The sequence below is a fragment of the Mesoplodon bidens genome (assembly GCF_964165515.1).
Source record: "Mesoplodon bidens genome assembly, chromosome: X".
Classification (NCBI taxonomy): Eukaryota; Metazoa; Chordata; class Mammalia; order Artiodactyla; family Ziphiidae; genus Mesoplodon; species Mesoplodon bidens.
In genome coordinates this window covers 43,492,704-43,564,792 of record NC_138163.1, presented here as the reverse complement: position 1 = coordinate 43,564,792, position 72,089 = coordinate 43,492,704, and positions in this window count along the sequence as shown.

Below are 72,089 nucleotides of genomic sequence, written 5' to 3'. Positions count from 1 at the left end.
AAATTGCCCAAGGCCTCACAGATAGCCTTAGAGTTGGGATTAGAATGCTGAGAGTCTGACTCCAGAAACTATGAGCTTAACCAGTACACATCCTGCCTCTCAAACACAAGCGGTAGGATTACCAAAATAATCTTCATCAAACTCTCCCCATCTTGTCAATTCCCTGCTCAAAACCCACATTGGATTCTGCTTGCAACAATACTGAATCCTGACTAGCTTCACTGCTGTTTGTGGAATTCCAACCATGTTGAAATGAGAACCTCAGCTCACCAACCACACCTTGCATTACTATTCATGGACTCCACCATCTCTCAGACCCATTTTGTTTTTATGGGTGTTTGTTTTTTTTTAAATTTTTATTGGAGTAGAGTTGATTTACAATGTTGTGTTAGTTTCAGGTGTACAGCAAAGTGAATCAGTCATACATATATCAGTACATATATCCACTCTTTTCAGATTCTTTTCCCGTATAGGTTATTACAGAGTATTGAGTAGAGTTCCCTATGCTATACAGTAGGTCCCTATTAGTTATCCATTTTATATATAGTAGTGTGTATATGCCAATCCCAGTCTTCCAATTCATCCCTCCCCCCTCCCTGGCTGGTTTTTTAGCATTACTAAAATGTGTTTGGTACTATTCTATGCACAACACCTGGAATGACCTCTGGCCTCTAAGAAACTTTACATCTAAATCATCTCTGCAGCTGCCATGGGCAGCACAACTTCTCGTTGCATACTATTATTTTAGTTGCTATGGCCTCTGCCACATGATGCAGTTCCATTTCTAGGACTGTTCAAATTAGTGACGTAAAACCCATTTAAAGACTGTGGTTCAGGGTATACACCCAGTGGACAAGGTAACTATCTGGACTTTCTGAATTATCTCATGCCGTAGTTTAAAGGATGGAAGGTTAAGAAGGTGAGAAAAGAGAGCCCAACAACCATGCCAGTGATTTATTTTGCTAACTCTAAAACTCCATGCCAATCCCTACCATCAGAAACTCAGCCTAAAGTGACTATTTCTTGGAGTTTTCACCTGTGTTGATCTCAGAACAGGGCCAAGCTAGGGCATCAGCTCCATACTGTCCAAAATGCCAGAATAGGTCTCCGGAAAATAGCTAGAGACAATGTTGATGGTGAATGAAAGAAATGTTATGGAGATGTTTCAGTTAAAGGAGAACCATGCAAAACTTTTGCCCTGGAGGATAGAATAAGGGGAGTGGTATTAAGGTGTGAAAAATTAATTTTTACTGAACCTCATTAAGAATCTGATCCTTAGGGACTTCCCTGGTGGTCCAGTGGTAAAGAATACGCCTTACAATGCAGGGGACATGGGTTCAATCTCTGGTCAGGGAACTAAGATCCCACATGCTGCAGGGCAACTAAGGCCGCATGCCACAACTACTGAGTTCGTGCGCCTCAACTAGAGAGACCGTGTGCTGCAAACTACAGAGCCCATGCACTCTGGAACCCGAGTGCCACAACTAGAGAAGAGAAAACCCACACGCCACAACTGGAGAGAAGCCCATGCACCACAATGAAGAACGCTTGTGCCACAACGAAAGATCCCACATGCCTCAAGGAAGATCCCGTGCGCTGCAACTAAGACTTGATGCAGCCAAAAATAAATAAAATAAATAAATAATAAATCTATGCTGGGAAAACTGGACAGCTACATGTAAAAGAATGAAATTAGAACACTCCCTAACACCATACACAAAAATAAACTCAAAATGGATTCGAGACCTAAATGTAACACTGGACACTATAAAACTCTTAGAGGAAAACATAGGAAGAACACTCTTTGACATAAATCACAGCAAGATCTTTTTTGATCCACCTTCTAGAGTAATGGAAATAAAAACAAAAATAAACAAATGGGACCTAATGAAACTTCAAAGCTTTTGCACAGCAAAGGAAACCATAAACAAGACGAAAAGACAGCCCTCAGAATGGGAGAAGATATTTGCAAATGAATCAATGGACAAAGGATTCATCTCCAAAATATATAAACAGCTCATGCAGCTCAATATTAAAAAAAAAAACCCAATCCAAAAATGGGCAGAAGACCTAAATAGATATTTCTCCAAAGAAGACATACAGATGGCCAAGAAGCACATGAAAAGCTGCTCAACATCACTAATTATTAGAGAAATGCAAATCAAAACTACAATGAGGTTTCACCTCACACCAGTTAGAATGGGCATCATCAGAAAATCTACAAACAACAAATGCTGGAGAGGGTGGGAATGTAAGTTGATACAGCCACTATGGAGAACAGTATGGAGGTTCCTTAAAAAACTAAAAATAGAATTACCATATGACCCAGCAATCCTACTACTGGGCATATACCCAGAGAGAACCATAATTCAAAAAGACACATGCACCCCAATGTTCATTGCAGAACTGTTTACAATAGCCAGGTCATGGTAGCAACCTAAATGCCCATCGACAGACGAATGGATAAAGAACATGTGGTACATATATACAATGGAATATTATTCAGCCATAGGAAGGAGCAAAATTGGGTCATTTGTTTAGATGTGGGTGGATCCAGAGACTGTCATACAAAGTGAAGTAAGTCAGAAAGAGAAAAAGAAACATCATATATTAACGCATATATGTGGAACCTAGAAAAATGGTACAGATGAATTGGTTTGCAGGGCAGAAATTGAGACACAGATGTAGAGAACAAATGTATGGACACCAAGGGGGGAAAGCGGTGGAGGTGGGGTGGGGATGGTGGTGTGATGAATTGGGCGATTGGGATTGACATGTATACACTGATGTGTATAAAATTGATGACTAATAAGAACCTGCTGTATAAAAAAAAACCTGACATCTATGTTGATAAAAGAAAACAAATATCAGATAAAAAAAAGGATAACCTGACTTTTCCATGAACCTATTACAAACTGTACTGTGTGAGATGTACAAAACAAATTGCTCCTGATACCATGTTTCTTCTCCTTTTGGCTTCTTAGTGTTGTGACAAAACCAGGGAGATAGAGACTAGTTTGACTTTCGGAATCCTATGCAATTTTACTGGCCTCATGTTATTTATATAGATGTTGCTATCACAGAAATAGGTGATATTTAATTAAACCTTAAAGCAAAGTGGAAAAAAAAGAAAAGAAAAATAATAAATCTAAAAAATAAATAAAAAGTAAGTGACCATAAAATTAAAAAAAACCAAAAAGAATCTGATTCTTAAAGAGTTCTGGTCGATTTGCAACATTAAGTACAGCATGACCAAATACTCTATTTGAAAGCTATTGAGGACTCATCAAGCCCATCCCACTTCCCTTCTAGTCCTAACTAGGGGCAGGAAATGAGGTACCCAAAAGTTGAGTCCCAACCTTAGAAACCTATGTTTAGCCAGCATGTAGTTTTATAAAGTTTTGAATTTAAGTCCTTTGGTTGAACACATCCTTTCCTGATCACCACAATTCTCACCACTTCCAATTGTCCTGTATCCAACCATTCCACACACTTAACGTTATCTGCCTCTGGCCCCTGAAGACATTTAAATTTACAACCCCTGACAAACTACTTCAGAGTGATGAAATTATATACTGTATAGGGAGGGACATCCACCCAGAGCCATATACAACCATTCAGAATTTGAAGCAAGAGGGAATAAAAGATATTACTTTTACAAATTCAGGCAAGATTGTGAATAATACTCATAATATGTCTTTTGAAGGATCTAAAATCTAACATTTTCCAATGTTGATACACTGAGGGTGTTCCTATCAGTGTAATATATTTAGCAGAATAAATTACTTGGACATTAATACATTTGAAATAAAGAACCTTATCTGAGGCCCTGTGTCAAAGACATTGGTGCTTTCTGATGCCTGTGTTTAGTTGAATTGATCACCCTAGTTTAGCTCAGTGGTTCTCCACTGGGGGTGCCCATAAACATATTAGAACTTCCCAGGGGAAGCTCCCACAGTAAATTATGCTGTGCAATGAGGGGTGTTGCTGATTGGAGGATGTTGTTTGTATGAATGGTATAGGGGCAAAAAAAATGGTTGTGAATCAGTGACAAAGCCTATTTTGAAAGGCTTCACAAGAAAGAGTTAGTTTGTTAGCTGCAATTTGCTTTCTCTCTAAGTTCATGCCTCTGTAGTTCCCCTGTGAAGTGGAGAAGATGAAAACCTGTCTTTCTTGGTTTTCTTACTTTGTGGACTCAGATGAAGATGCTTGATGACTTAATCTTGGTTTTCCCTGGACTCTCCAACAATGGACCATTTCCCGGACCTTAATGTTCTATTTCCTCTTTAGAAACCTCCTTCCATTAGTGAGGAAAACACTTCTTGGGTTAACTCTATCCTGATTTGTGTCCGATTCAGCTTGTAAGCCATCAAAGCTGCTCTACCACTGTTTATTAATTAAGCACCCACAGGGTTTGTTGGGCTGTACTGAGTAAGGCAGAGCGGTTTAGGAAGCAAGCTCCTGAGTCTCTGGCATTTGGTTTCAGGTTAGGACTGTAGTCCCACACTCACCAATTTAATCTGAGTCTTCCAAGGAGGCCAAGGAGGAGCAACATTTACTAAGGCAGCTAATAAATGGATCTCTCTCTTTCCCTCCCCGCCCCCCCGCACACATACCCACACTCTAATGTTCAAAACCTGAGTGTATGTGTGTGTATGCACGTGTGTGCATATAGGGGCTCTAGTGGTGGTTGGGACCCCAGCAGGGATGAAATAACAGGAGAGGGAGGGAAAGACAGAGTAAAGGAAAAAGTCCAGAAGCAGGTTCTTCTTGTGCCAGCCCATCTCCGTGTTTTTTCTTTACACTAATCCACAATCTGTAAGGAAGCCTAAAACTAACTCCTAACTGGAAGTTACTGAGAGTTTTGAATTAGTTCTTCTGACTAAAACCAGGAACAGTTTATCCCAATGATATAATGGTTTGATTTCCCTTTATAAGTTACAGTCATCTTTCTCTTTCTCCTATATATCTTTCTCCTAAATTATTTTTATAGGTGTTCTTTATATCACCAGGCCATTCCATTTAATCAGCAAGATATATTTACCTTCTAGACTTGGAATTCAATTGTATCGTGGCTCAGATAACCAACTTATTTTACTTTTGCCCTGCTTCATTTAGACTGCTTCGATGCTGCCTGACAGAATTTCTCTCCAGAGCAATAAGATTTCTGATTGTAAATACACTGTTATAAAAATAATTGAAAGAAATATTTATTGCCTTCCTATTCTATACAAGGCAATGTGTTATTTGCAGGGTGTGGAGTGAGGGTTGGCTAGAAAGAAATACAGAACTGAGTCTCTGCTCTCAAGGAGCTTAATCTACTTGGGAAGAGAAAAAATGTATAGACAGAAAATCATGGCTAATAGTAATGTAAGGGAATTATTTAGACTCAGGGAAGGGAGCAGTCATCAAAAACTACAAAAGCTAGCAAAGGCTTTAAAATGTCTGATACATACTAGACACGCAATATATTGGGTTGGCCAACCCAATATATTTGTTGGGTGAGGTAGAATTTGAGCTAGATCTCGAAGGATGGGTAATATTTAGAGAGGTAGTTTAGAGCAGGGACTATATTCTTTTTTTTGAATTTTATTTTATTTATTTTTTTATACAGCAGGTTCTTATTAGTTATCCATTTTATACATATTAGTGTATATATGTCAATCCCAATCTCCCAATATATTCTTGATTGAATACATGGTACAGGCAAATGTGGGGGAAGCACAGGTTGTACCGGAGGAAACTGCAAGTAGCTGTTTTTCTAGAGTGAAGGGTTTATGGAAGGAGATAACACTGAAAATGTGGTTAGGGCCAACTAAGGAAAGGCCTAGGAGGCCTATGAGAGGAGTTTGAGCTTTATCCTGTACGCAGTGAGGAAGCACTGGAGGTTTCGAGCAAAGGATAATGTCAAGGGAGGATGAATCTGGTGATACTGTGCAGGATGGAGAGACTGGAGGCAGTTGGACCAGCCAGGAGGCTACCCCGTGGACAGGAAGTGATAAGGGCTGTAACTAGGCTAATAGCAGTGGGAAAATGCAGTAAGGTATGCAGCAACACCACGTAGAAGATAAATAAACTGGGCTTATTGACTCGATTTCATCATGTGGGGCAAAGGAAAGGTGGAAGGTAAGATGACCCAGGCTTTTAGTTCGTGAGACTGAAGAACGGTGGCGGCATCACCGGAAATGTTTCTTCTCTGCTTAGAAGTTGTTTACTGATGTCTTAGGCTAGTTTGAAAAAGGACAAGTCTCAGGCTGTTTAAGTCCATTTCATTTTGTTGTATTGTGGGACTCTGGGGCTTGAAGAGACCTAGAGATTCTAGATTGGCATGTTTGAACTCTGGACTGTAGGCAGGGCCAACCAACATTATGACATTAATTTCACTGTGTCCTGATTCACCTTTCTTGCTATTTCACTCAGATTGCAAGTCTGTTGGCTTTATCCAGGCTTACCTTTTATGGGCTGAAGAACTCTTATTCATTGGCATGTCTTCCTCCTTCCTCACCTGTGCAGTACTGTCTCTGCTTGATATTAGCACATCTTCATGCTCATTTTTGGCTTTTGAGAACTATAGACATCTCAGGGATTGATGCTTGCTCCTTTTTTAAAATGCACCTGAAGGCAGAAGCCCTAGAAAATTAATGACGCCTTAATTTTTATTTTATTAATTTAAATAAAGGAGCCCTTCTGCCTGTAGAGCAGGCACAGAGGCACAGGGAGATTGGGTTTTTTTTTTTTCCCTTTCCTTACAGGGGCTTGGGTTCAGTAGTGTATGCCTGAATGAATTCTTTGTAGCAAAAGAGATACTGGAGGAAGATATATGAAAGATTAAAAGAATAATGTCAGATAGTATAAAAAATATACTTAGCATTTTAAGTGCTTACTTATGCCAAAGCCATTTATAAAAATTTAGTTTGTCGGCAAGCCAACATACTCCCCACCCTACCCCAAATATACAAACACTTCAAAATAACAAAGTTCCATGGTCACTTCTTTCATATATAGGAAAGTAAATGGAGGCAGAGTAAAAATATCTTTTGTTTGAAACAATGATAGATTGTAAAGTACAGTCCAAGGATCTTGGTGCTTGAAATTATGATCTATTTCACCTACAATACAATATATTTTAAAAGGCATTTTCATACTCTTTAGTTCATTTCATTCTCAAAGCTTCCTGGTGAAATAGATCAGCTAAATATCATTATTTCCCAAGCAACAGAGAGGATAAATTACTCACTCAAAGTCACCAAGCAATTTACCATCAACGCCATTTTTCTTTTTTTAAAAATTTTCCTCAGAAGAGAAAAGGCTGTTGCCAAGCTTTGCTCTGGGCCTCTAGTCAATGAGTCATCAGGGCCAGGGGACAACTGGAAGAAAGATGAAGGCCCTTCTGTAATGTAGAGTCCATGGAGCTGCTTTCCACTATGGCAGTCCATACATCTCAGACAGCTAGCTTTGGAAATGGGAAGGAAGTGCCCAGGGTCTCTGGCTCAATGCCCTCAGAATGGGAGCCAACTCTCTGCCTTGTCCATATAAGTGATTGATTTTCCTTAATCATCTAGAAATGTTGTATTGGAATAATCCCCCTACTGAAAAGTTTAGATAATGGGGTCATAGAAAAGCAAGCCATATCTTTTTGTCTGAAGACCTAGAGAGTTCCCTTTCAACATAGGATGGATCAAGTCATGGTCTGGGTCGTTTTAAAAAAGATCAATCACACTCACACACATAGTTTCTATGACTGAATTGTATAGCCATGAATAGCAAATCTAATCTCTTTCTACCTTCCTCCTGAACTTATGTGTCCAACTGCCTACTGGGCATCACCACTGGTATGTAATTGCTTTACACATACCTCAGACGTAACAGATCTAATACCAAATTCATCACCACTCCCATCTTAATCTACCACACATATTTTATATTAGTCTTTGGCAACACCATCTATGCAGTTTCCCAGGCCAGGAAAGTGGGAGTCATCCTCGAATCCCCCTTTTCCATCACTCTTCCACATCCCATCACCAAATGCTGTCAATACAGCCTCGAAAAAGTTTCTCACCTCCATTCCCTTCTCTCTATTCCCATAGCTGTTGTCTGACTTTGGGACATTGCCATCACTCTGTTGGACTATTGTAACCTCCTATTCTGTGATCTCCCTGACATCATGCTCTTCTCTGTCATTCACTCAGTGATTATGAGGTTTCCAGAACACAAATCTGATCATATCTTTCCCATACTTAAGAGTTTGCTGATTTTCCTCTGGCTACAGGATCAAGTTTGAATTGATCAGTAGGCCCCTACCTAGCTATCCAGAGGTATCTTTCTGCTACTCCCACTCACATATCCTAGACTCCAGCCACACCAGACTACTTGTCCCCAGCACATTGCTAACTTGCCTCATGCTTTTCTCTTTGCCTGGCATGCTGCCACCTGACACCTGTTCTCTGCTCGTGAATACCTACTTCTCCTTCAAGTTGCAGCTCAAATGTTACCTCCCCTCTCAGTAGCTCTCCCTGACTTCGCCAGGCAGAACGAAACAGTCCTGCTTCTGTACTTCCCTGGTCCCAGAATTGTCTGTAATTCCGTCCATACATTGAAAATAGTTCCTGTCTCAAGGTATTGCAGTTATTTGTTTTTCCTCAAATAAAACAAGCTTGGGGTTAAGGAGATGGGTCTTATCTACTTCTCCCCCATCCTAAACATTTGCATAGTATTTGGCATTTAGTTGGTTTTCAGAAAATACTTACTGAATCTGTAATTCATGAATAACTTCATTTAATCATTGAGCCCCTATGTTAGGCCCTAGGAATTTGGCAGTGACCCAGCAACGCCTGGCCTGGCCCTTATGGAGCCCACCATCAATGCTTAGACTGGTAGAGGATGCCCACAAACTATAGAATTCCAGCAAAACATAGCAGGTGTACAGTTTGAATTTCAGCTGTCAGGAAGCATAACACAGAGGTTAAGAGCATGGTCTCTTCTCTGGAATTGGGCTAGCCTGGGTTAAAATCCTGATTTTTTTTTAAACATCTTTATTGGAGTATAATTGCTTTACAGTGGTGTGTTAGTTTCTGCTTTATAACAAAGTGAATCAGTTATACATATACATATATCCCTATATCTCTTCCCTCTTGCATCTCCCTCCCTCCTGGAGTATAATTGCTTTACAATGGTGTGTTAGTTTCTGCTTTATAACAAAGTGAATCAGCTATGCATATACATATATCCCTATATCTCCTCCCTCTTGCACCTCCCTCCCACCCTTCCTATCCCACCCTTCTAGGTGGTCAAAAAACACCGAGTTGATCTCCCTGTGCTATGTGGCTGCTTCCCACTAGCTAGCTATTTTACGTTTGGTAGTGTATATATGTCCATGCCACTCTCTCACTTCATCCCAGCTTGCCCTTGCTCCTCCCTGTGTCCTCAAGTCCATTCTCTACATCTGCATCTTTATTCCTGTCCTGCCTCTAGGTTCTTCATGAGCTTTTTTAATATATATATTCCATATATATGTGTTAGCATACAGTATTTGTTTTTCTCTTTCTGACTTACTTCACTCTGTATGACAGTCTCTAGGTCCATCCACCTCACTACAAATAACTCAGATTTGTTTCTTTTTATGGCCGAGTACTATTCCATTGTATATATGTGCCACATCTTCTTTATCCATTCATCTGTCGATGGACACTTGGGCTGCTTCCATGTCCTGGCTATTGTAAATAGAGCTGCAATGAACATTGTGGTACATGACTCTTTTGGAGTTACGGTTTTCTCAGGGTATATGCCCAGTAGTGGGATTGCTGGGTCGTATGGTAGTTCTATTTTTAGTTTTTTAAGGAACCTCCATACTGTTCTCCATAGTGGCTGTATCAATTTACATTCCCACCAACAGCGCAAGAGGGTTCCCTTTTCTCCACACCCTCTCCAGCATTTGTTGTTTGTAGATTTTTTGATGATGGCCATTCTGACCAGTGTGAGGTGATATCTCATTGTAGTTTTGTCAAATCCTGATTTTACCATATACTAGCTGTGTTGCTTTAGGCAATTTATCTAATATCCTGCTTTCCTCATCTGTAAAATGGGAATTATCATAGTCTTTACATTACAGGGCTGTTATGAAGATTATATGAGTTAACATTTGTATAACAGTATCTGGCATATAGCAAGTGTTTAATAAAATAAATTAAAGAAATCCTAGTGGAGAGTACAAAGAACTTTAAATTGCTTGGTTTGAGGGCTAATGTGGCCGGCCTTGTTCCCTCCTTACCAACTGTGATTTTACCTCTGTATAATGACTGTCCCCATTCCTGTCACTTTAGGTGCAGGGCTTATTTGGGAAAAGAAAAGAGGAAGGTATGGTGGGAATGCCCATGCAGGATGGAATGCACAGCCCAGCATCCTGCCACTCTTTCTACTTCCCTGTCTCACACACTGGGAAGCTCAGCCTTGCTTGGGGCCAGTCACCTCTCTGGGGCTGGGGCTGAATCATGGGGCCCTGACAAGAGGGCCTTAGGTACCTCTCTGTCCTATCACCAGTCTCATCTCTTTTCCATCTCTTACTGGAGGTTGTTCTTAGTTCATCCCTGCCTGCTCTCCTCACAGAGAAGACTGTGGCGCCCCTTGGGGCTTTGCAGGCAGACATTTTTGCAGGGCTCTCAACCTCTGGCCAAATGGAATCCTTGGCCCCAGCTATTCCTTCCGCTGTCACCTCTCTTCCTGTGACTGTCACCCTTGTGGGGCCTTTGATCCCAGTAGTGTCAGGGATGGGGAAGGGAGGGAGAGAAAAAATAGCTAATAGTCTCAGTAATTATTTATATATTGCTTTATTTCCTGAGACAACTGTTTTGCCATATTGCTGCAATGTGTGTCTGTGGTCTCAGATTTGGCAGGCTAATTATGTCACTGCTTTAATGACTCCAGAGCCTTGTCCCTGAGAGGTTAACCTAATTGTTTCTGCCTCCCCAGCTTGTGCCAGGGGTGTTATGTCTGTCTGGAGGTTGTGGCCAGAAAGACATGTAGTCTCAAGAACCTTGCCCTCTGCCCATTGCCCACCTCCTCTGCTTTGGGATCAGAGATCTTAAGACCTACTGCTGGCCCCTGGGAGAGCTGGTAAACTCCCCTTTTGCTGGAGATAGACTGAGAGATGAAGCATGGCAGGTACATGACATGCTCTACTTAACAGCAGAGGGGCTGGGAGGGACGCCAGATGCATCTCATCTGGTCATTAGCTGTCAAGGTCACTGCACCCTTAAGACTCCCTTGGGAGGTTCACCGGGTGCCTTTAGTGCTGGAGTCCTAATAATCCCTTATGTCTGGGTAGGGATTTCTAAGCATATTCATACACATTATTTCTTCTTACTCACAAAATAATCTGGTGAGGTAGATGGTATTATCATCCCATTTTACAGGAGAAAAAAACTGAGGCTTAGAGAGGTTAAGAAGTTTGCTGATAGCATGGGAACCCTGACCTTTGCATTCAAGTCTGTGCTCTTTCTAACCTTCCAGGGATGTCTCTTCAGTCCTTCCTGTCCCTCCATCCCCAGACAGGGTACAGATGAGTTGCTTTATCAGCCTACCCTTTTTGTGTCCCTCTCTCTGTTTATAATGTCTCCTCTGCTGTTCCCAGTGCTCTCTAGCTGTACAGGAGGCCTAAGCAGTGTCCTGTCGTTTAAATCTCCCTCTTCCCCCCTCCCAGAGAGAGAAAGAGCTGGAGAATCTGATTCCTACTACTGAGCTGATGACTGATCCTTGGTAGCAGGCCTTATAGGCAGGTCCTAGGGAGTTCATCTTTTGAATAAGGACTGAGGCTTAAAGGAACAATGCTCACCTGCTGGAGGTTCAGAGGCCAAGGTTGGCTGGTAGTGGGGAGAGGAAAGTATTTCGAGTATGAGGACAGCTGGATCCTGCTATTTCCAAATGCTGTTCAGTTGCTACAGGAGTTAGGAGAAGGCTGTGAAGTTCTCGCTTCTGACATCTGCCTGAAAGGGGCTCAGTCTGTGCTGCTATGTTTCTGGCTGGTGAGCAGTAGGGAAGCACACACATCATCAGTCTCCACTGCTGGGTCCAGATGGGACCCTCTCTTCTGGGTAGAGGACCAACTGCTCCCAGAGAACATGAGTGGGAAGAGCCCTGGGTTGGGAGTAGAGGGGTCTTGGGTTCTCATCCCTGGTTTGCCATTGCTTCATTGGATAAACGCCTTTACCTCTCAGGTCCCTTTTCCTGTCTGTAAAAATGGGGTGATGCTCTTTCAAACAGAAAATGAGCATCTGGATGGTACTGTATACTTTCCACACACTGTATTTTGATTAATCGGCAAGTTTGCTTTGAACTGAGGATGAGGAAGCAGGCTCAGGGCGGTATGTGACTTGCCCAAGGTCTTATGACCTGTAAGTGGTAAAGCCAAGGTTCAGGCTTAATTTTGTTGGCAGTCACACTTCAAATCTTTAGATGTTACATGGGGATGAGGAGGATGGGGGAGGAGGCTGAGAAAGCTAATGAATGCTTATCATAAGCCAGGCTCTGTGCTAAGCACCGTTATTATATCCTTACAACAACTCTGTAAGAACAGTACTACTCTTATCTTCATTTTACAAATGCTAAAAGCTGAGGCTCAGAGTGGTTAAGTGTCCTCTTTAAGGTCATAGTACTGGTAAGTGGCAGAGTTAGTGCTTAAATTCCTGGCTCCTAGGGTAGTGCTCTTGACGCTGTACTAGTCTGCTTAAAAGGCTAGATAAGAAAGTGCTTTGGGAATATGCGGTGCTATCTGAAGGCCAACTGGTCCCCTCCATCATGTTATCAGACCCACTGATGTGCCTGGCAGCCTCTAAGGGGAACACATACTTGTCTGGGCCCCAGGCCAGAAGGTCAAGGTAGGATGGGGACATGCCTTCAGGAGACTCACTTTCTCCAGGCTCGAGCTCTCTGAAGGTAGTGTGGCACAGAATCTTCAGAACTACCCTGTTGTAGTGTCAGCTGACTGCACATCTCGAGGGGGCCTAGCAGGCACCTGTTGGGAGCACGCATTGTTCCATTTCTTCCTTGCCACCTTGACTCCTGGCCAAAGCATTTGTTCCCTGTATCTCCGGCCTCCTCTAGCAAGTAGGGACACACGTCCCCTTCCCCGACCCCTGCTCTGTCTTTAGTTTGTCCAGACAGGAGTTGGTCTGTGAGCCCTGTCACTTTACCTCTGGGGTCTTAAGGGAACCAAACCTAACATACTATCTGCTGTAGCATTTTATTTGGATCCATGTCAGGACACCATAAAGCTTGCATCCTGTCTCTTGCAAATTAAAAGGGATTCTATCGCTGGGCTCTTGGAGTCCCGATCGGGACTCAGGCTACCCCTGGCACTAGCCCTCACCCTTCAGCAGTACCACTCCCTCTCTGCAAAGTCACAGTTTACGTTCCTCCTCCGAGTTTCCAGCCTACTGTCTGCCTGTTATCACGTTGCAAAGAGATTTCAGGGAAGGAAATCTAGAAATGTCTGGGGAGGCTGTGCCACTGTGCAAATTCGATGCCACACCAGGCAGGATAAAGTTGAGCAAGCTGCAGTGCCTGCTAACAAGATAGTGTTTCCGAGGACAGGCTGGTGCGGAATCAAGTGGTTGCCAGTGGCGGTGTCGCATTTTCCAAGTCTTTCAACCCATCTGCAAATCCTGACCCAACTCAACTCTTCCTTTCCTAGATCTCTTCTCCCAGACTTTGAAATACCTCTAGAGGAAGTTACATGACTGTGCAGATTGGTGCCACCAAGTTCTGATTTTCCAAGCTAGGCCAAGCCTCCAGTGCCATTCCACACACACCTCCCTTTTGCATCTCCCGAGTCTACTTCCTTTTGAAAGTCCCACATCCAGGGATCCATCCTGTCCCACTGCCCCCTGCCTCACAACAGAAGAGCTTGTCTCCTGCCTCACAGAAGAAAGGGTCTTTGAGATATGAACTTCCACCACTCCACGGCAAATCTTATATTTGTATCTAACTTTATTTTCGTTTTTCAGCTGTTCCCACGCCTTTTCTAAGGCTAATCTCCCCACCCCTGCTTTTGGTCCTCCACCTCCTACCTCCACAGTGTGTTGTTCCATTTCTTTTCTCCCATATGCTCAGTCTTCTTCACCCAATTCTCCCCTTCTCAGCCCTTGAATGTGTTTGCATCTCTCCATCAAAAATAAGAATCCCCACCCCCACCCCAGCTACTTCCTTCCCCATTCTCAACTCTGCTGTGAAAATTCTCAAAATCATAGCTTCCATTTGTTTAGTCTTCATCTCCAGTTTGGCTTCTGTCTCTGTGACTGATTTCTACCACATCACAACATTAACAGCAGCTCACATTAAGTTCTAAATACGAACCAGGCACTGTTAGGTACTTTGTACAAATTGTCTTATTTGATCCTCACAACAATCCTATGAGGTCGGTACTAGTATAATGTCCATTTTACAGACGGTGTTGGTTAGAGCTTCTAAGTGACTTGTTGAAGGTCACATAGCCTAGTGAGTGGTAGAGCTGGGATTTGAATAGAGGTGATTTGACATTAGAGCCCATTCTGTTTTTTTTTTTTTTTTTTTTTTCCCGCGGGTCTCTCACTGTTGTGGCCTCTCCCGTTGCGGAGCACAGGCTCTGGACGCTCAGGCTCAGCGGCCATGGCTCATGGGCCCAGCCGCTCTGTGGCATGTGGGATCTTCCCGGACAGGGGCACGAACCCGTGTCCCCTGCATCGGCAGGCGGACTCTCAACCACTGCGCCACCAGGGAAGCCCAGAGCCCATTCTTTAACTCAGGGGCCCACAAACTTGTTCTGTAAAGGCTTAGATAATAAAGGTTTTAGGGTTTGCATGCCATATAGTCTCCGGTGCTACTGTTCAGCTCTGCCATTGTGGTCTGAAAGCAGCCATAGAGGATATATAAAAGAATGAGAGTGACTGCATTCCAATAAAACTTTATTTATGGACACTGAAGTTGAATTTCCTATAATTTTTACGTCATGAAATCTTCTTCTTCTTTTGACTTTTTCCCAGGCATTGAAAAATGTGAAGATCATTTTTAGCTTGCAGTCCATACACAAACATGTGGTAGGCCAGATTTGTCCCATGGTTGTGGTTCGCTGACCTCAGCTCTAGCCATTACATAATTCAGGGCTCCTCAAATTGTCAAATCCAATGGTTACAGTTCTCAGTGCTGATAATACACACCCCCTTTCTTTCTCCCCCCATGATTTTGAAGGCAACACTTACTTCCAGTTCTCCTTCTACCTTTATGATCTCTTAGTCTCTTCAGAAAGCTTCCTTTCTCCCACCTACTTCTCAAATGTTGGCATTTCCAAGGATCAGTAGTTAACTTATTTCTTTGTTTACTCTACTCTGCTAGAATAATTGATTCTAGTTCAATGACTAACACCGCTGTTAACATGGTAGCTCAGTGCATGGGGTTTGGAGTTTTACTTGCCTGGCTTTAAATCCTGGCTCCAATAGATACTACTTGTGGTACTTCATAGGGTTGTTGTGAAGGTTAAATGATTTATTATTAGGAAAACTCTCGCAACCATGCCTTTAATGTAGTATATATTTAATAAAACAGTTGTCATCATCATTGTTATCACTATGATGGGATGTTGATTTCCTAATCTATGTCTCCAGCTCAGACTTCTATTTTGAGTCCTAGACCCACATATCTAACATCTGTACTTGGATGTCCACTGGCACCTTGACCTCAACATGTCCCACACCTAACTCATCATCTCTCTCCCACCCCTGTATCCCCTCACCCTAACCTGCTCTTTTCCCTCCATCATTCCTTGTTCTTCTTAGCAGCAACACTGTTCACTCAGTCACTTAATTGAGAAAACTGGAAGTCCAGTTTCATGTTAGAAAAAAATGACATGAAACATCTAGCTTTAAAGTGAAGATGAGACTGAACATTTAAAATCTCTCCTTAGTTGGGACTGGAGATTAACTATGTGGTTGATTTGAAAAAAAATTTCCTCTCTTCCCTTTCCTAATCTTCTCTTCACTCCTGTCAGATGTATCTCCTCTCTCTTCCTTAAACTTGATGTGCCAATTTCTAACTCCTCACTTGGATCACATGATTCCTCTCATCTGAAATGCATCCCCCCACATATCTCCAAATGTCATCCATCGTTCAAGGGCTAAAACACCCATGAAAATTTCTTCACCTCTCTAGTCAATAAAATAAGGTATATTTTGGAACCAAGAGCTTATATTTTTAAAGCGAATGTCATTATTACATATTCCATACTTTATAATGCTCTCTGTCACAAGTCTCAATATCATATTGTTTCATCCGGATTATAAGCATCTTAAGTTCACAAGGCATAGAATGTTCTTCCTCTGAATTCTCCACGATGCTTGGCACAGTTATCCTTTTGCCTTCCATCACTCTTTCTCTGGCGCTTCTCCTTCCAGTTAACGTGGACCATCAGGTTCTACTTTATCTGCTTTTCCCCCTCTTCTGACTTTCTTCCTTAGACATTGTAAATCTACTTTTTAGAGATAAAATTTTTATATGTATATCTATGACTTCCCAGATTTTCATCTCATTTCCTAACCTCTCTCTTGAGCTCCATTTCCACATCTAAATTTCTTGGTGGACATTTGTATAAGGATGCTTTGTCTGGCTTCAAACTTCATACTATATCAAAATCTCAATTCATCATCTTCGCATCTCACCCCACCTTCACGTTTCCTTATGGCATCATCATTCTCTGTTACCTGGACAAAACTTGCAGTCATCTTTGACTACCTTCATCACACATATACAACAGTTCACCATAATATATTTACTTTTCCTTATGGTGTCTTTCACAGCCCCTCCTTTCCAGGCCCACTACTACAGTAACAAAAACAGTAATAAAATCTACAACAGTTAACATGGATCAAGTGCGTGCTATGGCCAGGTACTGGGCTAAGTACTTTATATGTATTAACTCATTTTATCCTCATATCATTCCCATGAGGTAGGTCTTCTTAGTATCCTCTTTTCATAGACGAGAACATGAAGGCTCAGTGTGGCAGAGCTAGAATCACACCCAGAGCTAGTCCACACTGGGTTTGGACTCAGATTCAATACTCAACCACAGTGTCACTTACTCCTCATGCCTGGATTTCTATAATTGCTTCCTAACCAGTATGCCTGCCATTGCTTGCTCCTCCATCAATCCTTCCTGCATAGGATTTCCAGGATAATCATCCCCAAACATTGCTATCCTTATTTCATTTCTTATCTCAAAATCCATTGCTATCTCTGTTTCATACATTAAATTAAATCTAGCCACATCCTAACATATAAAGCTCTCCACAGACTTACCACAACCTAATTTCCCAGTTCTGTCTCTTAGATGTGCCTGTGTAGATTTCCATGAATGGATTAAACCACAGCGTCCTACTCAGCCACACCATGATTTTACTCATCCAACTCACTCCTGATCATGTTGTAAGCTCCTAGAGGGAAAGAGTGGGCATGCACATTTGTATCCCACAGTGCCTTCCACCTAGTCCACACTCAGTGAACATCTGTCAAGTGATTGACAGTAGGGGCTCAGTTAACCCTTGGAGGATTTGACTGTTTAATGACTACTTAACACTCTCCTCTTTCTTTCCTCCCCATTCGCTCTCTCAGTTTTCTCTTCCCTGGTATAATGATCCTATGACAAATGTGAAAATCCTCTTTTCTGCAGTCCTAGGAAAACCTTTACTTATACATCACCACTTCATCAGCTCTTTCCTTGATTTATCCCCAAACATACCTTTCTTTATTGCTTGGTATTTCTTAGACTAAATGGTACCAATCTAGGAAATGTTTCTGGGAATGACCACTTTGTGAAGATGTCAGCAGAGTCTATAGCATAAAGTGGCTTTTGAGGTAAAATATTTTATGTAAGCTGCAGACTTTCAGGTGATGTTCAGTACTGGCCAGGGCCCCTGAGCCACTGTATCTAAGAGATGGCAATGGAAGTGACAACTGGGAAGCTCAGTTCCAAATCCAGATGTCATAAATCCCCAGATGTTCTTGCATCACAGAGAGAAAGCATTCCCATTTTTAGTGGATTTTTAAGTTTTTCTTTGGATCCCTGTTGCTTTCTGGGCATTGCCACAGATTTGGTACTACAACACCAAAGGGTAGCATAGAGTTCCCTAATAGTTCAGGAAGACCAAGGTTTTTATGTTTAGGCAGAGATTCATTTATTTATAAGGATTATTTATAATATCTGGCCAGTGGTTCCAATAATTCAAAGCAATATTTATCAAACTTTTTGACAGTAACGCACAGCAAAAAAAAATTTACATAGGATCCAACATACACACAAACGTGCACATACTCACACACACATATGTTCACCACACAGACTCACAGACTCACATACATACGGTACTGAACAAAAGTTTCATGAAACAATGTTTACTCTTACTACATGTGATTCACATTTTTCTCTTTTAATCTATTTTATTTAAAAATAGTGGTGATGAACTACTAAACTGATTTCACACTATATTAATGAATCATTGCCCACATTTTGAAAAACACTGGTTTAAACAAAAAAAGGATGATAAGATGTTCTATTTTGTGCTATGAGAAGACAAGTACATACTACATGCAACTGATATATTGGGAAGAAGCAGTTCTTAAGTTACAATGTCCATAGCAGGGATAACAGAAATAATTAACTGTGGCATATTGATTTTGTTATCAGTTTTACTCAATTCTTTGTTTAAACCAAACTTGTCATCTTTTTCTCTGCCTGTTGATATATTACATTCCACCCAACTATATGGTAGTCTGTTTCAGTGTTTACAACTATGCAAAAGTTCCACGTTCTTTTGCAAGTTAGATGGAAAGCTGTGTCAGTTTTTAAAAGATTATTTATAAATAAGACATTGGGCTTATTTATACTAAAATATGATCCCCTTGTTACTCTGTGGGGTAATGAGAACTATATTTCATGAATTTTTAATGTTTTTTGCCCCAGTGTGCACTGTGAACACTTCTGTCCTTTCTCTATCTTCCTCCCCCACCCCTCCCCTCTTGTGTTTGTGCTTCCTGGGATTCCAGGATTCTGGAATGTCCAGATAAAATTGGTGGGATATATAAAAATATTGAGGCATTAGGGTTATATGATGTACAGAGTATTCAGGTGAGCACCATGGGGTCAGTGGGACTATAAAGCATTATAGAAAGTGGGCATGGTCACCAATTGCTTGCGTAACTGATTGGCCCAAAGATTTGTCCCTTAACACAGGTGTTAGTTCTTCCAAACTTGTGTTGTATTGAGAATGTAGCAAAAGGACAAAATGGATTTGGGCTGTAGCTTGAGAGGTTTTGTTATGATGTAAAAACCTTTCTGCACATCAATTCATAGTTTCTTACATTTTCATTCAGAAGTTCTAGAGGGGAAAACATAAAATGGTGCAGGGGTGGTGGCAACCAAGTAGATGGGAAACAGTGGAAGCAAGGCTTGTCACTGAATACCCTTTTATATATTTTGATTTTCAAACAATGGACATAAATTACCTATTCAAAAATTTAAATAAAAAAGAAAACAAAATAACAACAAACAGCAACAAAGAAAACAAAAATAACAATTGAAAGAGCTTTCTGATAATGAGCAGGCATTATAATGCAAGCCAAGGGGAAAATGCAAGATTTGGAGGAAGAGACACCTATGTTCCCATTGTGCCTCCACCGTTTGCTAGCTGTACAATATCAGGCATACCACTTAACTTGCCTGATCCTGTTTCCCCATCTGTTAAATGGGAGTAATAATACCTATCATTTAGAGACTGTAGTGAAGATTATTTAAGATAATGTATTTGTAGCATTCAACACATAGAAGATTATGGTAGGCAACGTAATGGCCCTGTTATTTAAGATAATGTATTTGTAGCACTCAACACATAGAAAATTATGGTAGGCAACATAATGGCCCTGCAAATATGTCAGCACATCCCCAGAACCTGTCAATGTGTTAGGTTAAGGTTGCTAATTATAATACCCTAAAATAAGGAGATTATCCTGGATGATCCAGGTAGGCCCAATATGATCACATGGGCTCTTAAAAGCAGAAGAGGAAAGCAGACAGAGATGCAAAGGAAGAAGAGGCAGGAGAGATTCAAATTGTGACAGGGACTCAACCTGCCCTGGTGGCTTCCTTTCAGTCAACTCTTTTGCCCACACTTAAAGCTTTTACACTGAGTACAGAGAGAAGTGGACCTGGGGAAAGTTCATATTTTTAGTTTTTTAAATGATAAGCTGCATGAATTGTCCCTACATGCCCAGTAGGTAGTTGTTTATTTTCAAATGACTTTCTGATGCTTTTTGGGATAAGCTCTAGCCAGTGCCTCGCAAACTTTAGCATACAAAAAAATCTCTGGGGGATATTCTTAAATGTCAGATTCTAATTTGGTAGGTCTGAGGAAGGGTCTGAGATTCTGTATTTATAAATAGCTGCCAGGGGATGGTGGTGCTACCACTGTGGGGACCACACATGGAGTAGCAAGGCCTTAGCCCACTCATTCTAGCCTCTTTCCTATACTTGTGATATTCTCCCTATAATGTGAAAGTTTTTCACATCATTCTTCTGGGCTGTAATAGACATGTCTTCATTGGCGTCTTTTCTCAGATCCTAAAAGAAACTATGGTGGGATTAATGGAAACCAGGCATCAGGGCTAAAGAATGGAGGCAGGAAACAGCCTCCCTGCAAACCTTCCTTCTTCTCATACTTTACTATGAAAATCATCTGCCTTCTCTTTTCTATTTCCTTTGTTTTAATTTTTCAGGAAGTGTGTGTGTGTGTGTGTGTGTGTGTGCATACATATTTATGGGTGCCAATTCTGAGTATACAAAGCCTAAACCATAGTTACTAGATTCTACCAGCTTCCATTCCTCAAAGCTAAAAGGGAGCGGCAGAGACTGGGTTTTCTAGATGTCTTGCTGTTGGTGGTGTGAGCCATATCAGTCAGATAAGTGTGAGCAGCTAAATCTTTGTCATGTTTAATTCTGCCCTCCACCTGAATATACTGGCTTATAGGCATATGCCATGTTTTCTTAGCTAGCAAGATAGGGGTGTGTGTGTGTGTGTGTGTGTGTGCGCGCGCGCGTGTGTGTGCACGTGCGCGTGCTGGGGGCAAATGGTGGGTGAGAAGGCAATGCACAAAGATATGGCAATAAACATATAAGTATGAATATATAAATACGGGATGGAAGTAGAGGTCTGTGATCTTGATAAACTTGGCTTTTGTTACCTCTTAATTTTTTGGAAAGATCTTCAGAGAGCTTTAGGAAATATATTCAGTACCAGCAGGCAGTCCTGGGTTGGTTCTGTCACTAGCTGGTTCTATGTTTTGGGGAAGTCATTTCTACTCTCTGGGCCTCAATCAATTTCTTTCTTTCTTTCTTTCTTTTTTTTTTTTTTTTTTTTTTTGTGGTACGCGGGCCTCTCACTGTTGTGGCCTCTCCCGTCGCGGAGCACAGGCTCTGGACGCGCAGGCTCAGCGGCCATGGCTCACGGGCCCAGCCGCTCCGCGGCATGTGGGATCTTCCCGGACTGGGGCACGAACCCGTGTCCCCTGCATCGGCAGGTGGACTCCCAACCACTGCGCCACCAGGGAAGCCCTGGGCCTCAATTTCTTTATAGGAGAAATGAGGGGATTGGACCCTGCCAAGATCCCTGCTTATTTCCTACCATCAGCTCTTTTCTTGCCCTTGCTAAGGCTAAAAGCTGGGGCAATTGTGTGGGCTACCAGCATCAACTCCACAGTGAGTGATGGACAACCAAACCTAGGGAAATTGCAGAGTTCCCTGACCCAGCGAACTGCAATTTTTGCTTTGTCCCACCAGCTTTTATTATTATTATTTTTTAAATGATCTCTTCTTGCTCAGTTGAGTATGGTGTACATGTTTGCTTATGAGACCACAGCTGGGTCATTCAGGACTCCTTCCTTGCTATTGGGATGGGTTGGTTGGTCTCACTGGACAAAGGGCTTGAGAGACCCACCAACAGAAGGGAAGCTATGTGAGTTTAGAAGGGATGATACTATGGAAACCTCAGCTACTAAGCTCTGGACTCAGTGGCGAGCCTCAGCTTAGCCCTGGTCTGGGGTTGATTAGCTACAACTTCTGCCTAGAATGAGGCATCATTTCTGTCTGCAGGCTGCAAACTTTGTCGTACCCCTCCCCAGAAATCTGGAAACTAGCCAGGCCAGATCAGGCCGGTGGCACAGGGCACTCTGAGGAGAAAGGTCCTGCCCCTCTTATTCCCTACCAGTTCACAGGAGGCTTCTGAACGACTTTGTGTACTTAGCTGAAAACAAGAAACTTTGGCAGAAGTAAAGCAGGCAGAAATATTTTGGTCCCTCTCTTTCAGTGATGGAGTCATGGCAAAAGACAAAGTAGAATATTTGGAAGCAGGCTGGAGGGCAATAGCATGACATGTTTGAAATTATCCATTTGATAATTAAGCACCTGAATGGCTCATAGATTGGAATTGAATATGCCAAGGAGTGAAATGCGATGGCAAAAATGAAAATGTACTTCAGTGCTCCCCATTCTCAGGTTCTAAGGAATTCTCTCACTGTTTGCAGTGTTTACAAGGCAAGTCATAGGCAATTTTAGGGTGCTTCACTTCTTAATCAATTTCCCGGACTAATTCCATCCCCAGCCAAAGCAAAAGAAAGCAAACACCTGGATGGTTTTCTTTCCATGTTTCAAAACATCTTTGGGTTCTGTCCTATCCTTTTCCTCTTCATCCCCACTGCATCTGTAATTTTCTGGCCTGGCCTTCTCTAAGCACTGTGGTTCTATGTGTCATTCTGGTTTCAGTTGTTAATTCTAGAAAGAATGGACTCATAGTGCTATAGCTCTTATAGCTGGTAGAAATGGCAGATGTTATCTGGTCCAGGTCTCTGCATTAGAGCATACACTAAAGCCAGGTGAATGTGTGTCAACACAGCTGAGGACTACATGGCTCTGTATCCCTGAACTGCCCATCTCCTTGTCCCCTGAGGAACCGTGGACCAGGACCCACTGCAGCAGCCAGATACTCACATCACCAAGAACAGAGCAAAGACCTATACCTTAGGCTTCATGCCTGTTGACACTTTCAGTTCTTCCCCTAGTATGAAGCTGCTGATTCTTTCCTACCTGTCTGCAACCTGGTCTTTGCTATTTATGGGAATGTGTAATTTTAACCTAAGAAGATATTTGCTTATGACTGCCTAAAAAAGTAACAGAACGGGCACCTTTTCAGTTCCTACTTGAGTAATCCTTGTTCTATCCTGTCTCTCGGCAGTGAGCATTAGAACAAATTGCCTGATGCAACATAAACAGTTCACTTAATGCAAAATCTGTTTCTCTCATTTCCTGAGTTGGAAAGAGGTAATTCATTGTATTTTGGTAACATAATAATAAATAGAAAGTTTAACAGAAGAGCCTGGATGCTTTGGAAGCACAAATTCAAATACTCCCCACTCAGCTACAGCAGCACAGAGCCCAGATTGTATGGAGTTGATCTGAGTCCTTGAAAAAATACATACACACCACATATATTACAACTTTATGAAAGCAGTGTCACACTCTATCTATCTATCTGCCTCTCTGTCTACCTATCTATCTATGGTAAAACTTATCTTTCTATCTATCTATCTATCTATCTATCTATCTATCTATCTATCTATCTACTTACCTACCTACCTATCTATGGTAAAACTTCATGAAAACAGCATCTTCCAGGGACCAAAACAGATTTCAAGTGGCATTCAGCTTTTCCTTCAACCTGGCAAATAGAGCTTGACCCTTTGGGTTTCCTTTATCCTAGGCTAAACATTTGCTTTGAGACCAACTTGGTACTATGAAAATGTATTTCCATGCCTTCTGGTTTAGAATAAGCAGATGTTAAAGACTGGGTGAAAGATACCATTTGACATCATTTATCTCAGGTTTTTAAGAGTCTGTAGGAAAGGAAACATCATATAACACCAAATACCAACATCTGTAGAACACCAAAAAAATGCCCGAGACCGACAATAGACAATTACAAACGCTACTATATAAACTTGCCATATTTGCTAAATGCCATGCAGATAAAGATATAGCAATAGACAAGTGGATCTGGGTGCCATGTCAATGTAGTAAATATTTTTTTCATTTGAAGCCAAGGCTGACATGCACAGTCTTTAAAGGGAGCATTACTGATTAGCCTGTGTCTCTCCTAGTCATATGATAAACTCAGGTAAAGTTCAGAGATCCTGTCTTCCAGATCACTTTCCTGGCTTCCTGCTTTTTTCCTGGCTTCCTGTGGTAGCCATCACCACATACTTGACTATGACAAGAAGATCCCAAGCTGGCAAAGGGGGAAAGAGCCCTTTTCCTAGTTTCACTCTTACAGACCATGGAGAAAGATCAGGATCTGGAAATACAGCTCAGTACCTGTGTGTGGGGGGGTACAATCATGATCATGGCTGTTTGTCCAAGTCAGTGTGTGTGTTTGGGGAGCGAGGGGGTGTCCACTTTGGAGCAGAGATCTGACTGATGTCTCCCTATTTGTATTTCCTGGTTCCTTTAAGGATCCAGGGAAATGAATCTGGCCATTTCATAAGTTTGAAGGATACAAAACAGAAAGAAGGTCAATGGGGGCTCTGGTCCCTGAGCCCTCGTGAGCTCACCTCCGGCTCTCGGCATCTTAAAGTGGCTTTTGGCCAAAGGGCCAGTGTCCTTATTCCATGCCCATCTCCCAAGTCAATATTGATCTCAGATCTCAGATCACTGTCCAGGGGTAGGGCAAAGCTCTGGTTTAGGAGAACATCCCAAATGAAAAGGATGTTTTTGGACATTGCCAAGAGCCACCTTGTCCTAACATTCCTAGAGCCCCAGCATATCTCTCTCCCTGTGTCCAAAAAACTGTTGCTTGCTTCGCTCTGCTCCCCACCACCCTAGCCCACAGCCAGCCAGCGCCTCCCAGCTCTCAGCATCCCAGCATCTTCACTCAGCCCGCACCTCGCCGCCTTTTGGCAGCGCTCCGGCAGCAAAGCAGAGGGCTCTGGGCCGCCGGTCGACTTACCCCAGGCCAAGTGATTTGTTCGGATGTGCGTCGTCTGGCGTCCGAGAGCCAAGGAGCTCGGTGCTGCCGCCTTACCGGTTCTCCCGCGGCGCGCCAACAGCAACCGCCTGGGACAGCCCAGCCGGGGCCTCAAGGCTGCCTGGCCGGTGGGCGGATGGGCACCGGGAAAGGGGCGGGGCGTGGCAAGAAGCGCAAGTGCCGGCTCCTACCGCGGTTTCTCCCTTCGCTTCTCAGTCATTCCCAAACTTCCCTGTGGCCGGCCGGCTCTGCTCACCTTTCGCCTTCGTCAGCACCCCGAAACTCTCTGCTCTACCCGCGCCCCTGCCTTGTCCTCGCTCGCTTCTCCCGGCTCTCTGACCCAACGTGGGCCGCTTCAAAGGCACACACTCCTTCCCGCAGCCTGACACACAATAAGAGCAGGGGAAGAAACTGACACGGGGAACTGACAGAGGTAGCTGATGCGGGAGTGTGAGGGGGAGAGAGAGAAGACACGGGGAGAGACAGACCTGCATCCGCACTCTCACATGCACACACACACACACTCCAGCTCCAGCTGCTAGGTACTAGCTGGCGGGAGCCCTGGCCACCCTTCCAAATCTTTCTAGACTAGAGGTTTCTGTCCCCTTCCGCTGTCGCTTCTGGAAAATGCTATACAACGAAGGGGAGAGAAAAGCAAAGAGGGGTGGGGAGGGGAAAATCGAGGAGGCGCGCTCCTTTTCTCCTCCGCACCCCAGCTCCAAAAATGTCCAACCCTGAGCTCTTCCCTTTCCCTTCTATCTGCTCCCGGCTTCCCTCTGCTCCTTTTCTCTTCCTCGTCTCCTTTGGGTGGCTGCGAGCTGGGAGAACCCGTCGCGGTTGTGAGGTGTGTGTATGTGTGTGTGTGTGTGTGGGGCGTTGGGGGAGCCCGCTGCCGTTGGCGAAAGCACCTCTCACCTCCCCCAACCTGGACCGGGTGCCTCACACACTCTGAGCTCAAGGCAGGGCGGGCGGGGCAGGGCGGGGGAGGCGGGGAGGGGGGAGGGAAAGAGAGAGAGGGAGGATGGGGCAGCAGCTCCTGCCTTCTCTGCAGCTCGGTAGCCAGGGGTGGAAGGAAGCCGCAGATGAAACCCCAAGTCAGCCCCCGCGCTGCCCTGTCCCACCGTCTCATCTCTCCCCCCTCGGTACGGAATTTTCTGTTTCATTCGTTTGCTCTCCCCGGGCCTCCCCCTCCCCTAGGGGGTGACAGAGACTGGGGGGCTGAGCGCGGTTTCGGGTAGAGGGGACCGGAGAAGCTCGGAGCGCCTGGCCGGCAGACTCTCTTTGCCCCTTGTCCTGAGTGCCCCTCCTTTGGACTGTGACCCCCCCCCCCCGGCCCCCGTCAGCCCGGGCTCTGAGCCGCTGGTGGCGGGGCTGCATGGGCAGCCACGGGTCATCCCGGGGGGAAGGGAGTTGAGCCAGCGAGAGCGCGGGCGAGCGGCCGGTGGACAGCAGGACCTCGGCACCGAGCGCAGGACCCTGAGTCGCCAGGAGCTGACGTGGGGGTCTTGGATCTCTGACCCTTCTAGTGTAACCCAGTGCAGGCAGCCTTGGGGTGCAGCCCAATTCTCCCATCCTTGCCCCTCTCACCCGTAGGGTTAGGGTCGGTCATCCAAGACCCAACCTAGATAGAAGAGGAGTGGGGATGGATAGCAGTATTGTAGGATGAGGGAGTAAGTTGCTTAGCGGTGGTAGTGGCGTCTGTGTGTGTGTGTGGAGGGGTGGGTGTCACCGGCCACTTGGACCCCTCCTTGATCTTTGCACCTTCGGATCACGTGAGGCACCTCCCCACCCGCCACCACTCACGCTGTACTCGGGCACCCTGAACCCTCTTGAAACTTCCTGGGAAGAAATGGCTGAGATTCATACCTGCAACCTGCAGGTGCTTAGGTCCACTAGCTGGCAGCATCTCCTGGCCCGGCCACACAGCCCCAAAGCTCGGCTTTGTCTTTTATCTCCCTCACTACCTCTCTCCAGAAAGGCGGGTGCGGGGCTCTGCCTTTCTGGCCGCTGGGCTGGTACCTGAAACCCTTTTCCCTGCCCGTTCTCAGAACAACCTAGAGCTTAGAGAGAGAAAGCTCTGCTGTGCTTGCCGCTGTTGCCTTAACCCCCTGAGCATGCACTGCGAGCTTGAGTCGAGCTCCAAAAAGAACCGTCTGCCCTAAATGGCCGAGTGTTCCCATTGCTGTACTGGGGAAGCTGGCTTACTTATGTTCAGTGGGAGCCCTAGCAACTCTCCTAGGCTACCCTGAGAAAGTCCCTCGAGGCACCAAGCAAGACAAGTTTATCTGTTGTCATCTGTTCCCTAAGCCCCCGGGTGGCCCAGTATTCTGGACAGTATTAAGCTTTTGTGTGGGATCAAGGCGCTGGAGAAAAGTATTGCTTTGGGGAACGAAGAGTTTGTGTTCCTGGCTGAGGGGGTTTGGGGGGCAGGGGTGAGAGTGGAACCTCCATTTCCATACTCTTTTTTTTTTACAGCTTTATTGGAGTATAATTGCTTTACAATGGTGTGTTAGTTTCTGCTTTATAACAAACTGAATCAGCTATACATATATCCCCATATCCCCTCCCTCTTGGGTCTCCCTCCCTCCCACCTTCCCTATCCCACCCCTCTAGGTGGTCACAAAGCACCGAGCTGAACTCCCTGTGCTATGCGGCTGCTTCCCACTAGCTATCTATTTTACGTTTGGTAGTGTATATATGTCCATGCCACTCTCTCACTTTGTCACAGCTCACTCTTCCCCCTCCCCATATCCTCAAGTCCATTCTCTAGTAGGTCTGTGTCTTTATTCCTGTCTTACCCCTAGGTTCTTCATGACATTTTTTTTCTTAAATTCCATATATATGTGTTAGCATATGGTATTTGCCTTTCTCTTTCTGACTTACTTCACTCTGTATGACAGACTCTAGGTCTATCCACCTCATTACAAATAGCTCAATTTCGTTTTTTTATGGCTGAGTAATATTGCATTGTATATATGTGCCACATCTTCTTTATCCGTTCATCGGATGATGGACACTTAGGTTGTTTCCATCTCCGGGCTATTGTAAATAGAGTTGCAATGAACATTGGGGTGCATGTATCAAAGATATTGTTATGTATATTCCTTCAGGAGAACCAGGACCCTGCCCTGAGTCTGTACTATTGTTCCTTGATTGTTCCTCCTTTGTCTCTGCATCCCTCTTACTTCCTTGATTAGCAACTGTGAATCTGCCCTTTGGAACTCACGGAAGTTCTAGGAGGCTGAATGAAGCCTATTTTTCCTACAAACAAGAATGGGGGTGGGGGTTAGTGGAGTGCACAGAAAGGATTTGTACCTGGGAGGGCCCCACAGGGTGCTGCTTGGTTTCATCCCCATCTTGGGACAACCAAACATGTCTCCAGACATTGCTAAATGCCCCCTATGGTGCAAAATCACCCTCCTCATTGAGAACCACTGCCATTTAATGTAGTAGTGTCACATTTCAAAGATGGGGATGTTCACTTAATTTTACCCACCTGGGATTGTCCAGATGTTGTATGGAACAGAATCTCAGAAAATATGAAATATTTTGTGAGGAAACAACATGAAAAGGAGTCCTCACAAATTAATAAATTTTGACAAGTGATTGAATTCATTCTTACAATCATTGCTACCTCCCCATCACCATCTAACTTGTGGTGAGCACTAGCTGTGAGTAGGGTGTTGATTATAGCAAAGATCTACAAGGCATAATACCAGCTTTCAATACACTAAGAAACTATTGACTTTTTCATCCCCGAAGGGAAAGGTTTACAGATTTTCATGGAAAACCAGTTTCTGGATTGAATCTGGCCTTCTACCTCTTATTTCTCATTTGTCCCCAAACAGTGACTTATTCTTTAAGGTTCTGCCTTAGGGAGATTGCCCTTTGTCTTGCTAATTACCATAGCTCTATGTTGAGATTTTTTGTGACTTCCCTATATAAAGCACTCATGCCATAACAATGTGTCCAGCATCCAAATGACCACAACATCATAAAGGCTTTAACAAATTGAGCAGTTTGAAGGCAGGTTTTTACTTACTGCTGACTAAAAAAAAAAAAATGCACAGCCTAAAAGTTGAGAATTATTTTTTGTTTGGCAGACTGGAGGCAGCCTCTCAGATAGCTCCGAGGGACTGCTCCAAAGAGTTAAAGGAGGGGCCATGATACATAGGGGTTTTTGCAACAAAGACCAGGTAGTTGGAACAGCAAAAGATTACTGTTAATTAAAGAAAACCAGATGTCTCAGGTTGATGAATTTAGTGCTTTTCTACATATGGGAAGATGCAAGAGTCTGGGCTCATTGAAATCATTCCTTTGTTATGCACCTTAGTTATCTAGGGCCAGTATCCTGTTCTTTCCCATCCTGAGTCCCCCTCAGGGTACACCACTGGGGGTTGACTGAAGGCTTGGCAGTGGGTAGCAGCCCGTTTGTCTCCATCCTGAGTTCCCTCAGGGCTAACTGTTGGGGCTATGGTAGTGGCTGATGGCTTGATGGCCGAAGCATCCCTTTTTTGCTGATATGACGGGCAACGTTTTTCATTCACAGTACAAAGGAAGGGACTTCTAGTTACCTGCATGTTAGAGAAATACTCAACAATGGCAAAGGAAATGGAATGAACTGGAATGGAATGGAACAAGAGATGATTCTTAAAATACTGCGGAGTGTTGAAAAAAATGTCTTGGTGTGATTGTGGGTTTTAACACTCACTCAGCAGTATCTCTGCCCCAGGAAGTCAAACAACACTAATGTGAGTTGTGGGATCCTGATCAGGAATTCAGCAAAGGAAATGCAGGAGGAAGTGTGGAATATCTGTTTGAAAACAGCTGAGTAAACTCCTGCCTTAGAAAATAAGTTACCAGTGAGCCAGACTTACATCAGTGTCACTTACTTTGAATAACTCCTAACCCAACACCATGCATATGTATAGCAACATGCCACTTATAAAGGCCAATGCAGGGACCAACAAATCAGTACATTAAAACTTTGTGTATTCATAGATTATGATTTTCTTGTCAGGGCTGATGATTTATTTAAATAAAAGTTTGTCTGAATTGGGACCATGAGTGGCTGTAACCGAAAACATGTTTCATATTTCAAAAGTAAGTTTAAGTTCTTACATAGCAACAGGATCCCTGTAATCAAGGCATAAGGCCTTAAATGGTGATTAATCTTAATAAAAGAAGTGTAAACAAAGTCACACATCATGGATTAGCTAAGGACTTTGCTGTGCTTACCACTAATAAGAATACAAATGGGGCTGGCCCTGGGCAAATTTATTAAGTGGGATTTCAGAATCACAGAAGATTAGAGAACATTGGGCCAGTGAGAAGGGCCTTGCCTGAGGCTGCATAATGCTTAGTGACAGAGACAAGCGACAGAGACAAGTCTTGCTGCTCTGTGACTGACTCTCTATGTGGCCTAAGGAAGGGAAGGTTTAGTCTTTATTCTGTCTGCTCCCTCCTCAGCTTATTAAAATCTGCCCTCATGAAATGATGTGATCTGCCCTAATCAAACTACCAGTGTGTTTCCTCTCCCAGGAGTAGTTCTGTCTTCAACCTTTTTTCTAATTGTGAACCCAAGACTCTGTCTCCTTAGTAAAGAGCATTAAAGCATGAGGGGGCAGGTATTTCTTTGAGATAAAGACTTCCCGAGCCCCCGAAATCACCCCAGTTACAGGTCAGGCCTTGTAAATCTGTGAAGGCTGTGTGTTTCTCCTGCCTTTTCAAGAATGCACATTTTTTTTTTAATTTCAGGGAGGGCTTGGTACAAAAATAAAATTTTAATTTGAATATTTTTCTCTTCAGGGTTTGTTGGTGTGAAGGAATATCCGGTGAGCTGTGCTTTATTCTTGGTCAATAACACAGGTCCTTATGGACAGAGTACTGAGGGGCTAGCTGTGGAAGGTTCTTGGAGAGTGGGCTGTGCTAGAGAGTGTAGGCTTTGGAGTCAGACAGACCTGGGTTTGAATTACAGCTCCATGTATTATTAGTTATGGATATTAACTTAGATGAACCTTGGTTTGCTGTTCTGGGAAATGGCAATAATGACTCACAGAGTTGTTTAGTGCATTTAATTGGATAATACATAATCTTAGCACAGAGCCTAATATATGGCATACCTCAACAATTGCTAATTTCCTTTCTTTTCCCTTTCTGCCCTTTTTGTATTGAGGTGACACATATAGCATAAAATTAATGATCTTAAACTGTATAATTCAGTGCCATTTAGTCCATGCCCATGTTGTGCAACCTTCATCTCAATCTAGTTCCAAAACACTGTCATCACCACAAAAGGAGACCCTGTACCCATTAATCAGTCACCCCCATTCCTCCCTCCCCTAGCTACTGACAACAGCTAATCTGCTTTCTGTCTCTATGGATTCCGCTATTCTAGATATTTTGTATAAATGGAATCATGCAATATATAAACTTTTCTGTCTGGCTTGTTCACTTAGCATAATATTTTCAAGGTTTATCCATATTCTAGCATGTATAGGTACTTCACTCCATTTTATGACCAACTAATATTCCATTATGTGGATATCATTATATGGACTGTCTTAGTTTAGGCTGTTATAACAGAATACCATAGATTGAGTGACTTAAGCAATAAATATTTATTTGTCATAGTGTCAACGTCAGGATTTCCAAGACCAAGATGCCAGCAGATTCTATGTCTAGTGAGGACCCTCTTCCTGGTTTGCAGATGGCTGCCTTCTTGCTGTGTCCTTACATGGCAAGGGGTAGGGGAGGGAGAGGAAGAGAGAGCGAGAGAGCGAGAGAGCGAGAGAGCGAGAGAGCGAGAGAGAGAGAGAGAGAGAGAGCGCGCGCGCAAGCGTACAAGCATGCTAGCTCTCTGGTTTCTTCTTATAAGGGCATTAATCCCTCCTTGGGGGCTCCACTGTCATGACCTCATCTAAACCTGATTACCTCCCAAAGGCTCTACCTGCAAATACCATCACATTGGGGATGAATCTTGGGGGGATACAAAATTCAGTCCCTAGCAACCACATTTTGTTTTATACATTCATCAAGTGATGGACATTTAGTTGTTTCTACCTTTTGGCTATTATGAATAATGCTGCTCTGAATTTTTGTGTACAAATATTTGTTTGAATACCTGTCTTCAGTTATTTTGGCTTTGTACCTAGGAGTGGAATTGCTGGGTCATAAGGTAATTCTATGTTTGTTTGAGGAACCACCAAATTGTTTTCCACAGTGGCTGCACCATTTTACATTCCCACCAATGGGGTACAATGGTTCCAATTTCTCTACATCTTTGCCAACACTTGTTATTTTCCTTTTTTTTTTTTTTTGCATTACAACCATCCTGGTGGTGTGAAGTGGTATCTTATTTGGATTTTGATTTGAATTTCCCTAGTGATTAGTGATGTTGAACATCTTTGCGTGTGCTTGTCGGCCAATGTATATCTTTTTTGGAGAAATGTCTATGTAAGTCCTTTGCCCATTTTTAAATTGAGTCAATTTTCTGTTATTTGTTGAGTTGTAAGATTTCTTTATATATTCTGGATACTAGACCCTTATCAATGTATGATTTGCAAATATTTTATCTCATTCTGTAGATTGTCTTTTTACTTCCTTGGTAAGTATCCTCTGATTCACAAAAGGTTTTAATTTTGATGAAGTCCAATTTATCTATTTTTTTGTTGTTCTTGTTGCTTGTGCTTTTGGTGTCATATTTAAGAAACCATCACATAATTCAAGGTCATGAAGATTGCCCCTATATTTTCTTCCAGACAGCTTATGGTTTTAGCTCTTATGCTTAGATCTTTGATTCATTATGATTTAATTTTTTTTATTATGTGAGATAGGGGTCCAACTTCATTCTTTTGCATGTGGATATCTAGTTGTTCCAGCACCGTTTGTTGAAGACACTGTTCTTTCTCCATTGGATGGTCTTGGCACCTGTCAAAAATCAATTTGCCCTAGGTGTATGGGTTTATTTCTGCACCCTCAATTCTATTCCACTGATACAATTTGTCTGTCTATGTGCCAGTACCACACTCTTTTGATTACTGTAGCTTTGTATTACGTTTTGAAATAGGAAAGTATGAGGCCTCCAACATTGTTCTGCTTTCTCAAGATTGACTTGGCTATTCAGGGTCCCCCAATTCCATATAAATTTCCATTTCCATTTTTTTCAAAAAAGGCCAGCATTTCCATTTCTTCAAAAAAGGCCATTAGGATTTTAATAGTGATTATATTGAATCTGTAGATCACTTTGGGGAGTACTTTGATCTTAACAATATTGTCTTCCAGTCTATGACACTTGATGTCTTTCTTTTCATTTAGGTTTTCTTTAATTTCTTTCAGCAGTGTTTTGTAGTTTTTGGTGTATATGACTTATACCTCCTTGGTTAAAGTATCAATATTTTAATATTTTGATACTGTTGAAAATTAAATTGTTTTCTTAATTTTATTTTTGGATTGCCCATTCCTAATGTATAAAAATGTGAATGATTTTTGCACATTGATCTTGTACAACCTGCTACTTGTCAAATTCATCTAATGGCCCTAGTTATTTTGTGTATTCTTTAGGATTTTATCTGTATATAAGATCATGTCATATGTGAATAGAGATAGTTTTACTTCTTCCTTTCCAATTTGGATGCTTTTTATTTCTTTTTCCTGCCTAATTACACTGGCTAGAACTTTTATTCCAATGTGGAATAGAAGTAAAAAAAAAAAGTGGCATCCTTACCTTCTTTCTGATCTTAGGAGGATAGCATTCAGTTTTTCATAATTGAGTATAATGTTATCTGTGGGTATTTCATAAATGTCCTTTTTCCAGGTTGATGAAATTCCTTTCTATTGCTAGTTTGTTGAGTGGTTTTATCATGAAAGGTGTTGAGATTTGTCAAATGCTCTTTTTCTTCATTAACAGTGATAATCGTGTAGTTTTTCCTTCATTCTGTTAATTGGTGTATTACATTGATAATTTTCTTGAACCGGTCTTACATTCCTCGGATAAATCCTACTTAGTCATGGTGTATATTCCTTTAATATACTGCTGGATTCAGTTTACTAATATATTGCTGAGGAGTTTTGCATCTATATTCAAAAGAGATACTGGTCTGTAGCTTTGTTTTTATGTCTTGGTCTGGCTTTCGTATCAGAGTAATGCTGGCCTCATAGAATGAGTTAGGAAAGACTTCCAAAAATTTTTTGGAAGAGTTTACCAAGGATTGGTTTTCATTCTTCTTTAAATATTCATAGAATTCAGCAGTGAAGTCATCTGGTGCAGAGCTTGTCCTTGAGACCTTTTTGATTACTGATTCAATCCCTTTGCCTGTTATACGTCTGTTCAAAATTTCTACTTATTCTTGAGTCCGTTTTGATAGTTTGTGTGTTCTAGGAATTTTTCCATTTCATCTTGGTTTTCTAATGTCTTGTTTTTTTTTTTTTTTTTTTTTTTGCGGTACGCAGGCCTCTCACTGTTGTGGCCTCTCCCGTTGTGGAGCACAGGCTCCGGACGCGCAGGCTCAGCAGCCATGGCTCATGGGCCCAGCCGCTCTGTGGCATGTGGGATCCTCCCAGACCAGGGCACGAACCCGTGTCCCCTGCATCGGCAGGTGGACTCTCAAACGCTGCGCCACCAGGGAAGCCCCCAGATGCTTAATTTTTCTTATAATCTTTTAAATTTCTGTAATGTTGGTAGTAACGTACCCACTTTCATTTTTGATTTTAGCAATTTGAGCTTTCATTTTGTTCTTTCCTAGTCAAGCTAAGTAAATGTTGTTAATCATGTTGGCTGATCTTTTCCAAAAAATAACTTTTTATTTGATTGATTTCCTCTGTTGTTTTTCTATTCTCTGATTTATTTATCTCGTCTCTAATGTTTATTAATTCTTTCCTTCTACTAGATTTGGGTTTAGTTTGTTCTTTTTCTAGTTCTTCAAAGTGTAAAGTTAGGTTACTGATTTGAGTTATGTTTTGTTTACAGTATGAATGTACCTTGGAGCCCTGCTTTTGCTGTATCACATAAGTTTGGGTATGTTGCATTTTCATTTTCATTCTTCTCAAAGTAATTTGAAATTTTCTCTTGTGATTTCTTCTTTAAAACTTTTGTTGTTTAAAGTTTTCTGTTTAGTTTCTGTTTATGAAATTTCCTGTCTTCCTTCTGTTATTGATTTCTATTCTTAGCTCCTCTCCATTTTGGTTGGTGAAGATACTTTGTACGATTTTAATGTTTTAAAATGTATTGAGGGACTTCCCTGACTGTCCAGTGGTTAAGACTCTGTGCTTTCACTGCAGGGGGCAGAGGTTCAATCTCTGGTTAGGGAACTAAGATCCCACATGCTGTACAGCATGGCCAAAAAATAAATAAATAAACAAAATAAAATAAAATTTAATGAGAATTATTTTGTGGTCTAAACTATGCTCTGTTTTGAAGAAGGTTCCTTGTGCACTTGAGAATATGTTTATTCTGCTGTTTTGGGATGGAGTGTTCTGCATATACCTGTTACATCTAGTTGGCTTATAGTGTTATTCAAGTCCTCTGTTTCATTAACCTTTTCTTTCTCATTGTTCTATTCATTATTGAAAGTTGGGTATTGAAGCCTCCAACTATTATTGTAGAACTATCTATAACTCCCTTCAATTCTTGAATCATATATTTTGAGTCCCTGTTGTTTGGTGTATATATGTCTATGTTGTTATACCTTCTTGAATTGGCCCTCTTATCAGTATATACTATTCTTCTTTGTCCCTTATAACAGTTTTTGGCTTAAAGTCTGTTTTGTCTGTTATTAGTATCTTCATCCCAGTTCTCTTTTTGTACCTATTTGCATCAAGTCTCTTTTCCATCCTTTTACTTTCAACCTATTTGTATATCTGAGTCTAAAGTGAGTCTGTTGTATACAGCAGATACTTGGATCATGCTTTTTGTTAATTCTATTCTGCCAGTCTCTGTCTTTGAATTAAAAATTTTAATAATTTATACTTAAAGTAATTACTGCTAAGGAAGAATTTACTTCTGCCATGTTGCTATTCTTTTTCTATACATCGTATATTTTTTGTCCCCCTATTTCTCTATTTCTGTCTCCTTTTGTGTTTGACTGATTTCCCCTTCAACTTTGGGATTCTTCCTGGCAAAGGACCAATATGGGAAAGCTATAAACCTATTCTTCATATATTTGTGCAATAACTATGAAATAGAAGACCCTCACCTCTCTCTATACCAACTTAATCATCTTCTCTCATAGGCATACAAATGAACCTCTCTGGTCCCTACCACTCACTCCCATACCTATCCACTTAAATGTTCAGCCATCAGTTCAAACTCAGTGGTTCTGAAGTTGACTACCTCTCCCCATAAAATCCATTTTGTTTTAATAAGTAAAATATAATCAGGCCTCTTATTATCCCAGTCTTCTAGACTTAAGATTATCCTGGCTTCTCCACTCTCCTTTAGTCCCCCTTCCATAAAGTCACTAAGGTTTTTATGCAATTTCTCCTTGTCCCTTGAATGTGGGAGATTTTGAAGGCAAAATTCCAGGCAAAAGTGATAGCATGTGAAGACTCCTGGGCAAAAGCATGATATGTTCTAGGAAGTGAAAGAAAATAAAAACAACTGTCATGTAGATTCCAAGGAGAATGAGTGGTGAGAACAGTCAGGGACTAGATTATGCGATTATGTGAAATCATGTGAGGGCTTGTCATGCTAGGGACTTTGAATCACATCCTACGAAAAATGAGAAGCCATTGAAGAAGGAGAGTTACATGACCAGCAATCCATGTTAGAAGGATCACTCTGTCTATGGAAAATGGGTTAGAGGGGAAAAGACTAGAAGCAGGGAGATGAGCTAAGAGTGTGTTGAAATAATATAGGAAAGAAGAAATGGTGGCCTAGAATTAAGGTAGTTACAGTCAGGATGTAGAAAAGAGGACAGAACCATGAGTTAGTTAAGAAATATTGTTAATGAGACAGTGATAGATTGAGTGTGGTTGATGAGGAAGAGAGATGTATCTAAGATAACTTGCAAGTTTCTGGCTTGAACAAGTAGGTGAATAATGATACCATTTTACTGAAATGGGGAAAGTGAAGACTATGCATATTTGATGGGAAGAACATGAGTTCAGGTAGGATAGGAAGAGTACAAGATGCCTGTGAGACATCCAAGGGGAGATGATAGAGTAGGTCATATAAATCTGGAGGTCAAAAGAGAGCTCAATGTTGATGACTGGATTTGGAAGTTGTCAGAATGTAGATGGTATTTAAAAACACGTGATTGAATGATATCACCCAGGGAGAGAGTATATATAGAAGAGGGCAGAGGGCTGAGCTGTGGAGTCCTCCAAAATTTATAAATACATCAGAAAGTGAAGTAAAGTCCATCAAAGAAGACTGAAAGTACTAGGGAGAGAGGAAAAAAAATAGGAGTAGTGTGGTATTCCAAACAGCTGAAGATGGTGGCCAAGGGATAAATATTTCAAGAGGGAATAATCAACATTATCTGATGCTTCTGTGAAGGGCAAAAAATGACTAGTGAAGTTAATGACATGATAGTCATTGCTTCCTTGATTTTAGATAGAATGCACTGGATTGATGAGTAAGAGAGAAGTGAGGAAATGGAAACAGTACAGAAAACTTGTTCAAGATATTTGGAAGAAAAGAGGAAATGAAAGGAGTGACTAGTTGGTAGGGCATGTGGCATCAAGTGAGGTTGGGTTTCTTTTTTATTTTCAAGATGGGAGAGGCTTTGAGATGTTTAAATACTGACAAGAAAGGACCAATAGGAAAGGAAAGAAGGAGAAAAGAGATAATCAATATGGTGGGGGTGCCCTAAAAGGGGGCAGGATTAGCCTTAGAGAGGAGGGGAACATCTTTTTCATAGTAACATGAGTGAAGGGGCAAAAGTATCAGTGTAGATTCACATAAGTTTGTAGATTTCGTGGTATAAAGGTGTGATGGTTTCCTTCTGACACTTATATTTTCTTTGGAGTATTAGGAAATGAGACCATTTGCTGAGAGAGAGGGCTCAAGGTGTGAGAGCTTGGAAGTTTGAGGAGAGTGGAGAAAATAATTTTGAGAATGGGAGCTCCAGCTAAGTAAGTAAACTAGAACTACCAGGCTGTGTTGAGAGCAGGTTAGTGGTTTTCTAACACTGCTCAGCAGACTGAGTGCAGATGTGGAGAAAGGGGATGGTTCATTTATCCAGGGTTTTACCAGGTGAGTGTGATAGAAGGTCAATGGATCCAGAGAGCTGGAGGTATGATGTGTCACTGAATCCAAGCTTGCCACAGAGAGGAGTGAAGGCAGGTGGAAGCTATGGATAGGGTAAAACAGATGGTTCCATGGACAGGTGGTCCCAGTGAGGTTGAAGGACCTCATTTTCTTGAGGATGATAGCATGCATGCAACAGAAAAACAGCAACTTTTGGTAAGAGAGTGGGGTCAGAAGTTGTAATTTTAGAGAATGAGCAATTTCTGGTACTGACAAAGTCAGGGGTGTAGCTGTGAGAGTGGATGGCTGAGCTACAGTGGAGTAGAAGATAATTGGAAATAAACTGAAGGGTCAGGGTGCTGTTTGGATCATCCATACAGCCATGGATGTCACCCAAGGTGATGGCAGGAGTTGGTATGTGGAGGAAGTTGAGGACATAAAGTTTTCAATGAACGGCAGAGGATGGAGATGGTGGTGGAGAGCAGTGGTGAGAAAGTGACTGTAAAGTTGGTACATGAAAATAAGAATGGTAAGAAAGCTATTTAGCTAAATGGTGTGAGCTATAAAGTAGCAGGGATTATATGGAATCCGGAGCCAGATTGCCTGAACTTGAATTCTGATTCCACCAGAGAGATGACTGTCAAGTTACTTGACCTCTGTGCCTCAATTTTTTATCTGTAAAATGGGTATGATAATAATACCTACCTCATAGGCTTGTTAAGAAGATCAAATGAGTTAATAGCTGAAGAATATTTAGAACAGCACCTGGTCCATAGTAATTGCTATTAAGTGTAAATTTTTATGTAGTGTCTTTTTTTTTTTTTTTTTTTTTGCGGTATGCGGGCCTCTCACTGTTGTGGCCTCTCCCGTTGTGGAGCACAGGCTCCAGACTCGCAGGCTCAGCGGCCATGGCTCACGGGCCCAGCCACTCCGCAGCATGTGGGATCCTCCCGGACTGGGACACGAAGCCGTGTCCCCTGCATCAGCAGGCGGACTCTCAACCACTGCACCACCAGGGAAGCCCTGTAGTGTCCTTTTTTACAGAAGGCTGGGTGCCCATCTATGATTATATTCAGAAGTAAGATCTCAACCAACTATAGATATCTCATTTATCTGCTTGAGGGGTTTTATTCCTATCATCTGTGATCTATTCTTAGTAGTTAGGTTCTTGGACTCAGCTGGGTCATCAGCAGGGAAGCCAGTTTGTTGAGAAAAAGACTAATGGGAAATATATCAGCAGCATACTGAAAGGCTGTAACAGTAATGAGGGACATTAGACTTACTAAAAGCAGAGTGACCTGGCAAGAACTTCATCAGCACCTTTAGAGTCACATTAAAGAATGTGGTATAACCATTCCCAATAGCCGTTTTCCTATTTGGAAACCACAGCCAGCCCCACAGTGTGAGAACCTTGCCTTACATAGCAAGGAAAGGATGTGAGTAGGGAGGTAAGAGGGTGGATTGTTTCTGCATGTTTTCTGTTTTCCTCCATTTCCACAGTAAGTGCCTAGCACTGAAAATGCACTTTTTATACCCCCTCTTTCACAATGTGTTCTCTGGAAAAGATCTGATAAAATGATTATGAGTACTTATGGCCCATCCCAGAGACACATTGTTCAATGGTGAGTGCCTTAAGTCAAAGGTGGAAAGGTGGAATTTTAGGCATTAGTGAGCTGAGAGGGGGTAGATGTTTGGAGGACCAGGAACCTTCTCTTCAATCTGGCCCTGACTATTGGTCCATTTTTTGAGCCATACACTGAGCTAGATCCTAGATCTGAATAAGACAGTTCCTGACTTTAAGAAGCTCAAGATCTATAGGAGGGGAATAGACACTGTAAAACACAATCACAACATGATTAGTACCGTTATCAGTGGTGTGGGCAAAATGACAATCTAGAGGAGAAAGATTGACTACTTCCTAACCCTTTCTGTGGGACTCGGGGAAGACTTCGTGGAAGAGGTGATATTTTAACTGGGACTTGTAGGATGAATGAATGTCCTGGAGGAAGAATATAGGGAAGGGAAGATATTCTATGCAGGGAGAACAACATGTGCAAAAACATGGATCCATAAAAGGATTTACTAAAAGTGTATTTTCTAGTGGTGTGAGAACTCTACTATAGCTAGAGCATAGAAAGTGTGTGGGGAAGGTGTGGCAGGAGATGAAGTAGAAGAGGGAGTGTCTCAGATTGCTAAGGAAGTTTTACACCATACTAAGGAGTTTGACAGTAGAATCAATAGAGTAGAGAATCAATAGAGATTTTTAAAAGCAAAGTGGATATGTGATTATATATGTTTGTTTTTATTTTTCAGAGACTGGGATTGGTAGCTTTATGGAGGATGAGGTAGAGACTAGAGAGGCATAGAGCTAGGAAGCTGTTGGAATAGTCCAAGCAAGAGACAGTGAGCATCTGAACTAAAGCTGTGTCTGTGATAGAACTGAAGAGACATTTCTGAAGTAAGGTTGACAGGATTTGGTAACTAATTGGAAATACAGAGTGAGGCAGAAAGAAGCGTGAAGGATCATATTAAGGTTGGCTGTCTAGATATTAACCAAAATGAGGTAGACCGAAGGATGCAGCCTTAAGGGGGAATAAGATTAATTCAGTTTTGAGATGGTTGTAGGGCATTCAGCTAGATAGAAATATGGCTCTGGGCTTCAGGAAGAAAACCAGAAGAAAACAGTATCCTGAAAAACAAAAGTATGACATTTCCCAAAAGGATAAATTAGAGTGAAGATGGAAAACCATAGTTTTCAGTGTATAGCTCTTTCACTTCCTTGATTAAATATATTCCTGAGTATTTTAATCTTGTTGATGCTATTGGAATTGTTTTCTTCATGTACTTTTTGGATAGTCTCTTGTTAGTGTATAGAAACACAACTAATTTTGTATATTGATAGCGTATCCTACAACTTTACCAAACTCATTTATAAGTTCTAACAGTTTTTGATGGAGTCTTTAGATTTTCTATATATAATATCATGTCACTGTAAATTGAGACAATTTAACTTCTTTCTTTATGTGGTTGCCTTTTATTTCTTTTCCTTGCCTACTTTCTCTAGCTAGGACTTCCAGTACTATGTTGAATAAGAGCAGTGAGAGTGGGCATCCCTGTTTTCTCTAGATCTTAGAGAAAAAGTTTTCAGCCTTTCACCATTGAATATAATGTTAGCTGTGACCTTATCATATATAGAAACACAGTTGACCTTTGAACAACACGGGGTTAATCCATGCATAATTTATAGTCAGCCCTCAGTATCTGTGGTTCCTCTGCATCTGTGGATTCAACCAACCATGGACTGTGTAGTACTGTAGTACTTACTTACTACTGAAAAAATGTCCAAGTATAGGTGTAACTGCACAGTTCAGACACACGTTGTTCAATGGTCAACTGTATATTCTTGATAGAAGCTGGTTCCAGAACACTATTGTATTAATTATCTGTTGCTATATAATAAACTACACTGAAATTTAGCAGTTTCAAAGAGCAAACATTTATTATGTCATACAGGTTTTGAGACTCAGGAATCTGGAGGTGGCTTACCTGGGTGGTTCTGAGTCAGAGTCCCTCATGCATTTTCTGACAAGACATTGGCCAGGGCTGTGGTCTTCTTAAGGCTTGACTGGGACTGAAGAATTCACCTCCAGATTTACTCACATGGTTTTCTGGCATGCCTCAGTTTCTCCCTGGGAGGTGGCCAGAGGCCTCTTTTTCTTATCCTTTGGGCAAACCGATAGGCTACCTGAGAGTCCTCATGACATGACAGCTGGCTTCTCCTAGAGAAAGTGATTCAAAGGAGAGTAGAGACAAAGACAAGGAAGCCACAGTCTTCTGTAACCTAATCTCAGAAATGTCATACCATCACTTCTGTCATCTGATACTTGTCACACAGACCAACTGTGTTAATGTAGGAAGGAGCTACACAAGATTGTGAATACCAGGAGGTAAGAATCATTGGGGACCATCTTGGAGGCGGGCTCCAAGAACAATTATGCTCAACAAATATGCATATATTTGTGTATAGGGAGATACTGATGAAAAATACAGACATCAAAGTACCAAGAATGTTTATCTCTGGGAGGTGAGATTATGGCTCTTTTTTAAATATATTTTTCTTTTTTATCTGTTTTGCAATTTTTATAGGGAACTCAATTACAGATATTTGATAAAATCAGAAACCAATCAATATATTTTATTAAAGGGATGAATGGGAGTTGAGGAAATAGAGAAACTGTATATAGACTATTGCTTCGACAATTTTGGTAGTCAAAGTAAGGTAGAGAGATTAGTTTTAGGAATAGGCATAATTGAGGAATGTGGGTTTTTTACATCTGAATTGGAGTATAATTGCTTAACAATGGTGCGTTAGTTTCTGCTTTATAACAAAATGAATCAGTTATACATATATATATGTTCCCATATCCCCTCCCTCTTGTGTCTCCCTCCAACCCTCCCTATCCCACCCCTCCAGGCGGTCACAACGCACCGAGCTGATCTCCCTGTGCTATGCAGCTGCTTCCCACTACCTATCTAACTTAGGTTTGGTAGTGTATATATGTCCATGCCTCTCTTTCGCTTTGTCACAGCTTACCCTCCCGCCCATATCCTCAAGTACATTCTCTAGTAGGTCTGTGTCTTTATTCCTGTCTTACCCCTAGGTTCTTCATGACTTTTTTTTTCTTAAATTCCATATATATGTGTCAGCATACAGTATTTGTCTTTCTCTTTCTGACTTACTTCACTCTGTATGACATACTCTAGGTCCATCCACCTCATTACAAATAGCTCAATTTCGTTTCTTTCTATGGCTGAGTAATATTCCATTGTATATATGTGCCACATCTTCTTTATCCATTTATCCGATGATGGACACTTAGGTTGTTTCCATCTCCGGGCTATTGTAAATAGGGCTGCTATGACCATTTTGGTACATGACTCTTTTTGAATTATGGTTTTCTCAGGGTATATGCCCAGTAGTGGGATTGCTGGGTCATATGGTAGTTCTATTTGTAGTTTTTTAAGGAACCTCCATACTGTTCTCCATAGTGGCTGTACCAATTCACATTCCCACCAGCAGTGCAAGAGGGATCCCTTTTCTCCACACCCTCTCCAGCATTTATTGTTTGTAGATTTTTTGATGATGGCCATTCTGACTGGTGTGAGATGATATCTCATTGTAGTTTTGACTTGCATTTCTCTAATGAGTAAAGATGTTAAGCATCCTTTCATGTGTTTGTTGGCAGTCAGTATATCTTCTGTGGAGAAATGTCTATTTAGGTCTTCTGCCCATTTTTGGATTGGGTTGTTTGTTTTACTGTTATTGAGCTGCATGAGCTGCTTATAAATTTTGGAGATGAATCCTTTGTCAGTTGCTTCATTTGCAATTATTTTCTCCTATTCTGAGGGTTGTCTTTTGGTCTTCTTTATGGTTTCCTTTGCTGTGCAAAAGCCTTGAAGTTTCATGAGGTCTCATGTGTTTATTTTTGTCTTTATTTCCATTTCTCTAGGAGGTGGGTCAAAAAGGATCCTGCTGTGATTTATGTCATAGAGTGTTCTGCCTATGTTTTCCTCTAAGAGTTTGATAGTGTCTGGCCTAACATTTAGGTCTTTAATCCATTTTGAGCTTATTTTTGTGTATGGTGTTAGGGAGTGATCTAATCTCCTACTTTTACATGTCCCTGTCCAGTTTTCCCAGCACCACTTATTGAAGAGACTGTCCTTTCTCCACTGTACATTCCTTACTCCTTTAACAAAGATAAGGTGACCATAAGTGCGTGGGTTTATCTCTGGGCTTTCTATCCTGTTCCATTGACTTATCTTTCTGTTTTTGTGCCAGTACCACTGTCTTGATTACTGTAGCTTTGGAGTACAGTCTGAAGTCAGGGAGCCTGATTCCTCCAGCTCCATTTTTCGTTCTCAAGATTGCTTTGGCTATTCGGGGTCTTTTGTGTTTCCATAAAAATTGTGAAAATTTTTTTCTAGTTCTGTGAAAAATGCCAGTGGTAGTTTGATAGGGATTGCATTGAATCTGTAGATTGCTTTGGGTAGTAGAGTCATTTTCACAATGTTGATTCTTCCAATCCAAGAACATGGTTTATCTCTCCATCTCTTTGTATCATCTTTAATTTCTTTCATCAGGGTCTTATAATTTTCTGCATACAGGTCTTTTGTCTCCTTAGGTAGGTTTATTCCTAGATATTTTATTCTTTTTGTTGCAATGGTAAATGGGAGTGTTTTCTTGATTTCACTTTCAGATTTGTCATCATTAGTATATAGGAATGCCAGAGATTTCTGTGCATTAATTTTGTATCCTGCTACTTTACCAAATTCACTTATTAGCTCTAGTAGTTTTCTGGTAGCATCTTTAGTATTCTCTATGTATAGTATAATGTCATGTGCAAACAGTGACAGCTTTACTTCTTCTTTTCCAATTTGGATTCCTTTTATTTCTTTTTCTTCTCTGATTGCTGTGGCTAAAACTTCCAAAACTAGGTTGAATAAGAGTGGTGAGAGTGGGCAGCATTGTCTTGTTCCTGATCTTACTGGAAATGGTTTGAGTTTTTCACCATTGAGGACGATGTTGGCTGTGGGTTTGTCACATATGGCCTTTATTATGTTGAGGAAATTTCCTTCTATGCCTACTTTCTGCAGGGTTTTTATCATAAATGGTGTTGAATTGTGTCGAAAGCTTTCTCTGCATCTATTGAGATGATCATATGGTTTTTCTCCTTCAATTTGTTAATATGGTGTATCACGTTGATTGATTTCCATATATTGAAGAATCCTTGCATTCCTGGAATAAACCTCACTTGATCATGGTGTATGATCCTTTTAATGTGTTGTTGGATTCTGTTTGCTAGTATTTTGTTGAGGATTTTTGCATCTATGTTCATCAGTGATATTGGCCTGTAGTTTTCTTTCTTTGTGACATCCTTGTCTGGTTTTGGTATCAAGGTGATGGTGGCCTCGTAGAATGAGTTTGGGAGTGTTCCCCCCTCTGCTATATTTTGGAAGAGTTTGAGAAGGATAGGTGTTAGCTCTTCTCTAAATGTTTGATAGAATTCGCCTGTGATGCCATCTGGTCCTGGGCTTTTGTTTGTTGGAACATTTTTAATCACAGTTTCAATTTCAGTGCTTGTGATTGGTCTGTTCATATTTTCTATTTCTTCCTGATTCAGTCTTGGCAGGTTGTGCCTTTCTAAGAATTTGTCCATTTCTTCCAGGTTGTCCATTTTATTGGCATAGAGTTGCTTGTAGTAATCTCTCATGATCTTTTGTATTTCTGCAGTGTCAGTTGTTACTTCTCCTTTTTCATTTCTAATTCTATTGATTTGAGTCTTCTCCCTTTGTTTCTGGATGAGTCTGGCTAATGGTTTATCAATTTTGTTTACTTCTCAAAGAACCAGCTTTTTGTTTTATTGATCTTTGCTATCATTTCCTTCATGTCTTTTTCATTTATTTCTGATCTGATTTTTATGATTTCTTTCCTTCTGCTAACTTTGGGGTGTTTTTGTTCTTCTTTCTCTAATTGCTTTACGTGCAAGGTTAGGTTGTTTATTCGAGATGTTTCCTGTTTCTTAAGGTGGGATTGTATTGCTATAAACTTCCCTCTTAGAACTGCTTTTGCTGCATCCCATAGGTTTTGGGTCGTCGTGTCTCCATTGTCATTTGTTTCTAGGTAGTTTTTAATTTCCTCTTTAATTTCTTCAGTGATCACTTCGTTATTAAGTAGTGTATTGTTTAGCCTCCATGTGTTTGTATTTTTTACAGCTCTTTTCCTGTAATTGATATCTAGTCTCATAGCATTGTGGTCAGAAAAGATACTTGATACAATTTCAATTTTCTTAAATTTACCAAGGTTTGATTTGTGACCCAAGATATGATCTATCCTGGAGAATGTTCCATGAGCACTTGAGAAAAATGTGTATTCTGTTGTTTTTGGATGGAATGTCCTATAAATATCGATTAAGTCCATCTTGTTTAATGTATCATTTAAAGCTTGTGTTTCCTTATTTATTTTCATTTTGGATGATCTGTCTATTGGTGAAAGTGGGGTGTTAAAGTGCCCTACTATGAGTGTGTTACTGTCGATTTCCCTTTTTATGGCTGTTAGTATTTGCCTTTTGTATTGAGGTGCTCCTATGTTGGGTGCATAAATATTTACAATTGTTATATCTTCTTCTTGGATCGATCCCTTGATCATTATGTAGTGTCTTTCTTTGTCTCTTCTAGTAGTCTTTATTTTAAAGTCTATTTTGTCTGATATGAGAATTGCTACTCCAGCTTTCTTTTGGTTTCCATTTGCATGGAATATCTTGTTCCACCCCCTTACTTTCAGTCTGTATGTGTCTCTAGGTCTGAAGTGGGTCTCTTGTAGACAGCATATTTGTGGTTCTTGTTTTTGTATCCGTTCAGCCAATCTGTGTCTTTTGGTGGGAGCATTTAGTCCATTTGCATTTAAGTAATTATCGATATGTATGTTCCTATTCCCATTTTCTTAATTGTTTTGGGTTCGTTATTGTAGGTGTTTTCCTTCTGTTGTGTTTCTTGCCTAGAGAAGTTCCTTTAGCATTTGTTGTAAAGCTGGTTTGGTGCTGCTGAACTCTCTCAGCTTTTGCTTGTCTGTAAACGTTTTAATTTCTTCATCAAATCTAAATGAGATCCTTTTTGGGTAGAGTAATCTTGGTGGAAGGTTTTTCTCCTTCATCACTTTAAATATGTCCTGCCAGTCCCTTTTGGCTTGCAGAGTTTCTGCCTAAAGATCAGCTGTTAACCTTATGGGGATTTCCTTGTGTGTTATTTTTCCCACGCTGCTTTTAATATGTTGTCTTTGTATTTAATTTTTGACAGTTTGATTAATATGTGTCTTGGTGTATTTCTCCTTGGATTTATTCTGTATGGGACTGTCTGTGCCTCCTGGACTTGACTGACTATTTCCTTTCCCATATTAGGGAAGTTTTCAACTATAATCTCTTCAAATATTTTCTCAGTCCCTTTCTTTTTCTCTTCTTCTTCTGGAACGCCTATAATTTGAATGTTGTTGCGTTTAATGTTGTCCCAGAGGTCTCTGAGACTGTCCTCAGTTCTTTTCATTCTTTTGTCTTTCTTCTGCTCTGCAGTAGTTACTTCCACTATTTTATCTTCCACGTCACTTATCCATTCTTCTGCCTCAGATTTTCTGCTATTGATCCCATCTGGAGTATTTTTCATTTCATTTATTGTGTTTTGCATCGTTGGTTGATTCATCTTTAGCTCTTTTAGGTCCTTGTTAACTGTTTCTTGCATTTTGTCTATTCTATTTCCAAGATTTTGGATCATCTTTACTATCATTATTCTGAATTCTTTTTCAGGTAGACTGCCTATTTCCTCTTCATTTGTTAGGTCTGGTGGGTTTTTATCTTGCTCCTTCTCCTGCTGTGTGTTTTTCTGTCTTCTCATTTTGCTTATCTTACTGTGTTTGGGGTCTCCTTTTTGCAGGCTGCAGGTTCGTAGTTCCTGTTGTTTTTGGTGTCTGTCCCCAGTGGCTAAGGTTGGTTCAGTGGGTTGTGTAGGCTTCCTGGTGGAGGGTACTAGTGCCTGTGTTCTGGTGGATGAGGCTGGATCTTGTCTTTCTGGTGGGCAGGTTCATGTCTGGTGGTGTGTTTTGGGGTGTCTTTGGACTTTTTATGATTTTAGGCAGCCTCTCTGCTAATGGGTGGCATTGTGTTCCTGTCTTGCTAGTTGTTTGGCATAGGGTGTCCAGCACTGTAGCTTGCTAGTCGTTGAGTGAGGCTGAGTGCTGATGCTGAAATGGAGATCTCTGGAAGATTTTCACCATTTGATATTATGTGGAGCTGGGAGGTCTCTTGTGGACCAGTGTCCTGAAGTTGGCTCTCCCACCTCAGAGGCACAGCACTGACTCCTGGCTCCTCAGTTTGGGATGATTCGTTGTCTATTCATGTATTCCACAGATGCAGGGTACATCAAGTTGATTGTGGAGCTTTAATCCGCCGCTTCTGAGGTTGCTGGGAGAGATTTCCCTTCCTCTTCTTTGTTCTCACAGCTCCCGGGTCTCAACTTTGGATTTGGCCCCGCCTCTCCATGTAGGTCACCAGAGGGCATCTGTTCTTTGCTCAGACAGGACAGGGTTAAAGGAGCAGCCGCTTCGGGGACTGTGTCTCACTCAGGCTGGTGGGGAGGGAGGGGCACAGAGTGCGGGGCGAGCCCGCAGCGGCAGAGGCCGGCGTGACGTTGCCCCAGCCCGAGGCGCCCCGTGCGTTCTCCCAGGGAAGCCGTCTCTGGATCCCAGGACCCCAGCAGTGACAGGCTGCACAGGCTCCCCGGAAGGGGGGTGTGGACAGTGACTTGCTCTCGCACATAGGCCTCGTGGCGGCGGCAGCAGCCCCAGCGTCCCACGCCCGTCTCTGGGGTCCGCGCTTTCAGCCGTGGCTCGCGCCCGTCTCTGGAGCTCCTCCAAGCAGCGCTCTTAATCCCCTCTCCTCGCACACCAGGTAGCAAAGAGGGAAGAAAAATTCTCTTGCCTCTTAGGCAGGTCCAGACTTTTTCCCGGACTCCCTCCTGGCTAACTGTGGCGCATCAGCCCCTTCAGGCTGTGTTCACGCTGCCAGCCCCTCTCCTCTCCCTGCGCTCCGACTGAAGCCCTAGCCTCAGCTCCCAGTGCCGCCCGCCCCGGCGGGCGAGCAGACAAGCCTCTCGGGCTGGTGAGTGCTGGTTGGCACCGATCCTCTGTACGGGAATCTCTGCGCTTTGCCCTACCCACGTACGTGGGGAATTTCTTGCCTTTTGGGTGGTCCGAGGTCCTCTGCCAGCATTCAGTAGGTGTTCTGTAGGTGTTGTTCCACTTGTAGCTCTATTTCTGGTGTATCTGTAGGGAGGACGGTGATCTCCACCTCTTACTCTTCCACCATGTTCTGGGGTTTTGTTTACATAGGAAAATATGTTTGTAGACTGAGAGGAAGAAGCTGGAGGAAAGGTCAAGATCTGAGGCACAGGAGAGAGAAGGGACTATTGATGAGGCTCTAGTGAATGTGGAAGGAAGTGAACTGCAATTTGGAGGTGGAGGTCATTGTCACAGTCACAGTGAATGATAATGGAAGTGTAGATATGTGAAGGAGTTCGCCTTGAACATGAGAATGTGTAAGCATTGGCCAAAATATATTAGCTTTGGCTAAGAATAGTTAACGTTGAGTTGGAGTGGGGAAACATTGACCTCTGAAATATGAGAGGAGGAAAAGATGGGTGCCATTATTAGAAATTAATTAGAGTGTTAACACAAGAAATGTTATGGAGTTCACACTTAATGGTAGGTTTTATTCCTCTGATAAAGGCAGCAAGACATTCTGCTGAGTCTGTCTGTGATAGGGTAAAAGGCCTGGAGAGGGTTATGCAAGTTTAAAACATCTGTTGTTTGGAATGAGAAAGGGCCAACCATGGGAATGGATTGTAGAAAAAGCTTGAGAGTCCAGATGATAATATCTGTGGTCTCTTGTGTCATCTTTAAACACAAAGAATGACATTACCAGCTCTAATGTGTAATAATGTTTATCTGTTGATCATTAAAATAATTGCTGCCTTTCATGTTAAAGGGAAATGTTTCTCTACTCACAGCACTTCTTACATCAAATATATGGTTTTTTCTTTGACATCAACCAATTTTCCAACTCTCTGGACAGTAAGTGGATATCCTATAATTTAACTCATCTCTGAGTTAAATTAATCAATTCTAATTACCCAGATTTAGTGTCAGACTTCATATGCTTAAGAGTTCATTTCCACAAGAATGCTCTCACTTTGGATGCCATTGGCAAGTAATGTAGGTCCCTACAGTACCTGCACTTTTGTTTGACTTGGCTACAAAGTTGGGGGTTCCCACAAAACCCTCCTCAGATCTGATAATTTGTTGGAATTGCTCAAAACTCAGGGAAATATTTATTTACATTTACTGATTGATTATAAAGGATACAGATGGAAAGCCAAATGAAGAGGTACGTTAGGGTAAGGTCTAGAAGGGTCCTGAGTGCAGGAGCTTCTGTCTCCCAGAGAGTTTACCATGCTCTTGGCACATGGATGTCTTCAGCAACCTGGAAGCTCTTCAAACCCCATGGTTTAGGGATTTTTATGGAGGCTTCATCATGTAGGCATGATCAATTATTAACTTAATCTCTACTCCCTCTCCCCTCCCAAGAGGATGAGGATGGAGCTGAAAGTTCCATGCTTCTAATCATGGCTTAATCTTTCTGGTGATCAGTTCCCATTCTGAAACTATCTGGGAGCCCATGAAAAGTCTCCTTATTAGAAAAAAAATGCTCCTATCACCCAGGAAATTCCAAGGGATTTAGGAGCTCTTTGTAAGATACTCCTGTCACCCCCATCAGTCAGGAAATTACAAGTTGCAAGAGCTCTGTGTCAGAATCAGAGGGCAGAGACCAAATATGTATATTCTTATGTCACACATGTTATTGGCCAGCCTCTTACATAGTTTACATCTCTTTAAAAATGATGAGTTAATGTAAGATGTTTTCACAACATTTCTCCTTACTTCTTGTTAAGTTAGCTTGCTTGAATTATGTTTATAGAAATCCCACGATGTACCTGGCTTCAGTTTTAGGGTGACAGTTATCAGTCCCTATTTATGGGCCAAACCAAAAGCAAAATTTTGGTCTTCTTTTTGAAATGGCTATGGCCATCAAAATGTGATGTTTGCAAGGGTATTTTATGTAGGTAATATGAATGATTTTTAGGTAGAAAAATTATATAGGTCAAGAGTTGGTACATAAAGCTTAGGATTTTTAGAACTTGGAAGCTCATTAACATTTAAGAGAAGCCCTCTATATTAGCAGTTTCCCTTTTTCTGAAGAAAACCCCCAAAACCCAATTTACTGGAGAACACAAAAAAAACACTATATACCTGAGCACAGGAGCTGAAAAGTACATTAAAAACACCTTTCAGCAAATTGAAATGAAACTCTTTTCATCCTACATACAGATGGAGAATTTGGTATACACAAAAAATTATATTCACTTTCCAGTCCCTCTGTTGACTGATGCCTAGGGCTCACTGAATGCTTGCAGCTAATAGGCTCCTCTTTCTTAAGTCAGAATACTCTTGCTGACACCAGTTGAGAGGTATAAGAGTCAAGACAGGGTTGTATTTGTTTTCGTACCTGTTTAGGCCAATCGAACTTGCTATTGTAATTCCATAATTTAACTTTTATATTATGATAACCAGTCAGAACATGACTACAAAAATAAAATTATTGTTTCTATAAAAACCAAGTTGGCTGAACAATATTAGGAATAAAGCAAGGGACTTAACTAGAGATATAACAGAGATTAAGAAGAATATATTAAAGTATTTTGTGCTAAAACTGTTGAAGAATTAGATGAAATGAATAGATTTCTAGAAAAATATAAATTACCAAAGGTGACTCAATAAAGCAAAAGAAATGCCTTAATTAACTGTGATAATATTCAAGGAACTTACTCCAGTAGTTGAAAATCTCTACTGGAAAACACCAGACCCAGGCAGTTTTACCATCTCACACAAAGTATTTTAGCGGAGAAAAAAAGAGGAAACAATCCCTAAATTATTTTATCAGATAAGTATATAACTATGATACCAGACCAGAGAATAATATGTGGAAGGGGAATTAGAGGTCAAATTCACTCATGAATATAGATACAAAATTTTAGTAAACATATTTAAAAATTTATTCTAGCAATATTTAAAAACATAATTCATTAAGATCCAGATGGATTTATTTCAGACACACAAGGGTTTATTTCAGAAATGCTATGAAAATAAACTTTAGATTCCTCTGTGAGAATTTTTAAGCAATAATAGATTAGAAAATCTATTAATGTAATTCACCACATTAACATCTCAGTAGATACAGGAAAAGCATTTAATAAAACTTCAACATGTATTCATGATAAAAATAAATACTTATCAAATCAGGTATAGAAGGAAATTAATTTGATAAAGAAGACCTAAAAATGCCCCTAATGCAAACATCATACTTCAGGTTGAAATTTTAAAAGTGTTCCTTTGAAATTAGAGATAGGAATACCTATGAACACCATTTCTATTTATTATTTATAGAATATCTAAGCCAGAAGACTGAGACAAGGTAAAGAAATGGAACTTATAAGGATTTAAAAGGAAGAAACAAATGATAATTTTTTCTAAGGTGTTATGACTTTGTGTCACTTTCTCAGATTATATGCCTGTGTATTATTATGTGACACCTTTTAAAAACTTTATTTTATTGAAGTAGGTTGATTTACAGTGTTGTGTTAATTTCTGCTGTACAGCAGAGTGAATATATATATATATATAATTTGTATTATGTATATATATATATACATACACACACATATATATATACACACACACACACATCCTTTTTCATATTCTTTTCCATGATGGTTTATCACAGGATATTGAATACAGTTCCCTGTGCTATAGGAAGGGTTAATTTACTTGAAACAACCCCCTCCCCATTCAAAGAACTAACAATTGTGAATAAAATATTGTTTAAAATCTTCTTAAAGGCAACCAAGAGATTACTAGATATTAATAAATTACAAGGCCAAAGTCTAAGATAATAGTGGGAAAAGGGAGATATTAGCTGAGCTCCAAAGCCATTTTTTATCCTTTAGGAATTTGCCAAGATAGGTGACAGTCTCAGGGTAACAGGTGTGGCAGCAGTTATTATCCAGGGCATGCCTAAGGTGAGGAGACTACTAGGTGACTTTTCCTATAAAAGTGAACCTCAAAGAACTATACTCTTGAGTAAGGGTAAATCAGAAGGAAATACCACCGATTCCACCTGCTGAGAAAAAGTGCATGAGAAGTTGCCTTGGCACTGAGCAAAATATGGGGATAAGAGGACTAGTCCCTAAGAAATTGTTAACACAAACTGGACCTCACATACATTTGTAGTCAACATTTATCACCTGGTTGGACAAACATCTTTAAGAAATGAATGTAATTAAGGTTATGCTTAACAGACAGGTCCCTAGGTGCTTGGCAGAAGCAAACACAAATACTCTTTGGAGGAAAGTACTTTCATCTTAACCCCCAAATAACGTCTACAAATGAAAACACAACATAACAAAACTTACGGGATGCAGCAAAAACACAGCATAACAAAACTTATGGGATGCAGTGGAAAATTTATAGCTGTAAAAACTTACATTAAAAAATATGTCAAATAAATAAACTAACTTCATGCCTCAAGGAATCAGAAAAAAAGAAGAGCAAACTAAATCCAAAGATAGCAGAAAGAAGGGAATAATAAAAAATAGAGCAGAGATTAAAAAAAAAAGAAAACAGGGCCTCCCTGGTGGCGCAGTGGTTGGGAGTCCGCCTGCCGATGCAGGGGATACGGGTTCGTGCCCCGGTCCGGGAGGATCCCATATGCCGCGGAGCGGCTGGGCCGTGAGCCATGGCTGCTGGGCCTGCGCGTCCGGAGCCTGTGCTCCGCAACGGGAGAGGCCACAACAGTGAGAGGCCCACTTACCGCAAAAAAAAAAAAAAAAAAAAAAAAAAAAAAAAAAATTAAAAAAAAAAAAAAGAAAACAATGAAATCAGTGAAGCCATAAATCGCTTGGAAAAGATCAACACAGTTAACAGACGTTTAAGTAGACAGAAAAACAGAGAAGATGGAGATAACTGAAATCAGAAATGCAAGTGGAGGCAATACTACTGACTTTAAAGAACTAAAAAGGATTATATAGAACACTGTAAACAGTTGTAACACCAACAAATTAGATAACCTAGATGATATGGGAAAATTCCTAGAAACACATCAACTACCAATTCTAACTCAAGAAAAAATATAAATTCTGAACAGACCTATAAAAAGTAGATTGAAAGAGTTATCAAAAATGTCCCCCAGAAGGAAAGTCCAGGAACAGATTGATTCACTGGTGAATATACCAAACATTTAAAGAAGAATTAACACCAATCCTTGTTAAAATCTTCTAAAAATATAAAGGGAGGGGGAAACACTTCAGTTTATTCTATGATACCAGCATTACTCTGCTACCAATGCCAAAGATATCACACACAAAAAAAATTACAGGCCAATACCCCTTATAAATATAGATGTAAAAATCCTCAGCAAAATAGTAGCAGACCAAATCTAACAGCATACTGAAAGGATTATTCACTGTGGTTAAGTGGAATTTATCCCAGGAATGCAAGGGTAGTTCAATCTAAGAAAATCAATGTAATGTACCACATTAATAGTATGAAGGGGGAAAAAACCACATGGTCATTTCAACTTATGCAGGAAAAGCATTTTTCAAAATCCAATACCCATTGATGATAAAAAAAAAAAACACTCAACAAAAAGTAGAAGGGAATTCCCTCAACATGATAAAAAATATTTATGAAAATCCAAAGTTGAGGGCTTCCCTGGTGGTGCAGTGGTTGAGAGTCTGCCTGCCGATGCAGGGGACATGGGTTCATGCCCCGGTCTGGGAAGATCCCACATGCTGTGGAGTGGCTGGGTCCGCGAGCCATGGCTGCTGAGCCTGCACGTTCTGAGCCTGTGCTCCGCAATGGGAGAGGCCACAACAGTGAGAGGCTTGCATACCGCAAAAAAAAAAAAAAAAAAAAAAAAAATCCAAAGTTGAAATTATACTCGGTGGTAAATGACTGTAAACTTTCTTCCTATGATCAAGAACAAGATAAGAATGGCTGCTTTCATTGCTTCTATTCTATTGTGATACATGTTCTAGACAGAGCAATTAGGCAAGACAAAAATAATAGGCATTCAAACTGGAAAGGAAGAAGTAAAACCATCCCTATTCAGATGACTTGATTGTATGTGTAAAAAATTCCAAAGAATCCATAAAAATTGCTAGAGCTAATAAAAAAATCAACAGTGTATATCTGTATACCAGCAATGAGCAATATGAAAGTAATTTAAGAAACCAATTTAAAATACCGACCAAACAATAGAATATGTAGGAATAAAATTTAACCAGGAAAGTGAAACACTTGTACACTAAAAACTATAAAATATTGCTTAGGAAATTTAAAAAGGCTTAAATAAATAGAAAGACATCACATGTTCATGGATTGGGAGACTTAATATTGTTAAAAATGTTAGTACAAACCAAAGCTGTCTACAGATTCAATGCAGTAAATATAAAAATTTTATTGGCCTTTTCTTTTTTCTTTCAGAAATAGAAAAGGTGATCATCAAGTTGTTAAGGAATAGCAAGGGGCCTTGATTAGCCTAAGCACTCTTGCATAGAAGAAAAGTATTGGAGAATTAACATTCCCAATTTCAAACCTTCTACAAATCTATAGTAATAAAAAATATGGCACTGGCCTAAGGACAAATACATAGGTAGGTATAATAGAATTGAGCATCCAGAAATAAATCTTTACATCTATGACAAATTAATTTTTGGCAAGAATGCCTAGGTCATCAGTGGGGAAAGAATACTCTCTTCAGCAAGAAGGGATGGGGTGTCTGGATACCCACATGCAAAGTTCTTAGAATAAAACTTAGGGGTAATTCTTCATGATCTTTCATTTGGCAATGATTTCTTAGAGGTGATACCAAAAGCATGGACAACAGAAAAATAGATAAATTGGACTTCATCAAAATTAAAGACTTTTGTGCACCAAAGAACATTATTAAGAAGAGGAAGAGATAATGTATATAATGGGAAAAATTTCTGTAAATCATGTCTAATAAGGGTCAAGAATTTATAAAGAACTCTTAACAACTCAACAACAAAATGACAATCCAATTAAAAAACATCATTAACCATTAGAGAATACATATCAAAACCATGAGATACCACTTCACAACCATTAGGATAATTATTTTTTTAAATGCAAAATAATTATTGGTGAGGATGTGCAGAAACTGGAACTCTTGTACATTGTTTGTGAGAATATAAACTGATTCAGCACTGTGGAAAACAATTTGGTATTTCCTCAAAAATTAAACAACCTCAATATATATATGTATTTGGGATCTCCAGGAGAAAGGAGGAGGGTCAAAAATATTCAAATACATAATGGCTGAAAGTTTCAAATTTGAAGAAAATTATACAAGAAGCTCAACAAAACCCAAGCACAAGAGACATGAAGAAAACTACAAGTATGGTAAGCAGTCTTCTGAAATATATGCCACAATGACTTCCACCTCCTGATATAAATGCCCTTGTATAATCTCAACCTCTTGAATGTAAGTTGGGCCAAATGAATAGAATATAAAAAAGTGATGGGGTGTCATTTCTGACATTCAGTTATGAATGACCATGATTTCTAACTTGGTGGTACTCTCTTGTTAACGTTGATGAACCCAGATGCAGTGTTGTAAACTGTCCTATAACGATACCCTCAGTTTCTTGCCATATGGGTATCTTCTGACCAACAACCAGTGAGGAACTGAATGAAGTCCTCAGCCTAACAATCCACAAGGATATGAATCCTGCCAAGAATTACTAAGTGATCTTGGAATCAGAACTTGGCCCACCTGAACCTTGATATGACTGTAGCCCCAGCCAACCACTTGATTGTAGTTTGGTGGGCAGTCTGAGACAGATGCAGACAAGCAACATCCAAATTCCTGGTGCACAGAAATCATGAGATAATAAACCATTTTTTTAGCCCCTGAGTTTGGGAGGTAATTTTTTAATGTAATAATAAGTAATACACAAAATATTACAATTAATTGTTTAAACCAGTGATAGTATAAAGAGAAAATCTTAAAAGTAGCAACAGAGAAAAAGAGACATTACACACAGAGAGCAAAGAACGGAAGACAAAGATTTCTTGTCAGAAAAAAATGCAAACAAGATAACAGTAGAACAACATCCTGAAAGTACTGAAAGAAAAAAAATGGATGAACTTGGAATCCTATAATGTACAAATATCGCATTAAATGTAAATTATCTGAACATCACAGTTAAAAGGGAGAGACTATCAGCGTGGGTAAAAAAGCAAGACCCAGCTATTTACTGCCTACAGGAAACTATTATAAAGATACACTTACTTTAAAGTAGAAGGCTGGAAAAAGATATGTGTTAGTACTATTCAAAAGAAAGTAGGACTGGCTATATTAATAACATACAAGTAGATTTCAGAGCAAATTATCAGGAAAGTCATTTCATAATGATAATGGTGTCAACTCATCAGGGGAACATAAACCTAAATGTCTATATACCTAATAAGAGAGTGTCATTGATTGAATGTTTGTGTCCCCCACCCCCATTCTTATGTTGAAATCCTAACCTCCAATATGATGGTATAAGGAGATGGGACATTTGAGAGGTGATCATGCCATGAGGGTGGAGCCCTCATGAGTGAAATTAATGCCTTTATAAGAGAGTCCTGGAGAGCTCTCTTGCTCTTTTCTACCATATGAGGACACAGCAAGAGGTTAGCTATCTGTGACCCAGAAAGTGGACCCTCATCAGACACTAAATCTGCTGAGAACTTGATCTTGAACCTCCCAGCTTCCAGAACTGTGAGAAATAAATGTTCAGTCATGATATTTTTGTTATAGCAGCCCAAATGGAATAAGATATAGAGGTTCAAAATATATGATGCAAAGATTGATAGACTGCAATCATAAATAAATAAATTCATGATTACAGTCAGATTCAACATTCCGCTCTCAGTATTTGATAGTGCATGTATATAGAACAATTGTAAGAATGTAGAATACTTGGACACTATCAACAACTTGATCTAATTGACCTGTTTAGACTATTCCATCTAAGAACATCAGTATACACATTCTTTTCAAGTACACATTGAACATTTACTGAGGTAGACCATATTCTGGGCCATAACAGATGTATATGTATGACTGATTCACTTTGTTGTAAAGCCGAGACTGATAAAAAAAAAAGAAAAAGAAAAAAAAATTCTCTATATATTAAAATAAAAGTCAAGTCATACAAAGCCTGTAATCTGACCATGATGGAATTGTATTAGACATCAATAACAGAATAATATTGAGAGAATCTCCAATTGTTGAGAAACAAAATACAATTTCAAGTGATCTATGGCCCAAAAGAGAAATTGAAAAAGGAAATTTGAAAGTATTTTGAATTTAGTGGAAAATAAAACATAAAATATCAAAACTTATAGAATGCAGCTAAAGCAATACTTAGAGGGAATGCCTAAATTAGAAAAGAAAAATGATCTTTAATCAGTGACCTCAGATTCTATCTTAAAAAAAATAGAAAAGAGCTAATTAAATCCAAAGTAAGCAGAAGAAACAAAATAATAAATATCAGAGCAGAAATCAATTAAGAAAATGGAAAACAATGGAGAAAATGAAACCAAAGGCTAGTCCTTTGAGAATATTAAAAGAATGTGATAAAATTCTATCCAGATTGGTGAAGGAAATAGAAAGAAGACAACATCAGTAAGGAGTTTCTACAGATATTAAAATGATAATACTGGAATATTAGTACAATTTATGCAAATAAATTCAACAACACAGATGAAGTGGATAAATTCCTTGAAAGACAAACTACCAAAGCTCGCTAAAAAAGACATAGAATGACTAGCCCTATACCTATTTAAATAGTATTTTTAGTTAAAAATATTCCTAGAAAGAAAATTACAGGGTCATCTGGTTTCACTGGCAAATTATACCAAACATTTAATGAAGAAATGAAACCAATCCTAAATAAACTCTTCCAGAAACTTCAAGAGGAACTGCTTCCCAGTTCATTCTGAGGCCAGCATTACCCTGATACCAAAACGAGACAGAGAGATCACAAAGAAATTATAGATAGATATTCTTCATGAAAATAGATGAAAAAATTCTGAACAAAATTTTAGTGAATTGTCTCCAAAATTATATAAAAAGAATAATAACCTGTGACAAAACAAATTCAAGACTGGGTACACATTATGTCTATCAATTTAATTCACCATATTGAGAGATTAAAAAAACAACAATATAATGATCATAATAAACACAGATAAAGCATTTGAAAACAATTCACTGCCCATTCCTGATAAAAATTCTCAGGAAACCAGGAACAGAAGGAAATTTTCTAAACCTGATACAGTTTACCAGCAAAAAAAATTAAAGCTAACATCATATGTAAAGGTGAAAGACTCAATGTTTTTGCCTTGAGATCATGAAAAATTCAAGTATGCCATCTTTTAACACTTATATTCTACAGTAGACTGACAGCTCTGTCCACCATTATATGGCAAGAAAAAGGAATCCAGGTAGAAAAAGAAGAACTAAAACTAAAACTACCATTATTTTAAGACTATATGATCTTTTATGTAGAAAATCTGATGGGATCTACGAAAGAGCTATTAGAAATAATAATGGGATTTAGCAGATATTCAGGATAGAATATTAACATACAAAAATCAGTTGTATTTTTATATATCAATACTAGAAACAATCAAACTGTAGTGGAGAAGCAATGCCATTAACAGTGGCATCAAATTATGTTAAATACTTAGGGATGAATCTGACAAAAGATGTGCAAGACTTATACAATGAAAGCTAAAAAGCATTGCTGAGAAAATTTAAAGGAGACCTAAATATTTAGAAAGGTATATTGTTCTCGTGAATCAGAAAGAAGCCTCAATATTATTAAGATACTAATTATCCACAATTTTTTACTGAAGTATAGTTGATTTACAATATTAGCTTTAGGTGTACAACATAGTGATTCAATGTTTTATAGACAATGCTTCATTTAAAGTTACTATAAAATATTGGCTATGTTCCCTGTGCTGTACAATATATCCTTGTAGCTTATTTATTTTATACATAGTAATTTGTACCTCTTAATTTCCTACCCATACTTGCCCCTCCCTCCTTTCCTCTCCCCACTGGTAGCCACCAATTTATTTGCTATACCTGTCAGTTTGTTTCTGTTTTGTTATATTCATTCATGTGTTTGTTCTTTATATTCCACATGTAAGTAATAACATACAATATATGTCTTTATCTGACTTATTTCACTAAGCATAATACCCTTCCTGTCCATCCATGTTGTTGCAAAAGGCAGACTTTCTTTCTTATGGCTGAGTAATACTCATTTATATATATACCCATCCTTTTTTATCCATTTATATCTTGCTGGACACTTAGGTTGCTTCCATATCTTGACTATTGTAAATAATGCTGCTATGAACACTGGGGTGCATGCATCTTTTCAAATTATCGTTTACATTTTCTTCCAGATATGTACCCAGGAGTGGAATTGCTGGATCATATGGTAGTTCTATTTTTAGTTTATTGGGAAACTTCCATACTGTTTTTCATAATAGCTGCACCAATATACATTCCCACCAACAGTGTACAAAGGTTCTCATTTCTCCACATCCTCATCAATGTTTATTAGTGGTCTTTGTGATGATAGCCATTCTGACAAGTGTGAGGTGATACTTCACTGAGGTTTTGATTTGCATTTCTCTGATGATTAGTGATGCTGAGCATCTTTTCATGTGCCTGTTGGCCATCTCTGTATGTATTCTTTGGAAAAATGTCTGTTCAGTTCTTCTGCTAATTTTTTAGTCGAGATGTTTGTTTTTTTGCTATTGAGTTTTATGAGCTCTTTCTATATTTTGGATATTAACCTCTTATTGATCATATCATTTGAAAATATTTTCTCCCATTCAATAGATTGTTTTTTCATTTTGTTGATGATTTTCTTTGCTGTGCAAAGGTGTTTTTTGTTTTGTTTTTTTGGGGGGTTCTTTTGCTTTTGCTTCCTTTGCCTTAGGAGACAGATTTAAAAGTATTTCTAAGAATTATGTCAAAGACTGTTCTGCCTCTTTTCTTCTAGGAGTTTTATAGTTTCTGGTCTTACATTTAGGTATTTAATCATTTTGAGTTTATTTTTATACATGGTTTGAGAAAACGTTTTAATTTCATTCTTTTATGTGTAGCTGTCTTGTATTCCCAGCACCACTTATTGAAGAAACTGTCTTTTCCCAATTTTATATTCTTGACTCCTTTGCTGTAGATTAATTGACCATATTTTGTGGGTTTATTTCTTGGCTCTCTATTTTGTTTTATTATCTATGTGTCTGTTTTTGTGCCAGTAGCATACTGTTTTGATTACTGTGGCTTTGTAGTATAGTCTGAAGTCAGGGAGCATGATATCTCCAGCTTCTTTTTTTTTCCTGAAGATTGCTTTGGTTATTCTCTGTCTGTTGTAGTTCTGTACACATTTTAGGATTATTTGTTCTAGTTCTGTGAAAATTGCCATGGTTATTCTGATAGGGATTGCATTAAGTCTGTAGATTGCTTAGGGTACTATGGACATCTTAACAATATTAACTCTTCTAATCCGTGAACATGAGATGTCTTTCTATTTCTTTGTATCATCTTACTTTACTTCATTAATGTCTTATAGTTTTTAGAGTATAGGTCTTTAATCTCCTTGGTTAAGTTTATTCCTAGGTATTTTGTTATTTATTTTAACTGAATTATAGTTGATTTACAACACTGTGTTAATTTCAGGTGTACAGCAAAGTGATTTGGAAATATATATATATGTATATATATATATATTTCAAAGAATATATATATTTATATGTTTATTTTTTCTTTTTTTGTTTCTTTTCCATTATACATTATTATAAGATATGGAATATAGTTACCTGTGTTATACAGTAAATCCTTGTTGTTTATCTATTTTATATATAGAAGTGTGTATCTGTTAATCCCATACTCCTAGTTTATCCATTCACCACCCTTCCCCTTTGATAATCATAAGTTTGTTTTCTGTGTCTGTTAGTCTGCTTCTGTTTTGTAAATAAGTTCATTTGTACTATTCTTTGGATTCCACATATAAGTGATATCATATGATATTTGTCTTTCTCTGTCTGACTTCATTTAGTATGATAATCTCTAGGTCCATCCATGTTGCTGCAAATGGAAAAAATTTATTCCTTTTTATGGCTGAGTAACAGTCTGTTGTATATATATATATACACCATCTTTCTCCATTCATCTGTTGATGGATACTTAGGTTGCTTTTATCTCTTGGCTATTGTAAACAGTGCTGCTATGAACATTGGGGTGCGTATATCTGTTTGAATGAAAGTTTTCATCTCTTCCAGATACATGCCCAGGAGTGGGATTGATGGATCATATTTTAACTCTATTCTAAATTTTTAAGAAAAACCTTCATAGTGTTTTCTATAGTGGCTGCACCAATTTATATTCCCACCAACAGCATAGGAGGGTTCCTTTTACTCCACACCCTCTCCAGCATTTATTATTTAAAGACTTTTTGATGATGGCCATTTTGACTTGTGTGAGGTGATACCTCATTGTAGTTTTGATTTTCATTTCTCTAATAATTAGCAATGTTGAGCATCTTTTCATGTGCCTATTGTCCATCTATATGTCTTCTTTGGAGAAATAATTATTTAGGTCTGCTGTCTATTTTATTCATGGGGTTGCTTATTTTTTTGATATTGAGTTGTATTTGTACACTTTGAAAATAAAGCCCTTATTGGTCTCATCATTTGCAAATTTTTTTTTTCCCAGTCCACAGGTTGTCTTTTCATTTTGTTTACGGTTTCCTTTGCTGTGCAAAAGCTTGTAAGTTTTATTAGGTACCATTTGTATATTTTTGCTTTTTTTTTTTGCCATGGGAGGCTGACCTAAGAAAACATTGCTATGATTTATGTCAGAGAATATTTTGTCTATGTTCTCTTCTAGGAGTTTTATGGTGTCATGTCTTATGCTTAAGTCTTTAAGCTGTTTTGAGTTTATTTTTGTGAATGGTATGAGGGAATGTCCTAACTTCATTGATTTACATGCAGATGCCCAGCTTTCCCAACACTGCTTGTTGAAGAGACTGTCTTTTCTCCATTGTACATTTTTGCCTCCTTTGTCAAAGATTAGTTGACCATAGGTGTGTGAGTTTATTTTTGGCTCTCTATTGTGTTCCATTGATCTATATGTCTGTTCTTATGCCAGTATCATGCTGTTTTGATTACTGTACCTTAGTAGTATTTTCTGAAGTCTGGAAGGGTTAGGCCTCCAGCTTTGTTCTTTTTCCTCAGGATCAGTTTTGCAATTCTGCATCTTTTGGGGTTCCATATAAATTTTAGGATTACTGGTTCTAGTTCTGTGAAAAGTGTCATAGGAAATTTGATAGGGATTGTATTAAATGTGTAGATTGCTTTGGTTAGTATTGCCATTTTACCTTTATTAATTCTTCCAATCAAAGAGCATGGGATATCTTTCCATTTCTTTCAGTCATCTTCTATTTACTTTATCAGTGTTTTAGAGTTCTCAGTATATATAGCTTTCATCTCCTTGATGAGGTTTACTCCTAGATAGTTTTTTAAAATTCGATTTAAAACTGGATTATTTACATTCTCTTTCTGATATTTCATTGTTAGTGTAAAATTTCTGTATATTAATCTTGTGTCCTGCTATTTTGCTGAATTCATTTATCAGTTCTAATAGCTTTTATGTGGAGTATTTACTGTTTTCTGTATAGAATATCATGTCATCTTCATATAGTAAAAATTTTACCTTTTCATTTCCAATTTGGAAACCTTTTATTTCTTTTTCTTGTCTGATTGCTGTGGCTAGTACTTCTAACACTAAGTTGAATAGAAGTGGTGAGAGTGGGCATCCTTGTCTTATTCCTGAATTTAGCGGGAAGGCTTTCAGCTTTTCACCTTTGAGTATCATGTTGGCTGTGGGTTTGTCATAAATGGCTTTTATTATGTTGAGATATGTTACCTCTATACCCACTTCAGTGAGAGTTTTTATCAAGAATGGATGTTTAATATTATCAAATGCTTTTTCTGCATCCATTGAGATGATCATGTAATTTCTGTCTTTTCTGGCATATGACATATGTTCATAGTATTATCTTATGATTTTTTTTGTATTTCTGTAGTATAGATTGTTATTTCTCCTCTTTTATTTTGTTTATTTGAGTCCTATCTCTTCTTCTTGGTGAGCATCGCCAGCCAGAGGTTTGTCAATTTTTTTTATCCTTTCAAAAATCTACTTCTTGGTTTTATTGATTTTTTCTATTTTTGAAAAATCTTTCTTTTATCTATTTTCTCTCTGATCTTTATTATTTCCTTTCTTTTGCTCACTTTAATTTTGGTTTGTTCTTCTTTTTCTACTCCTTTTAGGTGGTAAGTTAGGTTGTTTATTTGGGATTTTTCTTATTTTTTGAGGAAGGCCTGTATCACTATGTACTTCCCTCTTAGAGCTGTTTTTTAGCATTCCATAGATTTTAGAAAATTGTGCTTTTATTTTCATTTGTCTCGACCTATTTTCATTACCTTTTTTTTTAAGGGCTGGGAAGATGCTGAGATAATTTAATTAGAAACATGAAGAACTCAATCCATTTTCTGATTTCCACTTTGATTCATTCATTGACCCAACTGCGTTTTAGTAGGATGTTGTTCAGTCTCCATGTGTTTGCATTTTTTCCCATTTATCTGCTTCTGATTGATTTCTAGTCTCATACCATTGTGGTTGAAAAAAATGCCTTATAGAATTTTTGGCCTCTTAAATTTTTTGAGACTTGTTTTGTGGCCTAGCATGTGATCTATCCTGGAGAATGTTCATTTTACACTTAAGCAGGAGGTGCATTCTGCTGTATATGGATGAATTTCCTGTAAACATCTATTAAGTCCAACAGTTCTAATGTATCATTTAAGACCTATGTTTCCTTTTTGATTTTATGTCTGGATGATCTGTCCATATAGCTGATTCACTTTGTTATACAGCAGAAACTAACACAACATTGTAAAGCAATTATACTCCAATAAAGATGTTTAAAAAAAAGTGGACTGTTGAAGTCCCCTACTACTACTGTATTATTGTCAATTCCTCCCTTTATAACCATTAATAATTGCCTTATATATTTAGGTGCTCATATATTAAGTGCATACATATTAACAATGTTATATTCCCTTCTTGTATTGATCCCTTTATCATTATAAAATGCCCTTCTTTGTCTTTGGTTATAGACTTTGTTTTAAAGTCTACTTTGTCTGATATGAGGGTTGCTCTTCCATCTTTCTTTTCATTTCCATTTGCATGAAATACCTCTTTCCATCTCCTCACTTTCAGTCTGTGTGTGTCTTTAGCTCTCAAGTGTGTCTTTTAATCAGCATATTGATTTGTGTGTGTGTGTGTGTGTGGTATGCGGGCCTCTCACTATTGTGGCCTCTCCTGTTGCGGAGCACAGGCTCCAGATGCGCAGGCTCAGCAACCATGGCTCACAGGTCCAGCCGCTCCGCGGCATGTGGGATCTTCCTGGTCTGGGGCACGAACCCGTGTCCCCTGCATCGGCAGGTGGACTCTCAACCACTGTGCCACCAGGGAAGCCCTGTTTTTTTTTTAATCCAATCAGCCACCCTTTGTCTTTTATTCAGAGCATTTAGTCCATTGCCATTTACCGTGATTATTTATAGGTATGCAGTTATTGCCATTTTATTATTTGTTTTCTGGTAGTTTTTGTAGTTCTTCTCTGTTCTTTTCTTTTTTTCTCATCATTTGATGATTTTCTTTAGTGTTACAGTTGTGTTCCTTTCTCTCTAGTTTTTGCATATCTGTATTTTAGGTTTTTGATTAGTGGTTACCTGTGGGCTTCATATATGTTGACTTTTAACTATATCTACTTATTTTAAATGGATATTCATTTAAGTCAAAAACATTCTAAAAGATCTACATTTTTACTCCCCTCCCCCTCGTTTTGTGTTTTTGATGTCATATTTTACATCTTCATGTTTATCCCTTTACTATTTATTATAGTTATAGTTGATTCTACAATCTTTATCTTTTAATGTTTGTACTAGCTTATTTAAATGGGTAAACCACAGCCTTCATCATATATTTTTCTTTATGTATGGGATTTTTTCGTTTCCTGTAAGTTGTACATCTCTTTGTAGTCTTTGCTTTTCCAGTTTGAAAAGATCCTTTAACATTTTTTTAAAGATGTGATTTAGTATTGATGAACTCTTTTAGCTTTTGCTTTCCTGAGAAGTTTTTTTATGTCTCCTATAATTCTAAATGATAATCTGCCTAGGTAAAATATCCTAGGTTGAAGGTTTTCCACATTCAGCACTTTATATCATGCCACTCCCTTCTTGCTTGCAAATTTTCTGCAGAAAAATCAGTTGATAGCCTTTTGGGGTTCCCTTGTATCTGAGTTTTTGTTGTTTTCTTGCTGCCTTTAGAATTCTCTTTAACTTTTACTATTTCAATGGTGGTATATCTAGGTGTGGATCTCTTTGAGTTTATCTTTTTTGGGACTTTCTGACTCCTATACCTGAATATCTCTTTTCTTCTTTGATATGTTTTCAGCCATGATTTCATCAAGCTTATTTCTATCCCTTTATCTCTCTCTCTTCTCATTCTGAGACTTTTATAATGCAAATGTTGGTATGCTTGATGTTGGCTCCAAAGTACCTTAAACTACTCTCAATTTTTAAAAAAAATTCATTGTTCTTTTTGCTCTTCTGATTCATTGATTTCCATTTTTCTATCTTCCAGATCACTTATGCATTCTTCTATATCACCTAGTCTGATGTTAATTCCTACTAGTTTGTTTTTCATTTCAGTTATTGTATTTGTTAGCTCTGACTTGTTCATTTTTCTATTTTTAGTCCTTTGTTAAAATTTTCACTGTGTTCATTTATTCTTTTCCCAAGGTTAGCTACCATTCTTATTACTAATGCTTTGAACTTGTTATGTGGTAAGTTATTTATCTTTGTTTCATTAGTTGTTTTAACAGGGTTTTTTTTTTCTTGTTCTTTAGCTTGCAACAAATGCCTTTGTTTTCTCATTTTGCTTAACTTTCTCTTTCACTATGACATTAGGTGAAGCAATTACTTATCTCAGTCTTGAAGGGGTATTCTTGTGTGGGAGCATCTCTATTCAGTCTGTGTGTGTTTGTTGGCTTTTGTGGGAGAGCTAGATTTGAAGTGAGAGTGGTTCACATCTTCATCGGGATGTGCTGTTGTTTATCACCTTGGTGGGAGGTGGGTCTGGAGATGTAGGAACCAGAGCCAGGTGTGTGCTGGGGTTTCTCCTATGCTCAGTGGCTGTCTTTGACCTATCAGGGACAGGTTCAGGTCCCAAGATGCTGGAACAGAATCTTTGAGGGTCTGATTTGAGCTCATCCTGTTTCCTCTAACTGTACTCTCTCTCCTCTTCTAGCAACAGCATCTTTACCACAGAGGGGAGCAGCACTGGATCAAAATGGGGCCAGAGTAAGCATTTGGCATAGGCTGGGACATGTACTGGGGTGATCCCAGCACAGCAGTCAGAGTTCCAGATTGCACCCCATCTGTTGCCTCCGTGAACATTATTAATGGCTGCCTTCACCCCCTTTGGATGCCATACTGGGTTAGAGCTGACTCTGTTACCGCCCTCTCCCCACCAAGTGCACACTCCCCTCAGCAATGGTAGCCTTCCCACTTTGTGAAGCTGCTCCATAGCTAGAGATGCTGGATTGGGCACTGGGCATGGGTTGGACTATGTGCTGTGATGGTCATGGGAAACTGGCCAGAGTCCCAGGCAGTTCCATATGCTTCTTCCTCCTTGTTCCTGGGAGTTAGCAATATGTGTGTGCTCTTCACAAGTGGAGTCTAGGTTTCTTACAGCCATCCTATAAGTCCCACTGGTTTTTAAACCAGTTAAGGGGACTCGTCTTCCCAGTGTCAGACCCCAGGGCTGGGGTACCCAATATGTGGTTTGAACTGCTTACTACCTAGGGAGGATCTCTGAGCTTGTGTAATCCCCCTGCTCTTCTGTGTCCCTGCCTATGGGCATAGTTCTTGACCTGATCATTCTCTTCCCATCCTACCTGACTCTGTGTGTATCTTTCTTTACAGCCTTGGTTGTATAAGAGTCTTTCTGCCAGTCTCCAGTTTATTTTCTGTAGAATTGTTCCACATGTAGATGTATTTTTGATGTGTTCATTGGGGGAGTTGAGCTAAATGTCCTCCTACTCTGCCATCTTGATCTCTTCCCTCCACAATTCTATCTACAGATTCTACACAATCCCAAACAAAATGCTGGTATGATTTTTTTTTGGAAATTTACAACCTGATTCTCACATTTACATGGAAATATAAAGAACCTAGATCAGCCTAAACAACTTCAAAAAAGAACAAGGTTGGAGGACTTGCACTAGCTGATTTTCAAGTCTTATAATGCTACCGTGATCAGAACAGTGTGGTATTGGCATAAAGATAGATAACTAGATTGATTTTTGTCAGCATCCATGAAACTGGCAGGCCAAGTTGTCAGCTTGCAAGTAGGGTAAAATCTCAGACACTTCACAGTTCTTGACACAAGGGCTTTCAAAGCTATCTGTGATGATGTATTTGTTAAACTGGTTGTAAGTACATGGATGCTCTTTTAATGTTTGTCCTTTACATCTTACATATACATTATATATAATTTTTGTATGATATATTTAATAATAAAATTTAAAAATACTAAAATTATTTGGGAAAATTCAGTAAATCCATGTCACTAGAAATGTTGCTGTCAACCCAAACTGGGTTATTACAAGTATAAATACATGGGAATAAGATAATAAAATCTGCAAGGATTCTTATTTAATATACTTTATAATTGTTTGTTGGTTCTTAAACTCCATGTTAATGGGACTGAAACTAAAAATTACTGATGATTCTTATGGGTAAGTTTTATAAAAGTAAATGATAATGTAAGCCTTGGTACTATATCAAAATATTAGAAAATGAATATACATTTATGTTTTAAGTTAAAATAAGGTATACATGTAATTTTTAAATTGTTTTCTGCTTTGAAGGAGATTTTTAAATTAGTCAGCCATCTACCTGTTATTGCATTGGTTGGAAGGTTTTTTCCATATTTTTATTACTTAATGTAGCAAACAAGACCTTGGGTAAATATTGCTTGTATGTTTGGCTTTTCATTTATGTAGAAGCTCAAGAGCTTGGGGAGAACTTCAAATTTCCATGGCACTCAGGGTCTTGTTTGCAGCTCTGAGTACAACAGGAAATCTGACATTGATTTTGGCTGAGATTGAGCCATTCAAGGGGATAGGATATGTTTAGAGGTAATTGTGTATTTATATATGAGATTTATGGTGAAGATGCAGTAGTTCAGTAATGAGATTTGGTATTCCTTGAAATTTGACTTTAACAAATGCTTTTTATTTTCCATTGACTATTCATGTCTTAGAATCTTTCAAGTTTGTTCATGTTTCCCTGTTTTCTGACAAGTGGATAGCAGGGAAGACAGGTATAGAGTGAGATAAAGAGAGTGATTAAAGAGAGAAAGTAGAAAGAAATTGAAAAATAGAGGGGGAAGAAGGAGAGAAGGAAGCAGACAACCAGAAAAAAATAATAGGACAAAAAATATAAAATATAAATATAAAAAACATGAATATATAATATAAAAATAAAAATATAAATATTAAAAATAAATATATAAAATATAAAAAATATAACAGGACAGAGAGAAAAATAAGTAGAGGGAATTTTTTAAAAAACAGGAGTAAGAACACTGTGATTATGATGATAATAGTGAACTCTCATAAGAATTTCTAATATTTATTATGCTCTTTCTATTTACCAGGCACTTCACCTTGTATCATTTAATCCATACAACAATATTATGAAGTAGCTCCTATTATTCCCATTTTATAAATGAGGTAACAGAGGCTTAAAGAAGTTAGGTAACTTGCCCCAGAATGGTAGAGTCTGCATTTGAATCCAGGTCTGTTTGTCCCTAGAACCAATACTTGCCCCCACTGTATCTGGCTACCTCTGTATGAAACAGGTTAAAATGCAAAAGCTTGTATTCAACAGGTTATTTGTCATCATATAAACAGAACACACAGCACAAAATACCTAACATTTTTCTCTTCGTCACCTCTCCTCATGCTCCCTATAAGATTAGCAGGCAGATAAGCAGGCAGGCAGAAAAATAAAGCCCTAGACTCAGTTTTCACTTTTACTGGGGCTTTCAGGTCAAGCAGACAGCTTACCTCCCTCTGATCTCACAAATGGCCTAATGCCCAGTTCAGTCATAAAAACTTGGTCCAAACCAGAGTTTCCTAACCTGATGGGGGTTGTGAGCTCATTTGAGATTCTGAAGAAGGCTAGACTCACTCTCCAGAAATCTGCACATACCTGCAGAATTTTGCACAAAAATGGAAGAGTTTCATAGGGCCCTTTAAAGTTCTGAGGTTTGCATCTGAGATGAAAATATTAGGGTCTGGCACTGCAAAGAAAGTGACAGTGAATTCTGAGACACAGGGTGAGCACCAAGCCTAGCACCCTGGCTCTGGCAGAAATTTGATGAGTCTTTTTCAAATGTGAGGTTGCCTGTGGTTGTCTTCTCTTCCATATTAAGGCATATTCCTATAAAAAGTTTGATGCAAGAAGCTTAAGCTTAAATTCCTACCTGGCCTCCTACCTGATTTGCGCTAAGAAAGATAAGTTCCATCATAGCATTACATATTTTGTACACTCCACTGTCCACTGGTGGTCAAGGAAAAATCTTTTTTCTTGAGTATTTGGATATTGGAGATGGCTATTACTTCCTGGAGGAGGATAGCTCACTCTGAATTTCAGAATAGGGTCTTCTCTCTAGGCATTGTTTACTTTCAATTTTGATTTTTCAAAACTCATGTATTCCACTAAAATTTTGATGAAATATTTTTGGGGTTCATGGTGAAGCAGTGACGTACAGGAAAGAATACTAGACAAAGAGTCAGGACCTGCCATTAACTTGCTGTTATTGTTACTGAAGGTAAAGCACATTCCCTTTGTGTTCTCAGTAATTTCATCTGCAACATGAAGGGGTTGTACTGTTATCAGAACTTTTCAAACCTCTTAAGTTTTTTTATTAGTAGTGAAAACTTTTTGCACTGAAATCTTGTGCAGAATGTGTATATATAAACAAATAAAAGTAGAGCTGCTGTGATCAAAAAAGTGAGGATAGTGATGATGAGGGGTCAGACTTCCTCCCACCTTCTCACCCTCCCTCTACACCACCAACACATCCATGAAACATTTCCACAGAGTGTAGTTTGAAAACATTTGATCTAGAGAGCAACAGCATGTGATGGTCAAGAGCATGTGCTTTGGAGTCAAGCATCTATGGGTTCCAGTATAGGCTTCACCACTTAATAGCTCTGTGCCCTTGGACAAACCACTTAACCTCTCTATGCCCTAGTTTCCTTGTCTGACAAGTGAGGATGATAAATAGCTCTTACCCCATAGGGTGATTGTAAAGATTTAATGAGTTAATACATGTAAAGTGATTACTCCAGTGCCTGGCACACAGTAAGTGCTCAATAAATGTTTGCTTTTATTACTATTATTGATTTATATGATTTTAAAGAAAGGTATGGTTCATGAAAAATTAGGCCATCCAAATTTCCCATTCTGCTCTCTTGCTCAATAACTCCTTTCTTCCTATTCCATGCTAGAGCTGATGTAACGAGATTGGTAAAAAGGACTTCCCAATCTCTCTAATGTTTTAGCTACACTATAATAACTATAATAAATGGATGTAGTGAAAAATTAGTCACATAGTAGACTGAGCTATACCTGTAGACTTTCCATTTTTTTAAAGTTGTGAAGTGCTTTTATTTTTGTAAATGAAATATTACTCTGAAATTCAGTATATAGCAAATGAGTGGAGGTACTCTAATTGAAGCAGAATGGAAGAGGGACCATTACCTTCTATGTCTTCTCAACGCTGACAACACCACCCCCCTCATATATACATACACTCTGGAGAACTCAGAGGAACTCCAGTGTCCTGTGGAGTAATGTCTGAAAACCG